The sequence below is a fragment of the Eptesicus fuscus genome, chromosome 10 (genome assembly GCF_027574615.1).
Source record: "Eptesicus fuscus isolate TK198812 chromosome 10, DD_ASM_mEF_20220401, whole genome shotgun sequence".
NCBI classification, from domain to species: Eukaryota; Metazoa; Chordata; class Mammalia; order Chiroptera; family Vespertilionidae; genus Eptesicus; species Eptesicus fuscus.
Window position 1 is genome coordinate 7,719,395 of NC_072482.1, and position 70,332 is coordinate 7,789,726.

Sequence of the window (70,332 nt, forward strand, 5' to 3'; positions counted from 1 at the left end):
GCTTGGGAGCCGGGGTGGGAAAGGGCAAAGTTAGTACTAGTGGTTGACCAACGTGATGCTCCTTCCTGTCTGTTTCCCGCATCCGTGAAGCTTCGAAGTTGTTTTTACCCCTCTAGGCCTTTGCACACTCTGTTCCCTCTGCTTGGAAGACCCCTGCTGCCCCGTAGCCTAACTCCAATCTTTCTTTAGGTCCCTCCTAAATGTCTCTTCTTTAGAGAAGTGTTCCCTCAAGCCCCAACCCAAATAAGAACATCCCCTCACCTTCCTTCCCAGCATCGATTTTCCTTCCTGGCCCCGACTGTATTCCTAATGACCCATTTCCTGGTGTGTCATTAGCTCAGTGTCCATCTCCCCCACTAACCAGGAGCTCCCAAGGAGGCAGGATTTGGCTAGCACTTGTTCAAAGCACAAATGGATGAGGACGTCTGAATTCACTGGGTTAGAGGCCACACAGGTCCCCATTGTCTGGGCGGCAGAACAGGATCCAAGGCAGCAGGTGCCAAAGAGAAAAAGGCCTTCCCCAGTGGCCGGAGAGGAGCCCCCGGCCTCTCCCCTGCACCCCTCCCTCCCAGCATGGCCTGCTCGCTCACTCGTGCCACCAACACACAGCCTGAGCCGGAGCTCTAGAACTGCAGCTTTATTGAAACAACCGCGTCCGCAACTAGAGGTTACATTGGGGGGTCTTGGGGTGAAAGAGACAAAGGGGGAGCAGAGGCTGGGTGGAGACAGAGAGCAAGGCAAAGGGGTGAGGACGGGGTCGTGTGACTATACAACCCCAGTACCTTTCACCCGTTAGTGAGGGTCTCCTGTTGTGCTTTGACCTTGGTGGAGGGTGGGCCTGGGCATGGGGGGTGGGGGTTTCTCTTCTAAGTTCATGAGGCCTCAAGGCTGGAGCAGCCCCCTCCTCCCCTGCCCTTCCTCCTGGGGTGGGGATGAAGGCCTGCTGAGTTGGCCACCCTGGGCAGGAAGGGTGCTGGAGACCACGGAGGCAGAGGAGCCGCGGAATTGGGCTGAGATGTGATTATGTGGGTGGCCGGGGGGATGCCAGGAGGGAGGGCAGTTCCAGTAGGGCTCCTGGGAAATGAATGTGGGGACATGAGGGAAAGGGGTGGCGGTGGGCAGGCACCATCTCTCTGGGCCTCCACTTTCTCACCTGCACAGTGTGGACACTGGATTCAGTGGTCTCTGGTCCCTTCCAGCACTAAGGGTCAAAGGTCTCCAGGGGAAAGTGGTCCTTCCACCCCAGCAACATAGTCACACACACACACACACACACACACACTCTCTCTTCACACACCCTCACACACACACCCTCACACATACACACATACACCCTCACACACATACACACACATACTCTCTTCACACAACCTCACACACACACCCTCATACACCCTCACACATACACACACACATACACCCTCACACACATACACACACACACACACTCTCTTCACACAACCTCACACACACACCCTCATACACCCTCACACATACACACACACATACACCTTCACACACATACACACACACACTCTCTCTTCATACAACCTCACACACACACCCTCATACACCCTCACACACACACATACACCCTCACACACACACACACCCCCTCACACACACACATCCTCTCTCTCACACATACACACACACACACACACATCCTCTCTCTCACACACACACACACACATGCTCAGATACACACATAACACTGATTTAACAGAGAGGAGGTGCTTACCCTGCCTTTGGAAATGGGAAGGGCCCCCTTAAACCCAGAACCTCAACTAGTTTCACCCACCTATTCCTGCAGACAGACACGGGAAATACCCCCGCCCCCCTGACTTGTCCAGGGAGAAGAAAACCCCGGACTTGCCCCTGCTCCCCAGGCCCTCCTGGCCCTGAGGGAAGTCGACAGCATGTCGACCCAGGACACACTGACCTTCACCCCCAGGCCGGGCTTGTGTGAAGGCAGAGGGGCGGAGGGGAAACAGTCCCTTCTGTCTGAAACCTGGGGCGGCTGCAGCCCAGCCGGTGTGGGCAGAGGGAGGCAGCCTCTAGGCGGCACCCAGGCCTGAGCCGGGGCAGGGGGAATGCGGCCTGGGTGAGAGGCCAGAATTTGGGACAGGGGGATGGTACCTCTCCCAGGGCAAGGCCCAGACACCCAGAGACAGGGCAGTGTGACCAAGCTCCTCACGCTCCCTGGCAGGGGGCTGACTTACCCCAGGGCTGCAGCACTGCCTTCCTAGGCTAGCTCCACTCCACCTGGCTCTGTGACCTGGGCCAGGCCCTTTCCGCTCTGGGCTTCACCTCCTCGTTTGCACCATGAGGAGTGGGCTCCGCGGCCCATCCAGGCATGGACAGCCTGGGCAGGCCTTTCACGGAGCACAAGGAGAGAGGAGAACAAGTGGGAAAGGGGCCGAGGTGGGAGCATCCCAGCAGAGGGGTTTGGTTCGCAGGCCTAGCTCGGCACCCAGGGGGCTGTCCAACAGTCCCAGCAGGACAGCAAAGCTGAGACGCCCTCTCCCACCTGTGCAGCACCTGGCCCAGGAGTCCCTTTCTCCCCAGACACCCACCTGCAGGGGTGGGGTGGAGGGACCCTAACACCCTGAGAGCTAACCCTGCACTCCCAGTTTTAAGGCCACAACAAGCCTCAGCCACCCTGACCCAGAGGGGAGACTGCCATGGGGAGATGCTGGATCCAGCCAGCCTGTTCTCCCCTGGGCTGGGTCTTCATGGGCCACCTACCAACACACAGATGCCGACATCCACAGGCACACAAACATACACAACACAGGGACACTGACACAGGGGGGCTGGCACACACACAAACACAGGCCTATAAGTTACCCAGAGACACACAAAGGCATTCATTCCTTGCAGACCTCCTGGCGCAACACCAATGCACAGACTGGCACACCCTGGGCACTCACAGGACACCCACATCCCCACATCCCCTGCAGGCCAGCTGCACACGGACACAAACACCTCACCCCCTGCACGCGAGGACCAGGGACCTCCGTGTCTCACTCAGGCACACTGGTGGCCTGGGCCAGCGGCCTCAAGTCAGGGCTGCCCGGGCCGTGCCACCTCCCTCAGCAGTGCTCCCTGTCACTGCCCTGCCTGGCGCTCTCTGTCCATGTCACCAGGTCCCCTCTCCAGACCAGAAACTCAGGGCTGCGTGTGTGCAGTTCAGTTCAGTTGATGTACTAAGATGTCAATCACCTTTTCTGCATCAGACGCTATGGATGTGGAGGTGAACAGGTCCCCGTCGTGGACAGCCAGGGCAGGGACAGGTGTGTCCAAGGCCATCGGAGGGGAGTAGGCCGGGGCCAGGGGGCACGAGAGGAAGCCCTGGCAGGTGGTAGGCCAGGGGCTCCCAGTCTAAGGTTCTCCTGAGGAGCACTCAAGCGTTTCTGATGCCAGGCCGCGTGCCAGGCCAGTGAAATCAGGACCCCGGGTGGACTCAGCTCTGCTTCCTCACAGACTCTGCTGGCTCGGACCTGCCGCCAGGCCTGGAGGCTCTGTTGGTATATTCCGTCCACTGGGCAACGCCCGCTGAGCATTTCCAGGGCAGGCCCACCGTGCCGGCCAGAGGCTGGGATGGGGTGGGAGGGGCTGGAGGGCTCAGAGGAGGAGCTCACAGTCCAGTGGGGACCACGGACCCTGCACAGATGGGACCACTCAGGAACAATACCCGCAGGCGTGATGGAAGCGTGTTCTGGGAACCTGGAGCCACTCATTTCGGACCAGAGGCCTTGGGGGCCAGGAAGGCAGCCAGGCTGGTTGGGTATCAGGAGACCCCGCTCCAGCCCTGGCCCGGCGCCCACCAGCTGTTGGTGGTGATGGCAACAGGCCTGGCGGAGCCGTGACACAGGCAGCGTTTGCCTCGATTCCCGCCTGCCCCTGGCGTCGCTGCCTCTTCCCTGCAGCTGCCCCACCAACACTCCAGGAGAAGCCCCTTCCACAGGCGCTTGCGTTCCAACAGGGTCGTCTGTAAGCTCCTTGTCGTTCAGAGGGTGAAAGGTAGACGTTCAGGCCATGGCAGGCAGCACGAGACCACAGAATAGGGCTAGAGCGGTCCAGGTGGCTAGCACCCCTCAAGCGGTCCTGTCACTCCTGAAGATGGGCACGCGGACGCACACAGGCCCTCCCAGGGGTGAGGGGCAGACCCGGCCTCACACACAGACACGTCTTACTGCACACACAGACTCATACTTGCACACACTCGTGCCCAGAGATGTACCCACAGTGCCACACAGACACACGGGCCCACACACATGCGCACACATACACACCCAGAGACACGTGGCCACATGCACACATGCGTGAAGACTCATCCTGGAAGGGGCCTCAGGAGTGATGCTGAGGAAAGGTCTAGATCCCGTCACGCCCAACTCGGGCTCCGACCCAGGGCCCAAGGACCGGAGCCCTTTCCCGGCTGGGGCATGAGCTCAGCGCCCAGGGAACAGGATGACCAGCAACTGCCCCCACCCCAGCCTAGGCCCTCCTCCTTCACCGGCCCTGGCAGCCGCCCTACACACCCTCCCGTTCAGGGCAACCCCTCATGCCAAGTACATGAGAAAGGCAGGCTCCACTCCACTGCCAAGATCAGTGTCCGACATGGCGATGCAAAATCGTGAGAGCAGGACTTCTCTGCCCCTTTCAGAGTCCAGCTTCACCCCCGTAGGGCCTGGCCACCACTCCCCTGGCCTCGGAGATGCGGCTGGGGTGAGGTGAGGCCAGCCTGCTGGGTAGACTGAGCGCTCAGGAATCCAGATTCTTCAGGGCGGGGGTGGAGGTAGTGGGAGGAGGGGGGTGTCAATCTTCAGACTGCCAGGCCCAAGAACCCCATGCTGGGTCCCTTCAAAAGGGGCACTGGAGGGAGGGGGGGGGATACGGGGATCTGGGGGACCTGGGGTCTCCACCTTCTGGCCCTTGCCCAGGGAACAGAGTTGCAAGCAGCAGGGTCTCACCTTCCTTGTCCTCTGCACCGGACATTTACAGAGCTCACAAAGTACCCCCCCCCCCGGCCCCGGCCCCCTTTAACTGACCCCAGCCTCCCTTCTCCCAGGGAGTCCCAGAGTCCGGGCAAGGCAGGGCTCCTCTGCCCGCTCCCTTCCTGGTAAAGCCACGGGTTGGAGCTCAGCCTGAAGTCAGAGACGGGGTGAGGGCAGACACACCGCAGGTGCAGCCAGGACAAGGCTGCGAGGCGCCGAGGTCCCTGGGGTGGCAGACACCATTCAGTGAGTCCCCGCCTCTGCGGTAAAGAAGGTGCTGGCTGGCAGGTCGGATAGAAACTTGTGCTTTAATATATCTCTGTGTGAGTGTGGGTGTGAGTGTGCGCGTCTGCAGGGCCTCAGCGGGGCCTCTGTCCTTGTTCTCTGCTCATCCTCGCAGCCGACGTCGGCCCCTCCCTGGGGGCCGCCCCTGCCCCGGGCACCCCGGCTGGCAGAGGTCAGTCTTTGGTACGATGCAGACACTTTGGTGTGCCAGGGGCGGGGTGGGGGCCACGCAGCTCTCATCATCTCTGCAGCGCCAAGAGGAAGATGGCCACGGGCCCCCAGAGCTGTGGGCGGGGCTGGTGGGGCACTCCACTGCCCGGCATCACCACCACTGTGACAGGAGAGAGGGAGACAGCCAGGCACCGGTCAGTCTGGAGGACCAGGGGGTAGCAGGCAGGCGGGTGGCTGTGGGAGGGCCCGTTCCTTTGCCCCCTCTCTCTGGGGACCTGAAGCGGAAATTGCCCTCCAAGCACATAGACACACAGCAGCACGGACTTGAGGTGTGTGGGGTGGGAGTTAACAGTCTGCGGGGGTCCGGATCCTGGCTCTGTGGCTAAGACACGGAAGTTCACTGGACCTCAGTGGGCCTCAGTTTTCTCCTCTGTAAAATGAGTCTAATAGTAAGAGCCACCCCAGAGGACTGTTTTGAGGACTGAATGAGCTCATGCATATACAGGTTTTTGTATCTTGCCTGGTACATAGTAATTGCTCAGTAAACCTGAGCTGTTCTGATGGCAAACATCTGGCCCCGGGGGGAGCACACGTTCACATCAGGACCCACGCACACAGAGATATACGAAGACAGAGCACGGGAGGCACTGTGGTTGGTACGAAGACAGCCAAGCACTCACAGGAGGGCAGGGTCTGGTCTAACTGTCCCACACACCCCACAGTCTGATTCCGGCTGCAGCCTGAGTGTGCACCTCGTCACTGCCGCACACAGCTGTCACCCAGCCACTCCGAACCCCCATTCAGACACAGACACTCTCCTCCCCCTGACACAAGTGCCCACCCCCAAAGCCTCCCCCAGATTCATCCTCCCCCCCTTTCAGTCTTCACCTTTATTGGGATCTATCTGCTTCCGGGGACACTCTCCCTTCTTCAGTGTGACATCGTCTATGGCGATATCTCCCAGGTAGCCTGAGCCTCGAACCCCCTCAAAAATAATCTGGGGTGGGGTCAGAGAGCAGGGAGCAGAGGTTAGGGAGGTTCTGCAAGACAGACTGCCGCCCCTCCCTCATGGCCCTGGGAGCCGCCATCCCCACACCCTGCTGCTTTCCGCATCGGCTCCCAGGACTCCTGGGAGCAACACGGGCCTTCCTTCCGAAGTGATTCTCGCCCAGAGCACCCGGCCAAGGGCTGGGAGTGCCTGTGAGGGGCCTGGGGCCGGGCAGACTCACCTGGAAGGGCCCGCTGGGGTTGATGGGCACGTGGGCCTGCTGCCACACGTTGCCCTTATTGCCACTGAGGGACCACGCGTGCGTGTCCAGGGCCCCTTTGTTCCGAGACCGGACCAGGAGGTTGAGGGAGCCTGTGGTGGGCGTGAAGAGAGGGGGCCAGTGAGGTTTGGACAAGGGCACCCTCCGCCCCCACAATGGCCCACAGCACGGCCCCTGTTGGACGGGCCTTTCTCCCATCACACACTGGTTCAATGTCCCATTCTCTCGGGCGCCGGGGTGGCGGGACTAACACAGGAAAGAGTGCAGTTCATCAGGACAAACTGCAAATTGTCTTTCATTTCTTCCCTTCCTTCCCGATCAGCTAATCCCCCACCCCCGAAACACACACACACGCACACACGCCCCGCACTCAGCCCTCTCGACAGGGAACTGGTCCCTGGGTGATGGGCCCATGTCTGCACTCACAGCAGGATTCCAAAACACACAACGCATACCCATGATACATGGGATGATTTCTGGAGGTACAGCAACAAACTACAATTTTAATACTTTTATATATGTTTTAAGAGGTCAATAAAGCTAGCCCTTCAAATCCACGATTTCTCTAATAGTAATGATGCTAAGAAAAAGGGAATGAGTTGGTTTAAAGAGAGACTAATATACTAGTACTAGAGGCTGGGTGCACGAAATTCATGCAAGGTGGGGGCCCTCAGCCCAGCCTGCACTCTCTCCAATCCCAGACCCCTTGGGGGATGTCCAACTGCCAGTTTAGGGGATTGGGCCTAAACCAGCAGTCGGACATCCCTCTCACAATCCTGGACCGCTGGCTCCTAATCGCTCACCTGCCTGCCTGCCTGGTCACCCCTAACTGCCCCCCCTGCTGGCCTGATCGCCCCTCACTGCCTCTGCTGCCAGCCTGGTCATCCCTAACTGCCCCCCACTGCCGACCAGGTCACCCCCAACTACCCGCTCCCTGCCTGCCTAGTTGCCCCCAACTGCCCCCCTCTGCTGGCCTGGTTGCCCCCAACTACCCCCCGCTGGCCTAGTCACCCCTCACTGCCCCCCCTGCCAGCCTAATCGCCCCTAACTGCCCCCCCCCGCCGCCAACCTGGTTGCCTCTTACTGCCCGCCCCCTGCTGACCTGGTCGCCCCCAACTGCCCCCCTCTGCTGGCCTGGTCACCCCATGCAGCCTATTCAGTCGTTTGGTCGTCCCTCACTAACCCCACAGCCGGCCTGGTCATAGGCAGCCATCTTGTGAGAGTGTGAGGGTTAATTTGCATATCACCTCTTTATTATATAGGATATGCCACACAGCTGTAGTAAAGAGTGGAAGTAAAGTTTTGGAGGCACTGGTCTGTGGGTACTGAGTCCATCTGCCTACAGCCACAGGCCTGGAGTTCTGGAGGTGCTGGGGGACAGGGGAGGAGGGCCATGGCTTGGCTAAGAGCACCCAGGCCATGTGGCGCCCCTCCCCGGCTCTCCCAGCCTACCCTGAGCCCCCAGCGACATAAAAGACCCGGCTCAGAGGGAAGAGGAATGGACTCAGGCGGTGCCTGGTGGCTGGCATTTCCATAGAGCTTCCCACAGACAAAGCCACACCATCTGTGACACCAGATAGACAGACCTCCTGTGGGGGAGAGCCACCAAATGTTACCTGCTGAGATGAAAGGAGCTGGCTTGAACCAAAAAGAGCCCTGGAAACACAAGGTCTGGGACAGCTGGTGCCTAGAGCTGCCAGGTAGGGTGGGGAGGGCAGAGGAGGGACCGGGACAGCAAGAAACGCCCCTCTCCCCAGCAGCAGATCCAGGCCTGGGCAGGGGACCCTCGCCAGCAGATGGGGCCGCGCGAGGGCTGCCACCAGCACCCAGTGTCCAGGAGGTGCCACACTGACTTCAGCAGGCTCAAGCCCCAGTGCCTTCCGGGCTCCCCACCAGACCCGAGGGGACCTCTTTCTCTCCCCCTTCCTGGAGATCTTCCCCTGTTCCTATCCCACTTGGGGTCCAGCCTCATTCATACCTTTTCTTCCTCCTGCACCACACTGTCCCAAGGACACTAATAGGGGAACCCCACTTTTCACTGTTCACACAAAAATGGAATTTCCGCCCCCTTCCCTGAGCACCCCATCAGCTCCAAGATCTCCCTGCTCAGGGGCTTCCTGATGGAATTCACAGGCGTCGACCCGGGCCCACGACCTTCAAATCCCTTAAGGGCGAGCCTGCTCACTGCATTCTCCTGTGTTCCTCAGCCAAATGGACCTGCAGGCCAGAGCCCGGACCTACTCCAGCTTTTCAGCCTCGGGGCTTTGCCCCTGCTGCTCCCACTGCTGAGATGCCCTTCCCTACCTCGTTCCCCTAGCCAAATCCTTCCTGTGCTTCAAGGTTTCTCTGAATCGTCACCTCCTCCCAGAAGTCTTCCTAGATGTTAGCTGGGAGTTCTCGACGCTTCCTGGGAGCTCTGAGCCCTTAAACTGCAGCTCCCAGGCCCAGCCCGCTCTCTGCGCAGGGTGTGGCAGTGATTGGGATTCCCATCTTCTCTCTCCTGTGACTCCTTGAGGGGAAGTCCGCACCACATTGCTATTGGGTCTCAAGAATTAAATGTGAGAATTTTTCACAACTGTCATCAGGAGTGAAAGAGGACCTCCATGGGATCTCAGGATTCGAAGTGACCTCGGGCTTATCATTCATTCAAGTAATCGAGCACCACGATGTTCCAGGCACCATTCCAGGCACCAGAGGTACGTCCGTGGATAAGACAAGGACCCTGCTGAGCGTGCTCTCTTGGTAGCAAGCGCTGGAAAGAAAATAACTCAGGAGCGGGAATGCAGACCTTGCAGAGCGGCTGGCTGCCAGGGACCTCTCTGAGGAGACCTGCATGAGGGGACCGGGAGAAGGTTCCAGGCCAGGGGGACATCATAAGCAAAGGCTTCTAAGGCAGGAACCTGCCGTGAATATTTAAAGAAACACAAGGAGACCCGTGTGCCCAGCCCACGTGGTCGCCAGAGGAAGAGCAGGAGAAAATGAGGCCAGAGAAGCAGCTATGGGAGGCCTGGGGGAGGTGGAGGGGGAGGGGACAGAGCCGGGGAGTCACATAGTATGGACAGGGGTCCCCTCCACAGCACCCCTGCGGACAGTCTTCCTGTCCAGGGACAGGGCAGCCCCCTCTTGCTGGGCACATCTGATGCTTACAGGGTCTTTTCAGCTAGAATCAAATCTGCCCCTGGAGGCTTCCCCTGACAGTTTGTCCCACCTCCTGGGGAACACGGACAAGTCCTGGAGCCCAGACTGCCCCCCACACCTGGCATCCCAGCTCCCAAGGTCTGATTTCCAGGGGCCCTACTGCACCCAGCATGCTCCTCCTCTTGGCAGCTGGGTCCCAGGGCCCCTCCTGAGTTGGGGATAAAATGACCAACTCTCTGAGTTTGCCTGTGATGTGGGACTTTCACTATGAAACTGGAAAAGACTTGGGCAAAGCAGGATTGGTTTCATTGGTTACTCGAGCTGGGAAGCAAATGGAAACAAGAGGGCCGGGCAGCACAGGCAGCCCTGGACACACAGCCCTCCCCCGCCCCCCCCGGCCCCCGCATCTGGGGCAGAGCAGGCAGCTCTGGTCAGCGCCCCCCACTTCACCCCCTGCCACCTACCCCAGAGGAGGCAGTCCTGGTCAGCACCCCTCACCCCCCCGCCCCCCCAGCCACCTACCCCAGAGGAGGCTTCCCACAAAGCCCAGAGCCAGCCATGGGCAAACTGGTCTGTGCGGATGGTCTGGGGCCCAGGGTACGAGAACCCTCCACCCCACCCCATTCCAGTTCACCAGTTCAGCTTGACCCGTCATGCGGCTGTGGAGACCTCTCCATAGTGAGCCTTTAGGTCTGCACTTGCTTAAAGTCTCTCCTCTATGGGCAGCCTTGGAAAACAACTAAGTGTCCTGTGGCCTGGCAAGGCGTGGCCACTGCGACGCACAATTCAGAGGGAAAACAAGGCTCAGAATGGCGTAAAATTGGCGGGGGGGGGGGGGGGGGGGGGGGCAATAAATGTATACTGCTTCTATAAGTATTCCTGCAAATTTCCCCAAACATCTAGTACAATGATTGCCTTTGGGGTCGCTTCCGGGGGCAGGAGGACTGGGATGCGGGGACTCTCACACCTTTTGTGCCTTTTGACCCATAGAGAATATGTTACCTTGCCCATAAGTAAGGAAACAAGCAAACACATAAAATTCTTTAAATTGTCCGTTCCTCACAGAGTCTTCTATAAACAGGCCCGAGTCGGCCCCCAGCACCAGCTGCCTCGGCCCCTGTCCTTCTGCTTCGGACACGGGCCACGGTGGCCACTAAATCGCATCTGGTGCTGCTAGCTGCTCCGTGTCTCTCTGACTTGACTGTGGTGCCGAGAGAGCGGGGAGCTTGTCCATGTGGTCACTGCAGCGCCGGGGGCCGGCACGGAGCCGTGCTCCGCGGCCAAGGCTGCGCGGACGAGCTCAGTGGTTATGTGACGCTCCCGCCGATGCCACCTCTCCCTAAGGTCACGCCCACATCAGGAAGCAGACTTCCTCTCACGGCTCACAGAGCAGCCCCCTCCCAGCCCTGTGTCTGGGGTCTGAGGGAGTCACACAGGTTTGGGCTGCCGTGTGGATGCCTAACCTCGCTGGGCACCTCCCTCCCCAGCGGCTGTGAGGGACGATGAGACCACAGATGCAGAGCACCCGGGATGTCACGTGGCACCTGGCAGACACTCGGTACAAGTGACCTCTTAGCTGTTTCCTCCACCCCCTCGTGACCCCGCCTCATCCTGCTGGAGCCACTTCCCCCCAGACTCAGGCAGCCTGAGCATCTCAAAACCCCACACGAGCTGGCTCTGGAGCCCCATTTGCACAGATTCTCCCCACAACCCTCCGAGGATCTGGGATCCATCCACGTTGGGAAATCCAGGCCCCATGTGGCAGTTCCTAGCCTCCTGGGGACCCCCTCTCTGCCCCCAGCCCCAACACGCTGGGGCAGAGTCCTGGTCTCCTGACTCACCGATGTGCTTCCCGTACATGTGGTAGAAGAAGGAGACGCAGTAGAACTTGGCGCTGGCGTTGTACAGGGGACTCACCAACCGCGCCCGGTCCCCCAGCTCCCGGGGCCTCGAAGTCTCAATGAACATGTAGTAGCCTGTGTGGGAGGGGAGACGCGGAGAGCCTCCTCTTCACCCCAACCAGACCTCTCACCACCCGATTCCTTCTCTGCCATGGTCTCAGCTACGAACCCCAGGGGCCTTTCCCAGCCCACCTGTCCCCCCAGCCTCTCACACCGGGGTCTAGGCCAGTCCTTAGCCTTGCTGAAGCTCTTCTTCCTGATCCTCCCTGCAGACAGGCTGAGTCTCCCTCAGACGGGGGCCCCCTCAGGAGAGGGTGTGTCTGCCCTCAGACTGGGGCTCCCTGAGGCAGGGCTGTGTCCCCCTCAGACTGGGGCTCCCTGAGGACAGGGCCGTGTCCCCCTCAGGCTGGGGCTCCCTGAGGCAAGGCTGTGTCCCCTTCAGATTGGAGCTCCCTGAGGACGAGGCCATGTCTGCCCTCAGACTGGGGCTCCCTGAGGACAGGGCCGTGTCCCCCTCAGGCTGGGGCTCCCTGAGGACGAGGCCATGTCTCCCTCAGATTGGGGCTCCCTGAGGGCAGGGCTGTGTCTCCCCCATTAGACTGGGCTCCCAGAGGCTAGACCCCCTGACACAGTCCTCATTCCTAGCAATAGGCCATGTCCTCACCCTCAGGGGTGCCGCTGACGTCAGTGGGGGGACCGGTATTGGGAGAGCGCTTGGGGTTCTGGGTTAGGGCGTTCTGCCGAGTCCAGTCAAAGTTGTCTGTCAGGTCCTGGGTGTAGCCACAGATCTTCTCATCCTCGAAGTGGCAGGTGTTGTCTGCACGGGGTGGGGAGTGGGGGACGAGATACAGAGGGTCGGCCTCCTGGGGTCCTCTGGTCCGGCTCTGCCTCCCTGACACCCCCGAGCAGCTCCCCAGCAGTGGGCCCAGGATCCCGAGGCTTGAGAAACCAGGCAACAGGGCCCCTGGCTAACTGCCCAGATCAGGACTCCTTAACCTTTTGTGCCACCACAGACCCTCCTGGCAGCTAGTGAAGTCCAAGGACCCCATCGCGGAGTAACAATTTTAGATGCACAAAATGAAATACAAAGGGTTGCACAGAAAATCAGTTATACCGAGAGTTGTCACATATTTCTAAACAAACTTGTGTTACAGTAAGTGCGCTTCCTCATTGTCTAAGTCAGGAGATCTGGTGTTTGGTCTAATAACTGCCGCGGTTTTGAAAGGCTACTGGGCATGACTGCTATGGAGAGAGGGCTGCAACAACTTGAGGTGATTGATGTGCAAACCTCAGACTTCTGGGGACAGTCCCAGGTAGTGACCACACTACCGTGCGTGGCTGCCTACATTCACCATCGAAGGGGAGGTTACATTTCTGCTAGAAGTTGGGGGAAATAAGGGAGTGTGTGCCCTTCCAGGCTCCGGATTCACAGACCTCCCTAAATTCAGTACACAGATCCTTTGGGGTCTCAGGTTAAGGACACCTGCTCCTGAGAACAGGGGACATGGGTTAGCCTGGACTTTCTTTTGGGGACAGTGAGGAGGAAAGGTCCTGAGTTAGAGATGTTCCCCAACTCCACCCTTGTCCCCCTCCTTTAAGGCCCAGAATAAATCCTGGGTGCAAACATCTCCAAGCCCAGCCCTGCTCCCTTCTGCTTCTCCTTCCAGCCACTGGCCTCCATCCATTTTCTCTCTGAGTATTTCTTCAGGTCCCTTCCTCCCACCGGGGTGCTTTTGTGTCCCTAAGAGAAGGAAAAGTGGGTGGGAGTGTCTCACCTGACAGACTGGGAGAGTTGATAGCTGAGAAAGCAAGCAAGATAGCCAAGTCAGAACCGAGTGGGGCTGTGCAGAGGGGCCCGAGCTTCGGACCAGGGGCAGGGTCCCCGGGGCCAGGACTGGGCGCCAGAGGGGCCTGGCCTCAGTGACAGAGCAGGACACAGAACACTGGTGAGGCCCATGCTCAGGGACCATGTGGGAAGGGGGGAGGGGACCCGCTGGACACCAGAGGGACCCGCCCTTCCCACTCCCACCACCACCTACGCTCTGTGTAGTGGATGATGCGGGAGGCCATGTCACCGGCCCCATAGGTGGTGTAGGGCGTGAGGCGGACCTCGTAGCTGTGGGGCACGCGGAGGTCGGTCAGCATGTACTCCAGCAGCTGCCCCTTCTCCACACGCCGCACGGGGATGGCCTTCACCATGGCGTTGTGCTGGTTCAGCTGCAGATACAGGAGTTCCCATGCTAGGCAGGCCGTGTCCACCACCAGAGCACCAGCCCAGGCCCTGGTGTGACTTTGGGGGTCAGGGCCAAGGAGTAGAAAGAGCAAAGCACTAGGAAGCCGGGGGCTCAGATCCCTCATCTGGGGAACAGAGCACTCACCCCTCAAGCCGACCACCCAGGACCGTCTTAGTAACAAATAATAGCAACACATACTGAACACTTTAATGTGTGCGAGGCACTAAATGCCTTGCGATGATCAACTTACCTAATCCTCAAAGTAATGATCCTATGAGGTAGAATATTGTAATTTTACCTTAAGCTTCTGATGTAAGAATAAATTCTGAGTTTCATGAGCAGAGCTGGCTCTGCCCCCTCCCCTCCATGGACCCCTGCCCAGGTCCCAGGGCTGTGCCCAGAGCATGGGTGCAGAGGGGTCAGTCCCTAGCACCTCCAGCTCCCGCTGCTGTGTCCAGAACACTTCCTCCCTGGCACTGAAGACTTGTCTGTAAGCAGGGTCAGTGTGGCCCAGCCCCATCTCCACCCCCTCTCCCACCCCAACCCCTTGGCCCACCTGGCGGACACTGAGTCTGTAGTTGAGCACGGGGTCGACGGCGTCAGGTTCCCTCTGGGTCCACTGCAGCACGTAGGAGTAGTTCTTGGACAGCTTGTGGCTGCGGGTGGGGTTGGGGGTGTCGAAGTAAAACTCCGGGCTGTAGGCTTTGGCTAAGAGGGCGGGGAGGGGGGCATGGGGCCATGGAGGGTGGGGAATGGGGAGAGACAAAGAGAGGAGGCATGGGAGTGGGGGAGATAGGACAGGGTGGGACAGAGAGATGAGATGGGGAGACAAAGAGAATATTGTGAGGAGAGGAGGTGAGGGAAAAGAGAGGTTTGGGGAGAATGAGGGTGGGTCGAGGGAATGTGGGAGGTGGAGAAAAGAGAGATTGAAAATGGTGAGAATGCAGCGGCAAGGCCAAGGTAAAGACAGAGCAGCGATATTAGAGAAGACACAGGGAAGAGGATTGGGGGAAAGAGAAGGGCCAAGGCATTGAGGTAGAAGGAAGAGAAGACATAGGAGAGAGACAGGCAAAACAGTGGGGAGACAGGGAAAGTGTGGGAGAACAGGGGAGAGGGGAGGAGGTGGGAAATGTCACAGGGGCCTCTGGCTGGGGGGCTGGAGAGGTGGCCATGTTAGCCCCCTGTCGCTGAGTGAGGGGATCCAAACAAGAGCTAAAGGGGCACCCAGCCAGTCTGGGCTGCTGGGAGAGCTGGGAGTGTGGTGGAAGGGGGGACAGGCATCCTGGGGTTCGCAGCACTGCCACCAGCTCTGACAGGGAACCAGTTCTCCCCAGCGGAGGAGAGAGACAGGGTGGGCAACCCCGCCAGGCCCTTTCGGTTCCCCTATCCCCTCACCAAGACCTCCACCCCTTTCTGACCCTCCCACTCCCATCTGCAGCCCGGTCAGCGCACCCAGGAATGGAGATGAGGAGATGGGGCTGAGAGGGATTTCTGGGCTCCCCGGGGCCTGGAACGCTGGGCTGGTCGCTCAGGAAGGGTGTGCGGGCTGGCCTCGCACCACCCACAAGGTGAGGGGCGACTTCTCTCCCTTAAGCTACAGCTCAGGCCCCTCACTTTGGGCCTTCGGTCAGGAAAAGCGTAGGTTCCCCACGCCCACCCCCACCCCCACCCCCGCCTCTGGGACCAGGGACGAAGAAGGGGGGCTAGAACCGAGACGCCTGAGCTGTGCGGGGGGCCAGGGCCTAATGGGTGGGCGGGATTGGAGGTACCTTCTTCTGAAACAACTGGAAAGCGGAGCGAAGACTGGACAAGGCTGGAAGGGGTGGGTCTATGTCTGATGTGGGCGGAGCCTAGGGCCGGGGCGTGGGCGTGGCCAAGGAGGGGCCAGAAAGAGGAGGGGCCTGAAAGGGGCGGGGCTGTCAGGGTCCAAGGCCGGGAGCTGAGCTGAAACAGGCGGGGCTCCCAACAGGCATGGGCGGGCCCAGAAAGGGGACGCCCCGACCAAGAGTGGGCGTGAGTTGGGGGCAGGCCTGTAAGAGGAGGTCCTGCTGGATTCGGGGGGGATGGGCGGGGCCTAGGCCGGGCATGGGCGGGTCTTGGAAAGGCGGGGCCCAGACGTGGTGCTGGGAGGCAGGGACGCGGCGGGGCCCGGCCGGGTGGGCAGGGCTGGGGTTGGGCGGGACCTGCGGGCGCTCACCGGAGACCTGGAAGAGGCAGACCGCCGAGCCCACGTCGTTGGAGACGCTGCACTCGTAGCTGCCGCTGCTGTCGCGGGTGACGGCGTCGAGGCGCAGTTCTGAGTGGTCGGAGGCCTCGCCGGCGCCGGGGGCGGCGGGCGGCGGAGGCAGCAGCTGCCCTTTGAAGCGCCACACGGCCGAGGCGATGCGCTGGGGGCTGCCTCGGAGGAGCAAGCAGCGCAGGAGCACGGGCCGGCCCAGGGCCTGGCGCACGTCTTGGGAGCTGGGCTCCACCTCCGGCGGGACTGGGGGCGGAGGCGGGGGGCGGTCAGCGTGGCCGAGGTGGGGCTGAGGGGCGGCCCCTGGGCGAGGCGATGCACTCGCCCCTACTCCCCTGCCCCCAGCCTGGAAGGGTCTCGGGCGGACACTCGTTCGCTACACACTTCTGCAATAACCACGCGCATATCTCCCCGACGTGCAGATGCCCACGCCCTCCTGGCCGTTCCTTCCAGCCACGCGTCCCACACTGAGATTCTGTTCATGCCTCACGTGGCCCCTCACCCCCATGTCATGAGAAGCAGCATAAGGCCGGGATTTGGAGCCTGGTCCCTGGAGCCGGGTGACCCGGGTTCACATCCCAGCCCCGCCCCGCCCCTCATGAGCTGTGAGACTCACTGTGGTAACCTGTCACTCGGTTTCCCTATTTGTAAAAATGCGTCAAGGTGTGGAAGGGTTAGGGGTAGCAGAGTAGGTGGAGGCGTTGTGAAGGGGTAAAGAGGGGACAGGCCTGGCGAGAACAGGAGGGACGGCTCGGGAGGCGGTCCGCTGGGACAGTGGGACTCACACTGCACGTTCAGCTGCACCTGGGCCTCGCGGGGGCGCACGTTGAAGCCATTGTAGCGAGCCGTCTGGCAGCGGTAGGTCCCACTCATGTCGCGGCTCACGCGCTCCAGCCGCAGCTTCCCGTCCGGGGTCTCCTCCACGGGCAGCCCCGAGGGCAGCAGAGCAGCCTCCTTGTCCACGCGGGACCAGAGCACGGGCGGCCGCGGCTTGCCCCGCACCTCGCACTGCAGCTCGGCAGGTGAGCCCTCGCGCACGGTCACGATGGCCCTGCCTTTGGGCACGCTGATGGTGGGAGGCACTGGAGGGTGGAGGAGCGGGTGAGAGGTAGGTACCCCCGGGCCTCCCTCTGGGGCTTCTGCTTCCCTCTCCCTAGATGCGACCCTCCCTTCCCCACCCCAGGCGTCCCCCAGATCTCTGTTATTCCCCAGCAATACTCACCTCCACAAATCCCCTCACCTCCTGGGTCTCTACTGAGTCTCTCCCAACTCAGAAAAAGAGCTAAATCGTCCCAGCTATTCCTTCTTTTCCCTTACCCCAACATCACTCTGTCTTGGGGATTCCACCTTTTAAACAATTCTAGTAAAATCTCCTCCCTCAATCTCCTCTCTCCTGCCCGCTGGTCCTGCACTAGTTAAAGCCACCACCTTCTTTCTGGAGTGTTACCACAGATTGCTGTATCCCCAACATCTGGGTTTTAGCAGGACAAGGGCCAGAATAAACACTATCTCCCAGCCTGCCTGTGGCTACCGTGAGACTAAATTCTGGCCAGCGGGATTTGACGGAAAGCAAGTGTCTCCAAAAAAGAGAAGTCCTGCCACTCTCCTCCTCCTGCCTGCAGGCTGGGATGCAGGCTGGTGGCCGCAGCTGGAGCTGCCACTGTGGGGGAGGCGGCGCGCTAAGGAAAACAGAACAGCCAGACCGGATGGAGTGTGGGGCCCCGGGGACGTGGTGCAGCAGAGCCGCTATTCCAGCCTGGACTGCTCACTTCTGCTTGAAGAAGAAATACACAGCTAACGTATTCGAGCCACTTTTATTAAGAGTTTTCCTGTTATTCACAGCCAAACCTAATCTAACCCAGCATAATGCCCAAATGGAGGGTCTTTTAAAGTTCCATGGGTCCCATCCCGCATCATATCAAACGAATTAAAATGTCCTACATTAAATATAAATTGCAAATAACTCTACAAGGCATGCTGAGATCCCGTTATCTAGTTAGCATAATTTACACTCTATAAACATTTATACATTTACTGGCTTTAATTTTGCAGTTTTCTCTTTGTATTTTGGCGCCAATTAATGTATTTTTCCAGGTCTGTACCATTCCCACGGGCCCTGAAAAAGCTCCCATGCCCTGCCCTGGCTGGGTGGCTCAGTTGGTCGGAGGATGGTCCCAAAAGGTCTCGTTCAATTCCGAGTGAGGGCACAAACCCAGGTTTCTGGTTCAATCCCCTGTAGGGGTGCATATGGGAGACAACCAATCAATGTTTCTCCCTCTCCTTCTCCCTTCTTCTCCCTCTAAAATCAGTAAAAACAAAAACAAAAACACATAGCCTCGGGTGAGGATTAAAAAAAAAAAAACCTTCCATGCCTTCATTAGGCTTATGAACCAAATGGAGGAAATGGCCCTGTGCGCCACTGATTTCCCGTTTATAAAACATCCCAGCTCCCAACACTTCTTCCCCCCACAGGCTAAGGGGCTGTCCCTCCCCTTTGAGGCTGCACTGCCCTCAGGTTAAAGCTCAAACTCCTTGGCTCTGTAAGGGAGGCCCTGTGCTCTGGCCTTTGCCACCCCAGCCTCATCTTCCCTCTCCTATCCTGTGTCCCCGCTGTGGGACCCACTTATAAGGAATATACTCCCTGACAAGCCAAGTCTCATACACCATGGGGGTTCCCCATCCCTCCTCTCCTGGGCTTGCCCTCACCTACGCCCTCCCCTCCCCCCCCCCCCCCCCCCAGCAAATCACATGGAGCATGGCTCCTCCCTGGCATGCCCTGGCCGCCTGGGACTCCTTCTCGCATGTCCCCAGGATGCTCTGCAGACCCTGCCTTTAGCTCCCTTTTAAGGTTTGCCCTTCCAACTCCTGCGTTACCCCAACAGATGTCCCTCCCAGCTAGGCAGCGGGCTCTGAGACGGGCTGTGGCGTTCGTGTCTGGGTCCCCAGCTCCTCACCCAGGGCTGGTACACAACGATTGGTGAAATAAATCTGTGGAGGCCTGGTCCATTCATAAAGGCCCGCTCCGGAAGCCTTTCCTGGCCCCTCTCCCTGTGCGGATGTCCAGGTGGAAGGCCACCAAGGCTATCTCATCCAGTGTCTCGCAGAGGAGAAGCGGAGACCCAGAGCGTTCAAGAGGCTTCGCTGGAGCCAGCCAGCTCCTCGGCTGGCGCAATGTGCTGGGGACCGGAAATGAGATTCCAGAAACCCTCTCCAAAGCCATCCCCTCCCAACTCCTGTCCTTCTCAAAGTGAAGCCCTTCAGGGCCGGCGGAGATCAGGCTCTGAAGGCAGACTGTCTGGGTTCAAACCTCAGCTCCACCACGTACTGCTGTGTCACCTTATGTTGCCTTAGGTAAGTTTTCTTTTTAGTCCTCATCCGAGGATATGTTTAAAGAGAAGAAGGGAGAGAGAGAAACATCGATGTGAGCGAGACACAACTATCGGTTACCTCCCATGTATGCACCGACCAGAGATCAAACCAGCAACCTAAGGATGTGCCCTGACCAGGAATTGAATCCTTAACCCTTTGGTGTACAGGACAACACTCCAAACAACTGAGCCACTGGCTGGGACTTCTTAGGTAAGCTTTTTAAACTCTCTGAGCCTGTTACTTCACCTCTAAAAACTGAAGTTAAACTCTCTATCCCATAAGGTAAATCATGAAGGCGAATAAGATAAACATAAAATCTTCAGAACACATAGTAAGTACTCAATAAGCGTTAGCCATTATTATTTCATTATTGTTATTGGAACAGAGACCCAGATCCCCTGCATAATCTGGCCCCGCTGGCCTCTCCGCTCTCATTCACTCCAGCCCCCCAGCCACACTCTCCTTGCTTCAGTTCTCCAAACGGCACCCCCGCCCTGCCTCAGCGCCGTTATTTGCTGATGCCTTGGCCTGCCTTTCTCTCCCACCCTCCCTTGCTCTCCTTTGCCTAGTAAAATCCCACCCCTCCTCAGATCTCAGACCAAAGATTTTACCTTAGCAAACTCTTTCCTGACTCATGCATCACAGTTTGCGATGGCATGTTCATATGTGAGACTATCTGAAAAATGTTTGCCTTCCTACTTAGTTCAATGAGGACAGAGTCTGTTTTGCCCACCACTCTCCCCCAGCACCTACCACGGTGCCTGGCATATAATAGGTGCTTGATAAATGTGTGTGGCATGAACAAATGGAGTCTTCCCACTCTGCCTCACTTTCCCAAGCTGCTGCCCCCCCCCTCCCCCCTGTGGGCCTCTCCAGCTCCCTCACACCTCCCCGCTGCCCCTCCAGCCGCCCACCTGTCTCAGAGGAGATGTTGACTTCAACGCTCAGGTCGGGTACAGGTGCTCCCGGGAAGGAAGCCACACACAGGTAGGTGCCGTAGTCGCTGAAGTGCAGGTCAATGAGCTCTAGGCTGCTTGTGACAGCAGGCAACTCAGGGTCGTTTCGGGTCACCAGCAGCCTCTTGGACATGCGTGCCGGCTTGCCGTTCTTGAACCACTGATAGGTCACCTTCTCCTGGGGCACCGCATCCACATGGCACGAGAGCTTCAGGTCCTGGCCCAGTTGTATGTTCTCACTTTCTTTGATCACGTCTGGGGTGATCTGGAATGTGGCATTCTTCATGGCTGCAGGTGGATGGGGAGGGCAGGTTGGCTGGGGCTGGCCCAAAGCCAGGGTCAATGTCCCACCCTACCCAGACCCAGCTCCTCCCCTCAAAGTGGCCCTCCTGCAGGTTGGGAGCTACACCCTCCCACCACCGCCACCGCCACAAGAAACCATCATTTTGCCTGGAAATTGTTCTACTTGCCCAGATGTGTTTTAAGAGTTTAAAAAAAGCTCGCTGTAGAAAAGTGGGTTTGGTAATCATTAGAGTCACTGTTGCTGAACATACACTTTGTGAGAGGCACTGTTCCAAGCACTTTACACAGGTTGACTCATTTAAATCATCCCACGGTCTGTGAGGGAGGCACTTTAGTGTCCCTGCTTTACAAGGAGGGAACCGAGGCTCAGAGAGTTTAATCCAGAGCCTGTGCTCTTAACCACTGCGCTACTTTGTTTGTATTCTTGTTTGAAACCTTGAATGAACAAAATACAAACTTTGTAAGGATGCAACAGAATGTAATAGTGGTTCTATCTAGACAGTGGGACTGAGGGAAACTGAGGGGAAATTTTAATCTGAACATTTTACTCTTTTTGTGCCATTTAACTCTTTTCAGCAAGTTATTGTGATTGTTATAATAAGAGCCCAATACAATAATTTTACATGCAGTTACATTAAAGCTCAGAGTTTACAAAGTAGAGGGTCTGGCCTCTTTTAAAATCTAAATATGGTTTGATGTAATGCGAGAGTTAGACATGACTCTTACTATTGGATGCTACTTCGACAGGACACTGATACCACAGCCACTGGTACCCTTTGCTGGGTTGGGCAAAGCCAGCTGTATGTCACCCTAGGAAGTGACCATAAGGGCCTGGCCAGGGAGTCATGGTTTGATTCTCATTCAGAGCACACACCTGGGTTGTGGGCTCAATCGCCAGTGTGGGGCGTGGCGTGCAGGAGGTAGCCGATCAATGGTTCTCTCTCATCATTGATGTTTCTCTCTCTCTCTCTCCCTCTGCCTTCCTCTCTGAAATCAATACAAATATATTTTAACAAAAGAAGTGGCCATAACTATTGGATGTAAATTGAGATCTCATCAACTCAGGTTTTAAAGGCCAAATGTAAACAGGTGGAGAAAAAGAGTCTTCTGATGGGAAAAGTACCATCAAAGGGGAAATTAGTCATCAGATAGTCACAATCTTTCTGTTTCTTTCTTGCTCTGATTAAGTAAAAAGTAATAGAAGGTTAACTTCTTCTTATGAGGAGAGTCAGAGAGTGGTCGGTGAAAGATCAACAACAAAAAGTGTTTGTTTCTTCAGAAGACTCTGAGTCAAATTTGGCAGAAGCTGTATTTTACTTTTAAGTGCTAAAGAGCTGGTAATAGCTGTGTCTTTTTAAAAAAATACAAGAAGAATTTAAAGTTTTCCCCTTGAAGCAGAGTAGCAAAATCGAGATCATATCAAGCAGCTAATGCTAACAACTGAGGCTGAGGTTTAGTAAGGAAAGTGTTTGTACTTCTTTAGATCATACTCCAAGTTTTGTATCATTTTTACATTTAATAATTACCTCCAGACTCACTAAAATGCTTTGCTAGCAAATATTTGCACACGAGGTATGTGAAAATGTGTTATTTTCACTTTAACTCAGTGAATCATGTGGAGACCAGTGTACAAAAAGAAAGCCAGGAAATTTCTCCTAAAGACTGGAAGTCCATACTGAGCTTTTTGCAACCTGTTTCCCAAACTAAAAAAAAAAAAAAAAGTAAGTCCTCAAAACCAGTCCTCCCTACCTCTTGGATTGTTGAGTTTATATCTGGAAATGTAGATTGTAAATTATAACTAAAACTTGACACAAAATTTAATCCTGCTAACTGCAGGGAAATAAAAGTGCCTGGAACGTGCCTTCTCAGCATACATCACCTACCGAGAGGAAGCAGACAGGCCCTCTCCCACTTCCTCGGTCGTTCCTGGAGGAGGGGCCCCGTCTGCCTCTGCGTTCCCGCCCACCCCTCCGGAGCCACGTACATCGCACCAGCAGGTTGACGGTCTTCTTGGCGGGGTTGCCCACATTGTTGGTGGCTGTGCAGTTGTAGTAGCCAGAGTCCAGGGCCTGCACTGAAGGGATGCTGAGGATGCCACCCTGGGCCAGAGCCCCCAAGGGCAGCGGGCCCGGCCCATGGGACCACTGCAGCTGGGGTAGGGGATCACCGCCTGTCAGCAGACACTGCACCGTCACATTCTCCCCAGGGTTCACCACCAGAGTTTCATTCACAGACAGCTTCAGGGCGGGTGGTGCTAAGAGGACAAGGAGGCGGGGTCTTAGGGGGTTGGGAGGCAGGGCTGAACGTGGGGACACAGGAGCTAGGAAAACCACAGGGGTCGGGGAAGGACGGGGAGAAGAAAGGAAGGGGAGAAGGCAGAGAGCAGGCAGAGGGGAGCAGGGGATGCACTAGTGGCGATGTGCCTAGAGTCCTGTATGGGGTGAGGCACTGTCTCCTGGTTGGGGAGTCAGCTCAGGTGGGCAAGGGTATGGGCGGGGAAGTGCCCGTACCCGTGGTGTTGGTGAGCCGGAAAGTGATGGCCTTGTCCGGGATGCCACACACGTTGCGTACAGACACCTGGCAGGTGTAGCTGGCGTAATCCTGGGGCCGAAGGTTCTTCAGCTTCAGGACCTTGGTCTCTCCCTGGGCAGCAGTGGACCACTGGTGTGAGGGGTCTGCTCGGGTCTCCAGGGGACCCTCACCTTATCCAGCACCAGGGGCTAAAGTAAATTCCTATCTTTCCCCCGCTCCACACCGTTTATCCCCAGGGAGCCCGAGTCTGGGGGGGGATGCTGCACTCTCCAAACCTTGGGTTTCTCTGGGTCTGAGACTGCCCTGGTACACACTGGCCAGGACCAGGCCTCAGTTTCTCCCCTTTGGGAAATGGAGGGGTAAGGAGGGAGCCCTGCTCTCACAAATATGGAGCTAGCCCCCACAGGCAGCCACCTCAGAAAGCCACCTTTGAACGCCCTCCCTGCTAGGATTGCTTCATCACCATTTCTTGGGACTGTAGGGGGCCTGTGGGAAGTGGAGTCGTCTCTCTGCCCCCACCTCCTGCTGCGTCTGCCCAGGGGGTTCCAATACTCTGACAGCCAGCAGCGGGCAGGGATGACTTGCCTGCCTCTAGGGGGTGCCTCTCCTAACTGGCAATGTTCCAGAAGGACTTGTTGCCCTGAGGACTCTCCTGTCCCCATCACTGTTCCCTGAGCTTTCGTCCCGATTTCGTCTGCCCCACAGTGTCTGATGTCAGAACATACTGTTTCGGCCAGGGCAGTCCCAAGAACTCCAGATGGCGAGGCCTCAGCCTCCATGTCCCCTCCCTGGTTGGGTGCAGGAGGAAGTGTAGGGTGAGCCATGAGGAGGCCAGGCCAGCCACTGCCCATCCTGACCTGGGTGTAGAGGGGCTCATAGATGTCCACGCCGTTGTCCTGGCTGTGGGACAGGGTGTCGGAGCCGCGCTTCCAGATGAAGCGGGCGGGCGGGTTGGAGTTGACAGTGCAGCGCAGGAACACCGTCTTCTCCTGGTAGAAGTTGCCTCGAACGTCGCTCACTGTCTGGTGCACCGTCAGCACCGGCTCGTCCAGGTCTGCAAGGGCACAGCCCCAGTGGAGTCAGGACTGGGTGACCCCTAGGTGGGGGGCTTGGGCTCCTGACAGCCCTCAGGGAAAGCTGAGCCACCCTCAAGGATGCTTCCGGAAAGCCAGATGCGCTCCCAGCCCTGCACGCTTGACCAACCTTTAGAATCAGGGGACTGGACTTGATGACTTCCCAGCTGTCCCTCCCTCCCCAGGGACCGGCATGGGGGCTGTCTGTCTTCACCCTCCCAGCATGGGATGGAGGCAGCAGATGCGCCTGGAAATGGGGAAACCCTGGTTCAAACCCCAGGCCAGCTATTAATTTGTAGTGAGACCTGCCTAAGTCCCTCCCTGCCAGTTTCCTCAGTAGTAAATTGGACTAGATTGGTGGTTCTCACCCCTGTTTGCACAATAGAATCACATGGAGATTTCCCTTTTAATACCGATGCCTGGAAGAGCTCATTAACGGTGTCAGAAATCAGAAGAGTGATTGCCTCTAAGAAGATTACTGACGGCGGGGGTATGAGGGAACTTTCTAGTTCCTGGAGGTTCTCTTGAACGGGATTGTTTGCACAGACACATACACATGTAAGAATTCATTAAATTGTACATTTGTGACTAGTGCACTCTATCGCATGTAGGTTAATCCTCAATTTAAAAAAAAATCCCAATGTCGGGGCCCCACCCCCAGTCAATTACATCAGAATCTCTGAAAGCAGGACCCAGACATCAGTATTTTTTAAAAGGATCCCCCAGAGATTCTAATGTGCAACCAGGATTGTGAACCGAAGGCACCATCATTCCACATGCATACATCCTTCAGTGGATGTTCCAACATCCCAGCATTCTGTCCTCCTTCCACAGTCCACTGAGATAAAAATCATTACCAAGGGCCATGGGCAGGGGGGGGGGGAGGGCAGTGATGAAGTCCAGGGCGTGCCTGCCAGCCCCTTCCAGCACCAATAACTCGAGAAATGACCCTCCGTCCCAGAGTTTGGCAGGCCCCTGGGTGGCTGATGGGGGACAGAAGATAGTACCTGGGGTTCCATTGCTCACCACTCTATCGGGCTCCACTGGGGGAGTGTGAGGTGTCTTTAATGGGTAAGTTCATTGTAGACATTAAGGTTGTATAAGCCAGGCCCTTGGGCCTGGCCCCACAGGTGCTGGGTACCTGGGTCAGCCTGGATAGGCACAGAGGCGGGTGGCAAGCTGGGAGATAGCCTCTTGGGTTTAAGGGAATATCCATGGAGGCAGGTAGGGACTGGGGGCTTCCCATTCAAGCAGCAAGGACTGAGGGGTGCTTGCTCCTGCATGTGGTGGGGTAAGGACATTTCAGAGCTGCCCTGGGGCAAAAGCAGAGGCATGAGGTGTGTGGGAAGGGCGCTGGACCATAATGAAGAGACCTATGGCCCTGAACAAGTCATGAGTCCTTGGTACCTCAGTTTCTTCATCTGTGGAATGGGTATAATCCAACCTGTCTTGCCCTCTTGCAGGGATGTTGCGAGATTCATAAGGGATTACAGACGGGAAAGTGTGAGTGGCATAGGGTAGTACACATCGGAGGAACCTAGGCATGCAGCAGTGATTCCCTCCTTGCATGGACGAGAGGAAGTGTCTACTGTCCTCCACGGAGGTGTCGGTTTCCTATGGCACTCCACCCCCACTCCTCCTTCCCAGCCTGAGCCCCAGGGGGTCTCCCGATGCCAGGATGGACAGGGCGGGGCCAGGACAGACAGCAAGGGCGCAACTCACACTGCACGTCCACGCGGATGGACTTGATGGCGGGCACGCCCACGCCGTTCTCGGCTTTGCAGTAGTAGCGTCCGCCCTGCGTGCGCGCGATGCGCTCGATGCGCAGAGTCTCATTGAACACGGATGTCTCCTGGAACTTGTCGGACGCGCTGCCCGCAGTCTTGGTCCACCGCACCTGGGCAGGCAGGGAGGAGCAGCTTCAGACCCCGCACTGAGGGTGGGGGCCTCCAGGGCCTCCTGAACCCTGCAATGTGTCTCCCCTCCAGCCCCGTGGTTTTTCACAAGCTTACGTGGCCTAGGAAACCAACCCAAACAGACTTGTGGGAATGCGCAGGCAAGGTAGGCCATGGCAGCCAAGAGCCTGGGGAATCGGGGGTCAGATGGATAAGGCTTTAAAGCAGGCAGTATGTGCAGTGCTTGGAGCATGGATTTGTGGGCACGTCACCCAACCTCTCCTGCCTTCCTTTCCTCGTTTGTAAAATGGAGAACACTGCCGCCCTCCTGGGGTGACTGGGGCAGTAAAGTAATGCATGCTTAGTGCCTGGAAGGCTTCAGATTTCTCATCTGTGCAAGAGGTCTAGGTGGAAGCGTGTCCACGATGGCCTGGAATGATGCCTGCCTCCTGGGGTTCACACCTCTCTGTAGTCCCCTCCCACTTAGTGCCAGGGATGGTCTGTGTGACCAATGGAACAGGGCAGGAGTGATGATGGTACGTCACTTCCAAGATCAGGTTGTGAAAGACTGTGGTTCCCATCTTGGTTGCTTTCTCGCTCTGGGGAAAGCCAGCTGTCATGTCATGAGCACCCCTATGGAGAGACCCACAGGGAGGAAGGGAGCCTCAGGTCAGCACCTGGAAGTGGCCTGGAAGGGGGTGTGCCAGCCCCAGTCAGTCCTCAAATGACTACAGCCAGTGAGAGACCCGGAGCCAGCGCCAGCCAGCTCCGCCGCTGCACCGTGCCTCCCCCACAGAACCCGTGAGACAATGGTGTTCGTTGCTTTAAGCCCTAGTTTTGGAGCACTTGTTCTATAGCAATAGATAACTATATTCTGTAGCATAATACCCACTCTGCAGAGTCATTGTCATGTTCAGAAACAAAGTATGTAAAGCACCTAGGTGTGGGGCCTGGTATACATGAGTCACTCAATAAATGGCCATTATTAACATTGCCTTAGATGATGGGACACTATCAAGGATCACCCAAGAAACTGGAGCTACTTTCAAAGTGCCAGAGGCTCGAGAACAACGGAGCAGTTTCAGATGACTAAGTGCTAAGGATCGGAGGGTGAGATAGGGACACTTCCACCTAAAGCTGAGGAGGGTTACTTGTTACCGAGACAGGGCAAGGGCCCTGAGCCTGGTGACGAGGTCAGGCCACAGGTCATAAAAACAAAAAGGCTGGGAGAAGTCGGTGAAAGGACAAACTTCTCATGCTGGGAGGGGCCCCTGCAGGCTGTAACGTTGCTCCTCTCATCCCCGCGACACACAACCCTACCCTCATGGGCTTAGAGCTTACAGAACCTGGGGAAGGACACAGGCCGTTTCAGGCAATCCGCACTTAGACCAGAAGGTGCTTTGGAGAGAGAACAAGGCCATGAAAGTATTTTTTCTTTTTGTACTTGACTTGGACGGTTTTAACATGCTTGTCTAGATGGCGTTTGCTTCCATGCTGCTTAGGACGTGGTTTGCTTTATCCATCCCTGTCTGTGGTGTAGCTTTATGGCTGCCGATGGCCAATATACATGGGTGCACAGGTTCCCACCAAGTTTTATGTTAATTTCTCCGCTTAGGGTTTCCTCACCACTTGGATAGCACAAGACATCGACAAGATTAGGGTCACGCGCTCTCCTAGGAGACTGTGTGCACCCACATCCTGAAGCAGAGGGTTTGCTCCGTGCTGTGACTCTGGGCTGAGGGACAGAGGTCTCTGGTCTCCACTCATAGGCGGTGCCACTCGTGTCGAGCTTCCAGCGTTAGAGAGAGTCCAGCTCCAGCTCCCAGCCATGGACGGCCCTGTGGCCTCAACTCACACCCCCTCCATGTGTGCATGAACCCTACTTCCTCTGAGGTCCAAGTGCTCCCCGGCCCTCCAGGGACCAGGTTCTTCAGCTTCTGCTCACCACCATCGCTATGGATTCCTTCTGCATGTTGGCCCGAGAGGTTCCCTCTCTTGACATTTAAGTGGAGAATGCCCTGCCCACTCAGTCCTCCACACAGTGGGCCATGAGATGGGGCTGCTCCCCTAAGAGACTAGATGCTCCATGACAACAGGAACGTAGCTATATCCTTGTGCCCCATCACAGGGCTTGGCACATAGCAGGTACTCAATAAATCTTTGTTGTCATGAAACGAATGAAAAGGGGAACAGAAGGCGTTTCAGGAGATGACCTGTGAGCCGCAGTGGTTAAAGGAGCCGGATGCACTGGGCAAGTGCGACTGGAACCCAGGGTGTGAGGAGGATGCCAGTGGGAGCTGAGACAGGAAAGGCAGGAGGGGGCCGGATTGTGGGAGGTCTTCAGTTCTACCTCCAGGAGCCTGAGCTGAGTCTGGTTGGTAACAGGGAGCCATCGAAGGTTTCTGAGCAGGGCAATGATAGGCTGTAGCTGGCTGGAGGATGAGGCTTGGGGTCAGGGTGCAGGAATGGGTTGGAGGGGGGAGACTTGGGAGAATGGGAGGCCAGTTAGAGTCCACTGCAGGGGACCAAGGAGCAGGACTGAAAGGCTGGCCTAGAGGAGCAATGAGGAGTAGAGAGGAGAAGACCCATGCACGGGCAGAAAAAGAAAGGCCTCAGAGGCTGGCTATACGTGGGGAATGAGATGGGACAGAGTCAAATATGAGCCCGGGGGTGGAGCCTAGGTCGCAGGAAAAACAATGAAACCTTGGATGGAAATAGAAAAATGGAGGCCTGTACATACAGCCACAACCACAGATGACTCAGACACAGGGGACCCCCACAGATGGCGAGTGCAGCCTTAGGGAGAGATGGCCCAGCTGCCTCCCTGGCGTCAGGGAGAACCATCCCTAATCGTCACACCTGACACAACACCGGCCTGCAGGCTGGCAGCACCGCTTTCGCCTCTAAACAAGCCCCTGAGAAGGAGCAAGCAGCAGTCGTAGCGTCAGGAAGAGTCTTTGGGGGGTTTCCTAGGCCATCTGCTCGTCTCAAGGCCCAACCTACTAAAGCCATCCCCTGTTCCCAAAATTGTCCTGAAAAGGGGATTTCGCATTTCACTCTCCTCCTAGGTTCCAATCGAAACCTTTTCTGCTGCTCTTAAAGGTCACGGCAGCTCACCGGCAAATTGCACCCCTCCCTCCAGCCCACCGCCTCCCCGCTCTCCCCAGCAGCTCTCAGCGATAACCAGCCTCGGCTTCCTGTCTGAACCATTCTGTTGGTCTGGGACAAGATTCACCTGGCATTTCCAGATTCCCAGCATCTGTTGCTTTCTAATTGCTTTGCGTCTTTTAATCTCCAGAGTGTAGGGCTTGTCTACCAGAAGCCTCCGAAAGTAGAGATTGTATTATATGTTGCTGGTAATTCCTGCAGTCCCCAATCCAAAGACGGATGCCCTGGGAGGAGGTGTGCCCAGCTACAGAGAACACTGGTTCTGCATTCAAATTCTGCGTCCACCTTCCCCAGAGCTGTGTGACCTTGGGAGTTTACCTAACCTCCCTGAACCTCCATTTCCAAATATGAGCCCAGGGTTTGAGCCTAAGTAGCAGGAAAAACAATGGTTGTGATGAGCCAACGAGAAAACACTGGAGAAAGCCCCTCCCCTAGCGCTTGGCACACGGCCTCTAACAGGGGCTGAAGGTGCATCTGAGGATGTGTCTGCTCACAGACACGAGGGATGGCATGGAATCGAATAACTGACACTCAGTTTTACCCCTTGGCCATCAATGTGTTCAAGGGGAATAAGCCTGCAGCCTCCAGCCCTTCCCCCAGAGAGTTCATTTTCCAGCTACTTCCCCAGAAGTAGCCCATCTCCTATCTTCTGTGTCTTTGCCACTGTCGCCCCTAGTCCCCAACCCCTGCTTCGGCTTCTCAAGCTTCGATCCCAGAGTGGGGGTGGGGATGGGGGTGGGGAGGGAGGAGGAGCCGCACAGGCTGGATGGGGGCCTACCTGGGGCCGAGGGTGCCCGGTGACGAGGCACTGCAGCACCAGGGTGTCGCCCTCCCGGATGGTGTAGACGCGCTCACTGATGTTGTCCTCTTTCACCACACACGCCTGGCCCGCGTGGACGATCTGGGCCTGGGCTGGAGCTGACAGAGAGCGGGGAGGTTTAGACAAGAGGCACCAGGGCGAGAAGGGGTCTGAGACTCCCTCCTGAGCATGTCTGAGGAGGGGTCAGCCCAGACCTTCCTTCCCAGGTCATTCTTTGGAGGCCTGACCCCATGGAGCTCAGAAAGAATCTTCCCAGAGCCCGCAGGCCAGAACCAGAGAGGCAGGGAACTCAGGGGCACTTCCTCCCCATCCCACACCCTTGCAGGAGACCTGTGCTCTTCAATGAGCTGGTGAGGGGGAGGGGCTTTGTAATCGTACAGATTGGTCACCACCCAGTGAGCATCACCGTACAGACTGGTCACCACCCAGGGAGCATCACCGTGCAGACGGGTCATCACCCAGTGAGCATCACCATACAGACTGGTCATCACCCAGTGAGCATCACCGTACAGACGGGTCATCACCCAGTGAGCATCACCGTACAGACTGGTCATCACCCAGTGAGCATCACCATACAGACGGGTCATCACCCAGTGAGCATCACCATACAGACTGGTCACCACCCAGTGAGCATCACCGTACAGACTGGTCATCACCCAGTGAGCATCACCGTACAGACTGGTCACCACCCAGTGAGCATCACCGTACAGACGGGTCATCACCCAGGGAGCATCACCGTACAGACTGGTCATCACCCAGTGAGCATCACCGTGCAGACTGGTCATCACCCAGTGAGCATCACCGTGCAGACTGGTCATCACCCAGTGAGCATCACCGTGCAGACTGGTCACCATCCAGTGAGCATCACCGTACAGACGGGTCATCACCCAGTGAGCATCACCGTACAGACTGGTCATCACCCAGGGAGCATCACCGTACAGACTGGTCATCACCCAGTGAGCATCACCGTGCAGACTGGTCACCATCCAGTGAGCATCACCATACAGACGGGTCATCACTCAGTGAGCATCACCATACAGACGGATCATCACCCAGTGAGCATCACCGTACAGACTGGTCACCACCCAGTGAGCATCACCGTACAGACGGGTCATCACCCAGTGAGCACCACCGTACAGACGGGTCATCACCCAGTGAGCATCACCGTACAGACGGGTCACCACCCAGTGAGCATCACCGTACAGACGGGTCACCACCCAGTGAGCATCACCGTACAGACGGGTCATCACCCAGTGAGCATCACCGTACAGACGGGTCACCACCCAGTGAGCATCACCGTGCAGACTGGTCATCACCCAGTGAGCATCACCATACAGACTGGTCACCACCCAGTGAGCATCACCATACAGATGGGTCATCACCCAGTGAGCATCACCGTACAGACTGGTCACCACCCAGTGAGCATCACCGTACAGACGGGTCACCACCCAGTGAGCATCACCGTACAGACGGGTCACCACCCAGTGAGCATCACCATACAGACGGGTCACCACCCAGTGAGCATCCCGGTCTTAGCAGCCCTGCAGGGAGGCTGCTGGTGCCCCACCCAGCTTCCCGCATCCGGTCGGTGCTTCCACCCCGCTGCTCTGAGTGGTGGCTGTGGGTGCAGAGCTCACCTCACAGGGACTTGCCCTTAGCCAGCGCTTGGCCCAGAAATGCCTAGGAGGTCACCCTTCCCCGATATACACACCCACTCAATGACTGGCAAACATGGGTGCAAACGCTAGTCCTCTTGCCTCAAGATGGGATGACTGTGGTGCTGTTCTCGCTCCAGCTTCACCTCCCCCACCCCCACCCCGGCCTCCCCAGACCCTAGGAACAGGCAAAGGCTAAGTCAGTTGAACCACATTTTTGCCCAGCTGCTTCCCTCATCCCCTCAGTTTCTCCTGAGAGCATTTACCCACCCCCAACCATCTTAGAAAGCTTACCCTAAGAGTCCCCAACCCCACAGACTACACATTCCCTTTCCCCAAAGCCCTGTTAATTTTCCCGTATTGCTCCCTGAGCCTGTGCCAGCATTTTCTCCAAGGGACAGGAGTTCTCCCGGGGGGACCAGAAGTTCTCAAAAAACTGGCTCCCCCTGACCTCTCTCCCAGTGCCCAGGGCTGGGGGGACCCAGAGGGAAATGACGGAACTGGAAAAGCCCCTCCCTCAGTGTCAGCCCCCCTGTCCTAAAGGCAAACCAGCCCCACCCCACAAAGGCTTGGGCTCCCGGAAGGAGGAGAGAGCTCCCTAGTTCACACCTGTCTGCTCACAGGTGATGGTGGAGACAGTGGAGGTGGGAGAGCTGTAGGGTACGAGGGCCATAGGGAGTGAACGCAGAGCCCTTGCCCTAAAGAGGTGCACAGAGGTGAGATAAAGCCTGTCCATAAAATGTGCAACTTCCTCCAGGAAGCCCCGGCTGACCTACACAATCCCTCCTTTTGTATGGTTACTCCCCCAGCACAACAGCAAGGCATCGATCTGTGTGTCATCGAATTCAGGTCCTTGTCTTCCTGCCACCAGGCTGTGAACTCCTACTGGATGAGCCCCTTCCACGGCTGACGTCTCCCAGGGCACGTATTCCCTTTGGAGGAGTACTGGCCAGCAGCAAGGTAGCCAGACCCCTGACCGTGGCATTTCGGTTTGTCCATCACCCCACCCTCACCCCCACCCCACGCCCCCCCCCACCCCACACCCCCACCCCCACTGAGTTTCGTTAGCATGAGTCAGCGTCCCACACTTTGCTCACCCCCGGGATGTCTGGAACCGTGTTTCTAACCCTGAACCATAGAAACCCCCACAGCGTTGCAGGCCCCCAAAGGGGCTCTGTCCCGAGTAACCTCAGCCTCCCCTCCACACGCCCCAGGACGGCACTGCCAACAGCATCATCTTCTGATTCCAAAGGCAACCAGGCCAGGGCCCCTGTCAGAGGCCCCAGGACATAATATAATTCCTCCATCTCATCCGACAAACAACAAATGCTCTGAGCCGACGCCCTGCTGACGAGGTTGTCGTGTGGAGGGGCGGCGGAGGGGGGGGGGGGGGGGGGGGGAGCCAGGGACCAGCTCGGAAAGAGCATCTTTGGGGAAACGGGTAGCAAACAGAAAAACAGAAACGAACCGGATGGTTTCCGAGTACGCTTGGTGCTAAGACAACTCTGAATCAGGGGCATGTGACAAGGGACAGTGGGCAGGGGAGAGGCCGGCTTTAGAGAGATGGAAAGAGCTGACAACCTGGGATGAATTCCCGGCTCTGCTACCCATGAGCTGGGTGACACTGGGTAAGTTACTCAATCTCTCTGAGCCTCGGCCTCTTCATTTATAAAATGGGAACAATAATGCCTTCTCCTAGGGCTGATGTGAGGGTTTAAAAAAATATGTGCAGCCCTAGCCGGTTTGCTCAGTGGATAGAGCGCCGGCCCAGGGACTGAAGGGTCCCGGGTTCCATTCCAGTTAAGGGCATATACTTCGGTTGCAGGCCTGATCCCCAGCCCTGGTCAGGGTGCGTGCAGGAGGCAACCAATCGATGTCTCTCTCACATCCATGTTTCTCTCTGTGTGTCTCTCTCTCTCCTTTCCACTCTCTCTAAAAATCAATGGGAAAATATCTTCGGGGGAGGGTTAACCAAAAAACAAACAAAAAGACGATATGTGTAAAACACCTGGCCGGACAGTATGCATGTGTTCTTTTGCTAAATGACAGCTCCTGAGATGGTCACATAGGAGGGAGAGATGGGGACAGGCGGGCCCCCTCTGTGGCCCCCTCTACACTCCAGGGTGCAAACACTCAAAGCAGACATTGCACCGGTGAGGATGCTTCATGAATACGGTCAAGACTCCTGCTGAGGGCTCTGCATGGCTAAAGGGGGCTTGGGAACCAGGGAGGGGGTGCCCTTCAGTGAGCACCCCTTTTACCATAACCCTCACCCAGCTTTCAGCGAGTTATTTTGTGGCTTTCAGCAAGTTCCTTAAACCTTCGTTTTCTCAGTTGTGAAGTGGGGTTGTTGTAAGGAATAAATAAGTAAACTCAGGTGAAGTGTTTAAAACAGGGTCTGGCACACGGTGAACCATCGGACCGTGTCCGCCAGCACTTTATTCCACAGATGATCCCGCGCTGCCCTCAGGAGCCCACCTGCCCGGGCCTGAGGCCCGAATGACAGGACCCACAGGTGATGAAGGCGATGTATTCCCGGGGCCATGGCACAGCTGCAAGCTCCTCGCCTTGGTTCTGAGAGGCAGACAGGGCAACGGAGCCTGCGGAGGCAGAGGAGACGGAGGCGTGGAGAAGGCAATCCCGTCACTCACTGACCCAGAGCAGCACGGGGACTCGAACCCAGGCCTCCCACCTGGTAGCCTGGAACTCAGTCCACTGGCCCAATCGTCCTCAGAGGCCCCCATCCCCGCCCTGGGTCGCCAGGGAGCCTGTCACAGCACATTCCCAGGCCCACGCGGAACCGCCAGCTCTGGCTCTCCAGGCGCGGCCTCGGAGTTCGGATTTGTACCAGGTTCCCGGGAATTTCGGAGGCGCCACAGGGTTTGATGGTCTCTGCTTGGTATCACATTGCAGACAGAAAGCAGGACGGGACTTTGGAGCCAGTTATGTTTCCCTGCCTCTGGTCTCATCTCGCTTTCCGAGCTCTACAATAAACCCCATGAGAAAAGGGAAATGGTGCCCCCCGACCTGTGTGCCATAAAGTGTTCATCCATAGTCCACCGCCAAGCAGGACGCTGCCTCCTCCTCTCCTCAGAGCCTCGGCACACAAGAGCATGTGATTAAAGGCTCTGAAAAGTCCTGCAGTAAACACACCCGCTAACTTGGTTTAATCCAGTGCTTTCCAAGTGCATTTGACCATAAAGCCCTGTCTTCACAGAGTATCTCTTGGCATCTTGAGAGACAGAAGTGTTGTATCTAACAAGTGGAGAAGTGCTGATCCGATGCTCAACACAAAACTAAGGCTGTGGAGTCAAGTAACACCCCCCCCCCCCAACGCCCCAGCACACACCACATGCCAGTCCCTTGGCTGAGAACAGGAAATGGCATGAGAGATGTCACCCATGGGGCAACTTCATCGTGAGGACGGCTGAGGCAGAAATAGCAAGTCCCTAGCAGAGTGCTTCTGGCCAATCAGCTCACTCCTTTCTTCCCCCAAAAGAAGTCACCTCAAATTGTGGGTGCCGGTGGGGACTGTGACACCCCGAAAGCCCAGTGAGGAAGCCACACACTCTACGGCTCACGTGAAGGCTAATTCAACCTGCCCACGGGGCTTCCGAAGCGGATTCTCGCTGGAACCTAGAAGGGGAGTTTCATCAAGGACCCCCTCCCCCATAAGAGAACGTCCTCCTGGCTGCTAGCCGAGGGGTGGGGTGCTGACAAATGCCTGGGGGTGCAGCAGTACATGCAGAGCAAACAAGGCAGGCCGACAGCCATCGCATGGAAACCTGAACTTAAAGCCCCATCAGCTTTCCGTCAGGTTCCCTCCACCCACATTTGAAAAGGTCAATCGCAGCCCAGTGGGGGCTGTGGTCCTGCTCACGGCTCCTGCCTCCTTCAGGGGAAGGGTGTCTGCAGGCCGGAAACTTCCAAACGGAGCGGAGTGCGGGGAGGGCAAGGAGAGAAAGGAGAAGGGGCTGCGACTTCCCCACCTGGAGTTGGTTCTAGCTGCCCAGTTGCCAGATGGCAGGCCAAGGCCCACCGCCCTAACCGCTTCCCGCGGCATCGCCGAGTGTTCTGGGCCAGGCGACATGGAATCGGGATCTGTGTTCTGGTCCTGGCTTCCATCAGACCATCCTCCAACAAATCCTTATGAGCGGGAGGGACTGAGCTTGGTCCTGGAGTGCAGGGGTACTGGGAGCCATGGCACCAGGCCCTGCCCTAGGGAAGTGTATGGGCTGGAGGAGCTGGGCTAAAGGCCTGGGAGAGGCAGAGAGGAAGTAGGGAGGGCTCGCTGTGAGCTGGAGTTATGTCTCAGGTCTCCCCCACCATAACATAACAATAGCATAACAATGTACACATAGCATAACAATTTACTCTGTGCAAACATTGCACTGAGTGCTTTATATCTTATTTATTGCTCATACAAGTCTATTATTGTTCCCATTTGTCAGATGAGGAAGCTGAGGCTCAGCAAGGTTAACTAAGTTGCCCAAGGATGCCCTGCTGGTTGGGTGTCTGTCTGACCTCTGTGCTCAGCCCCATGCATTCCCAGTTCCCGAGTGTCCACACAGTGGGAGGACACGCAGGACCAGTCACTGCTGGGACAGTCCTGTGCGGCATCCTTTACACTGTCCCTCCTCCGCCTTCCCAGCTCCTGGTACGCACATGTTTATCGATCCTTTTATGCATGTAATGCAAATGGACACTAAATAATTTAGTGAGGTTAACAATGCTGAAATATTAACGGGCTTTTCTCTTTTAATTAGCTGCTCAGAGAATGGCGGACAGGCCTGGGAGTAGGCTCTCTGGGCAGGTGCCTGACCAGCTCCGCCCGGCCTCCTTCTCCCACGGATGATGCTTATGGGCCGCCCCTGTGGACCATCGACCTGGATGAACCCGCCCTCTGTGCTCTCCACAGCGGGGGTTTGCCCTGGCCTCCCCACCCACCGTGCTGGCTTCGGAGCTGGCTGAGCCTGTCCTCTGTTCACGGCCAGCCAGGATGGGCCAGGCGACTTCTCAGGAGCTCTCCAGGTCTGGGGGGCGGCCTCCAATTCTATGAGGGGAGAGCCAGTTTGAAGCAGTCCCACCATCTCTTCTGGCCTCGCCTTCATGCGGGTCATCTGGAGGAGACGCACAGCACACTGTGTCCTGCCCACCCCTGGACATTCTCTCAGGTCATTAGGCCTTGGTCCAAGCCAGCTCCCTCGCCATCCTCCCTCTCACTCCCTGCCTCCCAACCCTTCAAGGGCACACACAGTCGCCTGATAATGTGCCATTGATCCATCGATTGCTCTGTAACATTTCCTGAGCGTCTATTCGTGAACCGCCCTGCCCTCAGCGCTAGGATGCAGAGCGCATGAGGCCCAGCGCTCCTCACTGAAGACGCTCTGCCCTCCCTCGCTGCAGACCACACTGAAGTCTGCTCGCACCACCAGGCCTTCTTTGCTCATCAAAATCAACCCTCTATTCAGCTGACCTCCCCTTTGGCTCCAACCTGAGTGCGTGTGTCACTGACCTCTGAGAGCGTGTGTCACTGACCTCTGAGAGCGTGTGTCGCTGACCTCCGGGTACAAGGGTGCTGTCACTGAGTGTGGGAGCGGGCACAGCGGAGCGGATCAGTGTCCCCATAATGGAGCATAAAACCTCGCTGTGCTCTCGCGTCAGATGCAGGCCTGCTGCTGCTTGCCCAGCCTGCGACTGTTTACAGAGCCGGGCCCATGTGCAGAGCCTGGCGCTTCTGGCAGAGCCAACATCCTGGCAGCCTCCTCTGCTGAGAGCAGTGGACAGTCCATCTGTGCCCAGTCCCGAGGAATGTTCGGCACCACTGCACCCACATCCTGGCCTCATCAGCAGGCACACGGGTTCTGAGAGTGCCAGATTATGCCCATAGACTCTCCATTGTCTGAGCGTCAGTGGAAGTCTGGCCTGCCCGCCATGTGTGGGACTCTGGGACACCAGGCCAGGCCACGGACAGCCTGTAAACGAGGACGCTGAGGTCCCCTGGGGGACACGATAAAGGGACTTCTCCCTGGTGGGCCCCAGAACACTGGGATCAAAACTCTCAACAATGAGGGCACTTGGGGCAACTCTAAGCAGCGCAGGCAGGACACTCGGGAAGAGAGCAGAAAGGCACAGGCCTCAGGTCGGGCATCCGTCACCCAAGGCTGTAACTGCCAGTCTGAGCGGCTGCCCTGGTGGGAGGGGTAAGAGGTAGGGCTCTATCTCTCACCAAATGACTATGTGACCTTGGGCAAGTCATTTATTTAACTTCCTGAAGCCTCAGTTTCTTCATCTGCAAAATGGGGATAATACTACATGAGAGGCTGTAGTGGTAGTAACTTCTGGGCTGTGGTTTAAATAAGATAATGCACATTGGGTACAGAGTACAATGACTATTATCTAGTAGGCGCTCAGTAAATTTCGGTTCCCTTTCCATTTGAAAATATAGTCCGGGACCCTTTGGGAACCTGTTCCAAGGGCCTGCAAGAGGAGGGTGTAAGACGGAATGAGGAGGTCTACTCTGGGGGGAACGACAAGAGCGGTAATCCTGAGGGACCAGAATTTCATGGTGGGCTAAAAGAGCGGACCCCTGGGAGGAAAGCTCTCCCCGGGAGGACAGGCGGAAACCCATCGAGGCAGAGAATAGCTTCTGGAACCCAGGACCTGAGCCCGCCTGGCCTGGGGACATGGGGCCCAAGGACACAGGGTTACTTGGTAAAATGTCCCTGTGTGGGTCCTAGCTATCCAGGCCCTCCAACAGCTGCTGTCCTGGGGACCCCATCACTGCAGTTCACCTGGCCCTGGGCCCCGAGAGCAATCCGGACTAGATATGACCGAGTGCCCATGTGCCAAAGCATGCCTACCTACCCAAGTCCAGGGGAGGAGCAGGGCTGGAGGAGACACAGCCGTGGGCGTGGGTTCTCATCCAGGCTGCTGCCGTAATTGCTGTGTGTCCTGGGGCAAATCATGTAACCCTCTAGTCTAGAGCTTCAGTTTCCTGACTGTAAAATGGGCATGAGTGTTTCCTACTGTGAGTGTTAAATGCTCTAAGAGTGGAATCTACCAGGTACAGCATGGCTGCCTCATAGATACTCCAGAAGTATAGTTAGAAGGAGCAAAATAAAACCAAACTCATACCTCAGGGGTCTGCCAGGAGGAGACCCCTGAGTCTGAGAGTTGCAGCATCATTGCAGTATCCATGAGGACCCCGACAGTCACCTGAGTGACCCTGTCCCCAGGAGCCTGAGGCTCCAGTGTAGCCGTGACCAACAACAGGGCTGGGGCGCGTCCTGGGTGGGACCACAGCCATACTGCCAGGCCCAGCCCCCAACCCAGAACATGGAGTCTAGGCCAGTCCTGAGCCAGGGCATGCAGGGGACAGTGGCTTTGCTGAAGCTAACAACCCCAAAGCCCCACCTGACCCCAAAGCCCAGTAGCTTCCTCGGAACCCCATCTTGGAAGTCCAGGGCACACAGCCTGGGGTCTGCCACAGGCCTGGCTGTGGGAGATGAGGGAAGACACGGGGCTGAGGCACTGGATTTGGGCTGAAATGAACATCTGGAGACCCTGGGCCCTCGGAAAGAAAGGGGTGGTGGCAGGCGAGTGGGAGTCCTTTCCAACTACACCTGCAAGTGCTGACCGAGGCTCCCTCCAACACTGAACTTGACTCAACCAAGTTCGCCATATAAAACAGAGACCAGTAACATTAGGCCCAGAGTGTCGTAAGTGAGATGACACACCAGAAAGTGACGTGTAAACTGTAAAGTTCTGCACAAATCAGGTCTCATTAGGAGCTGAAAAGCCCAAATGTGGCTTCAGGAAGTGAAAACTGGGAGTTAAGAATCAGGCCGTAATGCACCTGTCCAGCCAGTGAAAACAAATTAAAATGATAAAATCCATTGTGGATTTTATCATTTTAAAATTGCGCAAGCCTCGCTCAAACTTTTTTGTAGCAAAACCCGGCAGTGCGAAATGAGAACCATAAAACTGCCCTAGCCTAGGACCTATTAGGCTCTCTCACTTTGGGGGACAGGCCCCAAGGAAACCATTTTAAAGGAAAAAGCAATCCACATAAGGATATTCACGGCTGGGCTATTTAGAAGAAAGGGCAATTGGAGTCTGCCAAACGTGCAGCAAATGGAGAAATGGTGACCAAACGCCAGGGCGTCGATGCAGGGGGTGCCCTGAGGCCATTACAGTGGCAGGGCTGAGGGCTCGGTCAATACCGGCGGACGTGCGCGGGAGATGAAGTCGCCCAAGAAAGCAGAGCGGCCCACTGTTTACCGCTATGTAAAAACATATTGACAGGAATGGGCAGGGATTTAGAATGAACAGTTGATGTTTGATGGTCACTGGGTTTCTTTCTTTTTTTCCTAGGAAGTTGTTTAAGTGGGTAATAATAACAATAACAACACTGAAAGCAAAATCAATCCTGCAGCTGAGAGCGGGTAGGGCCTTAGGCCCAGGACAGAGGGCAGGGGAGGGAAGGACAGTATTTCTTGGGAGCCTACCACCACCAGGCAGCACTCTGACCTCCCCAACCCAGGCCGCAGGGGTTCCTGAGCATCTCCCCACCCAGCTCTGGGGATAGGATTATGGGTGCCCCAACGTGACTGCTTGAAACCTCTTAAAGACGCCTCTCCAGAGCCCTCCAGGCCAGGCCTTCACCCCACCCAACTCAGGAGGGGAGAGGAGGGTTGGCCAGGGGTTAAACACCAGGGAACCAGATGTAAGGGCCTGACTAGCCTTATGCCTCTCTCCATCCACTGAGCTCAGGAGGACAGCCTTATGCTCCCAACACCTGCAAGCCTGACAGCCACTCCTCACCCACCCATAGTGAAAACACACTGTCCCCTGCTGACTGAGTGTCCGCCAGAAACCCGGGAGCCGTCCCTGGCCTCTCCTTCTTCCACACCCGCACCCAGCCACCAGCGAGCCCTCTCAGCTCGACCTCCAAAACTGATGCTGACTCTGACCCCTCAGCCACCACCACCATGTCCTGCCTGGAGAACTACGGCAGCCTCCTGGTGGGCCTACCCTGCTTCCTCCCCTGCCTGCTACAGTCTCTTCTCCACACGCAGCCCGAGGGGTCCCTTTACAACACAGAATCAGATCCCTCTCTCCTCTGCTCAGAACCCTACCGCGGCTCCCAACTTACGGGGAGTCAAAGCCAAGCCTTTCTCAACAGCAGGTTCTCTGCCCTCCTCCCCAGGTTGTTCTCCAAGTGGGCCAAGCCCACATCCACCCCAGGGCCTTTGCACTTCAGCTCCCTCTGCTGGATTGCTCTTCCCAGGTTCCCAGAGCTCTCCCCATCACCCCAGCTCTCTTCAAGAGAGGCCTTCTCTGATCACCCTGCTTAAGACAGCATGGCCGCCCGACCTCCACCCCCTCACTCCCTCTCCCCACTCTGTGTTCTTCCTAACACCCTGCAACACCCGGCATATTAAACTGCCACTTGCTCAATTCTCTGTGCCGCTTTCAAAGTGAACCCCCCCGGAAGGGGAAGCATGTTATACCCCTGAAAAGAATGAACGATCTTATTTTTCAAGGGTCAGTTCGAGAAGCATGAAGTTTAGGAACATATTTTTTTTTTTTTAGCATCAGGTATATTTATAAATCAGGAAATGCCAGACTTGCATTAATTATTCTCATCATTTTTCTCTCCATCACTGAAGGGTTTCTCCCCTTTTTAGGCTAAACTTTTAGAAACCACGTAAGTGGTGTACACTGTCGGCTCTGATTATAATGCTGAGCCTCTGAACAACTTGTAAATGACTTGAACCCAGCAGGTGGGGGGAGAAAAGTGAAGTACTTGGGACGGGGGAGGCCAATTGGACCAGAGTTCAATCACAGCTGGGCCCAGAAAAGTCACTGCCATTAGGAGGCTCCTAGGGGCTGAGGATGGGGGAGGAGGGACTGGCCCTTAGGAGGAAAGTCAGGTCTGGAATGGGCAAAAGGCTGGGTGGGAACACACCTGTCCCCCACCTGTGAAGCAGCTCAGAGGGAACAACGTTCCTGCTCTAAACTTCCCCAGAGGAACACGGCGGGAGGCTGGGATCCGGCCACCCTCTCTCCTGCACCAGGGCTAGGTCCTGCTCCCTTTCCCCCAACAGTGTGCCGCTTGCCTACACCCAGAGCCTCGTGTGACACTTCCGTGGTGGCAGCCTCTGTGACTTACCAGCTTCCTGGGCCAAACCTGGTGCTGGAATCGCTCACTTAGCGGGTGCTCCTCTGAGCAGCCGGAGCGCTCACTCCCCACACGCCAGGCACTGGGCTAAGTGGCTTTCCAGAGTTCCCCGTTTCCTCTTCACCACAGCCCCTGAGGAAGGTGCGATTATTATCGCCATCTTGTGCATGGGGAAACTGAGGCACAGGGTGTCCTCTCCCCACGATCACATAGCTAGGGAGTAGCTACGGCAGAACTTGAACCCAGATCCGGTTCAGAAGCCTCTGCTCCTATCCTTCAGGCCGCACTGCCTCCCTGCACTCCCACCTGAGCCAGAGAGATGATTATTCATCCACTTTGATATATTTAGTTGCTTGCTCCTGAAATTAGACCCTGGTGGTGTCATGGGGCCTGGCACGTCATGTGCCACCGCTGATCTCAGAGCTGCTAGTCGCTGACACCTCGGTGCGAACTTCTCTGCTTACTCCCCTCCCTGGGGGCAATGACAAATGAGGGAAGGAGGTGGGGGGGCTGCAGGACCACTTGGAGGACCCTTCCCAGAATCCTCCTCTGTGGTTGCCATGGCACCACCTCTGCAGAGGCCTGGACCCTGGCGGTGGACCCTGGTGGGGAAGGGAGGGTGAGGTGGGGCGAAAGGAAGTGACCCAGAAGAAAAAGAGCTAGCCTGTTTAGAGGGTCCCTCTGGAAAAGGGGGGTTGCGGAGCCCTCAGAACTGAGACCCTCATCAGGGCCACCCGCGGTGGGAGGGAGAACGGATTCTCAGGAGGAAGGACAAGACAGCAGAGACAGGTGACAGAAGTATGCAGGGGAGGTGGGAGCTTCAGCGAAGAAACTGAGGCACACGAGGAAGATTGAATCCTGCAAGGGCAAGGTACTTGGCAGCCCTGGCCCAGGGCCCAGCGCACAGTAGGTACTTAATAAAGGTCAGCTCAAATGAGACTTCCTGATTAGGATACCAGGAAGCCCCAATTTGCTCGGACCAGGAACATGGACAAAGCATGGAGACGTGCTTGGGGCTCCCCTGGTGAGAGCCTCTGGGTGAGGGCTCCCGCTCGCACAGGCGCTTTTCCAGGGTGCAGGTCCCCTCTGAGCCTAAGCAACTCTGTTCCTGAAAGGCTGGCTGCGGGGGGGCGGGGGGGGGAGGCTTCAGGGGAAGAATAGGCCCCCTGCCACTCAGCCCAGCTGGGGCCGCTGGGGCCCTGCGCCCAGCCCAGCCCCCACCCTGGCACAGGCGCAGCGGGTGAGCGCATGCCTGGCACAGTCCCCAGTGCCTGGGAGAGAGGCTCCAAGTGGGCGGCTTTGTATTTTGTGAAAACCAAATCCACAACTGATCTCTCCAGCCAAGCAGGGCCTGCTGGGAAGGCTGGCGGGCCTCTCTTCCCGTCCCCCTGCTGGGGCCCACCTCCCCCAGGAACCATGGGGAGCACCAGCTGCCACCCTGGCTGGCATGGGGGCTGACGGGCCGGGCCTGGGCCCCGCTCCCGAGTGCCAGGGTTTGCCCCCTCCCCACCCTGACCCCCTTCCTGCCTAGAATAAATTGGAATACAAATCAGAGGGAACCGCTCTCCTCTGTTTGAACAAATTGCTATGGATTCCTCCCTGTCTCAGGTCAGGGCTCACGATGGGGGATATTTTCACTCGCCGACTGCTAATAGACTCGGGAGAAGCTGCTGGATCGATGGAGGCCGGGAAAATTAGCCCGGAGCTCCAGGCCAGCCTTGGCCTGTCCCTGCCCCCACGCCAGGACTCTTGGAAGAGATGAGGCAGCCATAACCCAGGCTGGACATAAACACCAGCTGACGGCCTGTTCCCTTCCCCTTCCTGGGAACCAACGCAAGAGAGTCCAGGAGAGGCAATGGGGAAAAGGTGGACCCAGAGAGGCCCCCAAAGAGATCTGTAGTCCCCCACAGTCAAGCATGGCCCCCTGAACATATCTCCATGTTCTTCTGTGCAACATCAACGTGCATATACACACCTTCAGCACATGCATGCCCATGTATACTTACATGTGCACAAAAATACAGATAAAGTGTACGCGCAAGGTAGAGGGAACATAGGAATGTACTTCAGCTCCTGTGGAGGTACCCAGTGCGAGTAGTTTACCTAATGCCACTGGTTCTACACGCACACATGCATGCATACAAGCAAACACATACATACATGCTTACACACACACTCCCCTCTGTAAATTAGAGCCGAGATCTGCCATGGGAGATAGATGTGGGAGAGAGGGTTTGTCCACTGGCAGGCAGAGCAGTACCCCTAGCGTGGCGTGACCCTTCGCCTCTGGTTACCGGTTTCTGCCTCTGAACACTGAGCATTCAGGGCCAGGTGACCGCTAAGCCCCATACCTCTGACCTTTCATAGTTCCCAGCCGGGCTGCCTATTGGCTGTGCAGACTGAGGACTTCTCTGCCCTCTCTCAGCCTCAGGTTTCTCTTCTGACAAATGATGAGATTTGCCCCAAGATCTCTCCTGGCTTTGTCACTTTATAAGCCTGTGACTCTCCATCATCCCTCTGTCTTGTTCTCCGCTGCATCCTCAGCACCCAGAACAGTGCCGGGCACATAGAGAGAGCTCCAGAAAAATGTGGTTAATTACTTAATTAATCTCAGGTCCCAGGTGGTAGTGAAGGGACTGAGAGAAATTCACAACAGGATGGAGGCGCCGCTCTGATCTGGACTCATAGGCCCAGGGGTATTCAGGGTGCAGACTAGCCAGGTCATTACCCACGGAGGCTTCTTCCTGCAGAGGGAAGTGGACAGAATGCAGTCGGCCTAATTACCCACACAGCATCCTGCCTGCGGAGAAAGGGCAACCGTCCGTTGTCAGAAACGGTCCCCACCTCTCTCTTCGTTTTGAATTGAGCTGGTGGGACGCTAATGATCATGCCCCATGGCAGTGACCAAAGGGCCCTGGAGACCGGGTTTGTCCTCAGTGACCCCCAACCCTGTGAGGCCCCTCAATCCTTCAGGGAGAGCCTGGGCTCTACCAGGAAGGTCTTGGGGAAATTGACGGGCTGAAGCTCTAGTCACAGAATCCGAGGAAGTAAATGAGGAGCTCACAGGTCTGGTTTTCCGCCCGGAATCAGGGCTTCCGCGTGCCGCCCAGAAGACAAGACCTGCGAACAAAGAGCTCAGCCAAACAGGCTGGTTCAGAAGAGGAAAACAGAAGGCGAGGCAGGAGGTAGTCCACGCTGCCGGAGCCCCGCTCCCCTGACCACGGCCATGCACAGCGCCAGCACCTGAGGCCGGTCACACTGCCTTCGAGTGCAGCCTGCGAGCTAGCGAGCGCCAGGAATTAACACCCCAGGAGCAGCCTGCAACCAGTGACAGATGGGAGCTGGTGTACGCCTGCCCCAGCTCCCTCACCAGGATGGGCGGACTCTGGAGTGTGTGTTTTACGCAGTGTCCCCCAGGTCCCTAGGGAGACATGGAGGTGACTCACTTGACAATGCACCTTGTTTTGGTTCCCTTTGCTTTCCTGTCTCATGTCTTCATTCCCCTACCTGAGCTTCCTGCACTCACCTCCCAAATAAACTACCTGCACGTGGCTCCTTACCTCAGGGTCTGCTTCTGGGGGACCCAAACTGGTACCCCTATTAAATCCCTCACGTGGTCACAACGCAGGGCCCTTGTTTTGTCACACACACACACACACACACACACACACACACACACACACCAAATACCCTACCACACTCCTCTACCTCCGCCTATCACTTCTCTGGAAACCTCCTCACCTGAATTCCAGTCCTCAAGATCCAACTCGTCTGATCAACCAGCCTGAGCCACGGGGAAAGGCTTGAGGGCTGCGGGGAATTCCCAGAGCAACCTTCCTGAATCAGGCCGGGTGCCTGCGGGCTAGCGGGTCGGCTGCCCTAAAGTGGACCATGGGCTGTGCGCAGAGACTAGCAGCAACCTCCAGGTCACAGAGCCACGCTGGCTGCCTCCTCCCTGGGCCTCCTGACATTCTATTAAGGGCTTCTAACATCTAACCAGGAGTCCTGGACCCAGAACAAGTTTGGATGCAATTAGCCTAGGGATAAGAACTGGGGCTTACAGGGGTGGGAGGAGGATTGTAGATTTATAGGCCTAAAATGAGCATATAAATACCATGTAGACATGCCCCGGCTCCTCCGAGCCTACAAGGTTATGTAGGAGAATGAGAAAGATCCAGATGTGGAGTCCCTTGGCATAGCTTTTCATTTCAGCCTTAGTACCTAATTGCTGTGTGTCCTTAACAAGCCACTGATGGTCTCTGGTCTAGTCTCTTGCTGCACTGAATCTCAAAGATCTGCTTCTGGGCCACTTGAAGCCACTGGCTGGCAGTTGTGCTCTCTCCTTGCCACACCCTCGGGCCCCACCTCCTGACCTTTTCTATGTCTACCCTGTGGCATATTCTAGAAAGGAGAGTAGAGCCAGACCTTGCCACAGCACAGAACTGCAGCTTGCCTGTGGGCTTACGGATTTTGCTGGAAGGTAAACTGACCTCCCCAAGGTCACCATTCCAGCAGAAACCAGAACCAAACCCAGGGAGATGAGGCCACCAGAATCTAGCTCCCTCCCCACCTCTATCTTCCCGATGTCTCTCTCAGAAAAGCGAAAAGCACCTCGTTAAGGGTTACTTAACAATCTCACAGGAAAAGTCTCAGGGCCAAGGGCCAAGGAGATATTCAAGTTCAGCTCAGGGGCCTCAGCTCCTGAATCTTCCTGAGAAGAGATTATGTTACAGCAAGTTGCATTAAGGTAAGACAATGAGAAGAACTTCCCAACAACAAAGGACCACAGACATTGAGAACCGAAAGATGAGCTAGATCACCTCTGCAGTACTTTCTGGCCCGTGGCTTCTGGCGTAGCCCCTCAGTTTTTGTTCCCCCAAATCAGGGGGTCCACAGAGCTCTCCTGTGGCTGGGACTGAAAGGAGCCATTGCCAGAGAGGAGAGGTGCCAACCAGCAGAAATCAACCACCTCACGAGTTGTGAGTGGTGCGTGGGGTGGGAAGGAGGGAAGGAGAGCACTGCAGACAGGAAGCTGGGACCCTCACATGAATGTTTTGTTTAACCCAGCAAGTCTCTCCCCTGCTCTAGGTCTGTTTTCTATAAATTCCTTCTGGCATCCTCAGACCAGCCAAAGCCCCTCCCCGCCCCACGCCCCCCCCCCCCACCACCACCACCTGAGCTAGGCTGGCAGGGGGGAGGGAGACGGGGGGGAGGGGAGTGGTGTTCACAGATCTAAATCCTCTCTCATTTCAAGAAACACCAGCTGACCCTGAGTAAGGGATTTGTGATAAAGACTGGACATTATCTACCCAATATCCATTCTCCCCTTCGTTCTAACTAAACCCTGATATTCTGTTAGGTGAGAATGTGCCCATCGAAAAGGCATTTCTCAGCCTCCCTTGCAGCTCAGAATGGCCCAGTCATGGGGAGGGGTTTCTGAAAAAGCTTCTTAAAGGAAACGGACTCAGCTGGTACGCCTGTACTTTTAAATGTCCTTCTCTTTCTCCTAACTGGAATGTGTCTTTTTTTATTTTGTAATCCTCATGTGATGATATTTTTTCCATTGATTTTTAAAGAGAATGGAAGTGGGGAAAGGAGGGGGAGAGAGGGAGATAGAATAAAGCATCGATGTAAGAGAGACACATCGATTGGTTGCCCCCAACATACACCCTGATCAGGGCCAGGAATCAAACCTTCAACCCTTCGGTGCACAGCCGACGCTCTAACCACTGAGCACCCTGGCCAGGGCTGGAATGTATCATGATGACTGAGCGGGGCAGCCCGTGGGTGATTTTGTGGCAAAATGCTTTAAGCCAAGGGTTCCCAAACCTTGTTGTACGTGAGAATAACCTTTCGATCTTTAAAAAAAAGGCTAATGCCTGTTTACCATGCCCAGATAGTCTAATTTCATTGGTAAGAGGTATGGCCTAGGCCTTGGGGTTTTTAAACACTCCCCAGTTTGAAGCAAAGTTTGAGAACCGCCCCCGTAAGCAGAGCAGAGTGACAAGCGGAAAGGAGCCTGGGTTTCTAGTGACCAAGAAGCCACCACGCAGCCATGGACAGCCTGCCACTCAACTTTCATTTGCTGGAGCCTCTCTCCCGAGGCCTTGTTTCTAGGAACAGAGATTCCTGACTCCACGGCGCAGCCCAGGCAACAGAAACGGCCGACATGGCCATGGAGCCCCCCTCAGAGCCCCCGGCGGGCCCTGGACTCGCCATTCGGCAGGCTTGAGTTCAAAGCCTGACTCTGCTACCTGCCAACTGCAGGGCCTTTGGCAAGTCACTCGAGCTTCTCCAGCTGAGAAATGAGGGCCCTGGAAAAGGCTGCGTTCTCCCGCTCCCCTGCCTGCTCCCGGGGCGCAGGTGCCCTCGCCCCTGCAGCCTCAGCTCCCGCCACCCTCCCAGACCCTTAGCAGGCGCCCGTGATGATGTGCTTGGTTGACACTGAATTGCTTCCATGTGGTCCAGTTCTGAAATTTTCATTTATTTATGAACCTAATGGAGAGGAGAATAAACAAAAGGGCCACGTTTCAAAAAGGTAACAATTTACCTCGTGCAAACCAATGAGGGCAGCACCTCCGGGCAGATTCGTTCAGCGCCCCCGGATTTGGGACGGGAAATGCCCTGGTGAGAAGCGGGGGCCCGTCTCCCAAGCTCCCAACCTGGACCGTGGTTAGCACTCCTAAGACAGGAAGTCTCCGTCCATCATTTAAAAATAACAAGCATGTGTGTGTGTGTGTGTGTGTGTGTGTGTGTGTGTGTGTGTGTTAAAGACCCCAGGGCCCACACGAGCTTGATAGAAACCAAGCTTGGGCAGTGACCTGGAAAACCCAGAAATGCCCTCAGAAAGCTCCGGGGAAGAAGACATCTGTTTGGGCTGACTCATTCCGATGCACTGTCTCCACCAGATGCGCCTGAGAGCCAACTGGAGAGCTCTCGCCACGCAGCTGCCTCGATGCCACCTGCAGAGCTTCTGATCCAGGAGGCCCGAGCAGCCAGGCATCTGTTGTGGAAAAGGCTCCCCAGGTGGTTCTGACAGGCCACCGGGGTGGAGAAGCACTTCCCTACACAGCTTCCCATCTCCAGGTCATCAGTGTATCTCGGCGGCGTGTCTGGGACCAGACAGGAACCTGAGGTGGGATCTCCGAAGCCGGCCGAGCAGCCCCCTCGTGCCTGCCCCGTCACCAGCCCCTGCGGTCACTCACCCCTGCGGCCGCAGCTCCCCACAGGCATCGGCTGGGAACCAGGCCCGCTGGGCTGGGAACTGCCGTCACCCTCCCCGGCCTGCCACATATCTCAAAAGCGCAGCCCGCACCTCCAGCTTCCCCATGCCACCCACGCCCGGAGCTCCCTGCCATCTGCCTGCCACCGCTCTGCTCTCGTGAAACAGAGTCCCCGCGGTTTGCCTGCGAGTTTACAAAGTGCTGTCACTTGGACTTCTAACTCCAAAGGTGGAAGTGACTGAACCAGTCTTCCAGGCAGGGAAACTGGGGCTCAGTGAGGTGAGACTATTGGTCCAGGGTCCCTCAGAGGCAGCCAGCTGCCCACCTGGTCCTCCAACCCAGGTCTGCCCATTTGCGTCCAGCCCGCCTTCCCGCATGGCCATGCCATTCAAAGGTTGCTCCATGGGCCCGCAGCACTGGCATCACCCCAGAGTTCGTTAGAAATGCAGACTCTCCGCACTGACCCGGATCTGCAGGCCCCAGGGCACCCCTGCTGGGCCCTCAGGAGCCGCTCTGTGCGGCAGCTGCCTCCCTGCCAGCCTCCAGTCCCCAGATGGCCCTTCCTCCCGTAGACTCTGTCCTCTCTCCTGGCTTTCCAGTCCCTGTCCCCTAGGTCCCCTCCTACCTCCCTGCTCTGTATCCACTCTCTCCTCCCACCCCAGGGTGCTGGTCTCAGCCCCCCTCCTCTCTCACTCCACTCTCTCTCTCCTGGCAATTTTACTTCACTTCATGGTTTCAGCCCACAGCGGTTCTGTGCACATAACCCAGATGGCAAATCTACCTCTTAGAGCGGGTCTCTGTCCTGAGCACCAACACTCATGTCCACCGGCCCATCAACATCTCTCCCAGACATCCCACACCAGAACCCCACGAAGTTCAAAACTGCACTGGCATTGTCAGGGAAGTAAAACTGCTGATGGAGGCCTTGCTCAGGGCCAGCTCAGGGTTTCCCAGGTGCGTTGTCATGGCACGCTCATCCCAAACCCACGCGGTGGGTATGATGCGGTCCATCTGACCAGTGGAGAGGACACGCCTCAGAAAGCAGATGGAACTAGGGCTCTCAGCTGATGCAGGCAGAGCTGGGGTTCAGACCTGGGTTTCTGAACGCCAAACCTCAGGGCATTTCTGCTCCCATCCCTTGCCTGGGCTCTTCCTGATGCACGGAGGACCTAATGATTGCATAGTCTCCTTCCTCGTCTTTTGCAAGAGTCTCTAACTGGCTTCCTTCCCCCACACCTAACCCTCTACAGTCTATTCTCTACATGGCAGCCGGAGGGATTCTATTAAAATGGTGTTAGTTCATGTCCCTCCTCTGCTCAAAACCCTCCCACGGCTCCTCAACTCAGAATAAAAGCCCAAGTCCTTATGTAGCCTTACATAGCCTTCAACAATCAGGCCCCACTAACTCTCCAACCCCACATCCTATTCCCCTCCCCTTGGCTCTCTCTGCTCCAGCCATACCCACTCCTCCTTGTGGCTAAACAAGCCACTCATGCTTCTGCCCCAGGGCCTTTGCATTGACTGCCCAGAATGCACTTCCGGCAGATATCCACCAGGCTTTCTCCCTCTTCCCCAGGCATCTTCCAATCTCTGTTCTGGTGGCACCAACTCAAGGACCCGCCCCCTGCCACCACCACTGTATATGAACTTGAACCACAGTCCACCATTCCTGGTCCCCTTCGGTGCTTTTCTCTTTTTCACAGAACGCATCACCATAGCAACATTATATACTTACTCATTGACTTGTTAACTACCTGTCTCCCTCAGTGTTAATGTCAAGTCTAGGAGAGCAAAAGCGTGTTTTTCTCCAAATATCTCAAGAGCTCCAAACAGAACCTCCACTCGTATGTTTGTGGGTTGACTGCAGCTCCTGTACCCAGACTCTCCGGTCCGTTCTCACAGCCACCACCTGGGTCAAGTTCTCACTACACTTCCCTGGACCTCCCCCTGACCCTGGCATCCTCAAACACACCATGGCAGGGCCACCCAGCCTGAAATACAGCCCACATCAACCCATTTCTCTCTCAAGGCCCTCCCAGCAGCTTCTCCCAACCCAGGATTCCAGCCTACTCCCCCAAGCACCGGCTTTGCCATCCGCAGATCTGGGTCTGAGCCCAGCTCTGCCACTCGGACAAGGAGCTTCTGAGCCCTCAGTTTTCTAGTCGCTAAAATGGGCTATGAATGACTCTCTCAGGGCTGTGGGGAGGATGAAGGAAGACAATGCGCATTCCTGATCTCAGCCAGGCAGTAAGCATTAGCGATTTTTATTACTATGCCTGTACCGTTCCAACTCTGACTGCCCAATTCCCTTTCAACATACGCTCCAGCCCAGCAGTGACACTGCTCCCCACACACCCGGTGCCTTATCCTCCGTGCCTTTGCCTCCTCCTGGGATGCCCTTCTCAGTCCTTTCTTCCTTTTGTCAAGGACAGTTCAAGTGCCCCCTCCTCCACAAGCCCCTGGCAGTCATTCCCTTCCCCTTCGAATTCCCCGAAGCTCTTTATCTGCCCTTGCCTCCTGGCATTTATCAAGATCTCCCAGGAGCCACCATCTTGTATGTGAGTCCCCGCCCCTTCTCCTTGAGGGCAGAACCTCCATCTCATTCATCTCGGCAGCCCTGTCAATTCCCAGAACAGGGTAGGCTCAAGGGAAGTACTAATTAGAGAGTTAATGCGTGGTGAGGGGCGCACCATACTGCTTTCCTGCCCCCAACTCAGAAGATCCACTGGGATCGATGTCCGAGCCACCTCTTACCAGCTGTGTGACCTTTAGCAGGTCACTCAAACTCTTGTTCGGAACCTCGGTTTCCTCATCTGTTAAATGGGGGCAACAGGACCTGCTATGTTGACCTCTCAGAATATTATGGGAATCAATGGAGAGAGAATGAAAATGCTTGTAAGGCACGTGGCACTTACACACCAACCCAGGATTGTTGTTACAACCAATGATTCTCCCTGAAAGGTTCCTTATTCTTTGCACAAAAAGGTGCCTGAAGGAGCCATCACTGAAGGCGTGGCAGGATGTCAAGTGAGTTTTACATTCTTCCTGATATCTTTATGTATTCTCTGATTGTTTTTGCAAAGAGCACGTGTTACTCGTAAACCTGGGGAAAGGAACATTTCATGGTTTAAAAAAACAAAAATGATTCACTTCTTTGAGGTAGGCATTGCTCTTGCCACTGTATCAGTATTTAAAGGCAACAGGAACCCCCTAGCAGCTAGTACCTGCCATCAGCAGATGCATGTCTGCAAAGCAGGGTCTCCTGATGATGGGGAGGAAGATGCAGGAGAGGGGCCACGCACCAGGTTCACAAAGAGGCAGCACTGCCAGGGCAGGAGCCCCGGCTCTGCACACAGCCCCACCTGGACAGGAACCCACGGAGCTGAGCCTCCCCCATAGGCTCTCCTCTGGCCTGGGGAGTAGGAAGTGTGGCTTTGGCCTCAGGTAAATGCCCTGGGACACTGGGAGGGAAAACATGAGAGCTGGAGGGAGGCATGGAGCTACAGAAGGCCTAGGGAGTCCCCTTGGGCTCCAGGCTAAGGAATTAGAGTAAGACTCATCCCTCTGGAGCCTTGAGGCCAAGAGAGCCCAGGAAAAGCAATAAGCAATGTGGCGGCCAAGCCCGCCCCCTGCTGGCCACATCTGGAGTGGCAGAGCCAGGTGCACAGGGCCGGGTCCTCAGGTACACACCCCTGCACCTGGTACCTAGTCAGACTGTGTCCTGAGGCAAGGTAGGGGTGGGACATGTCTCTTCCAGGACTGAGAGGCCCCAGATCCCATCTCTGGTCCCCTGTCTTTGCTGGTGGGGTATCTCCTGAGCCCAGCCACAAGGAGATGCAACGCTGGAGTGGGGAGGGGTGAGGAAGGCAGAATTGGGGGCAGTGAGGGGAGGATGTGAAGTGGAGAGGAGGGTGCACCACACTCCTGCCTCTGTCTCATTCCTCCCAGGCCCGCCTCTGCCTCCTGGGCAGCCAGAGAAGCCACGGCTGCTACCATTGCCCGGATTTCCACTCCCACACCCAGGTATTGATTTCCTGCATCATTCATTTGCCGGCCTTGGCTGCTGTGATTAGCTCCCTCCATTCTCCCTGTGGAGCCCCCCGCCCGTCCCTCCATGTTCCAGCAAAGCAGAGCTAATACCAGGCTTTAAATGAGGCTTTGCCACCCGGCCCCAGCAGCTCACAGCCAAGCTCGGCCAATTACAAGGAGGCCCTTGGTCTGTCTGCAGCCGCCCCCTCAAGGGTGCTTTCCTGGCTAATATAATCCTCTCTAACCACCCCCACCACCTCCGGAGCCCCCGCCAGCCAGGAAGCACAGATTCTTAGGATGAGGCATCATGCAGATCTTGACCCTAAGGGGAGGGGGGCGCCTCTTGAGTCTGACTCCAGAACTGGGGAGCCCTCAGGCAGGCTCAGGGGCCAACATCAATGGGGGGATACAGACAGTGCTGGCAAAGCAAACAAAAGCGCCTGGATTTAGGGACCAAGACCCTCTCCCTCCTGCAGTTGCTATAACTGAGAAGGAAGGAAGGACAGAGGCATGGACCTTCTTGAGGACATTTGGAAAGCCCTAAGCTTTCTGTCAGCCCTGAGGGGACCAGAGTTTTCCAATGCGATGCCTTCTCCCAGGGGAGAGTGGGAAAGGACAGGCAGTTTCTAGGCCTGGGTGGAAACTAGTGAAAATCCCGAGTGCCCACGCCTAGATCAACACCCAGAAGGCGGCGCTGGGAGGCACGCTTCCTGAAATTCCTTCTCCGCACCCTCAGTGGAGGGAAAAAAAACCTGACTTGGTGATAATTCTGTAAGCTATGTTGCTCTTGTCAAATTATTCAACATCTGTCTTCATGTTCCCACAAAAATTAGCATAGGATAGTAGTTTCTGATGACACCTTTGGTGAAATATTTTGACTTCTACCAGTAAGTTGCAAACAACCTGTCTTAAGGATAATGTCAATTCCCACTCCTGCATATTAAATAGTCCAGAGGTTTGTTGTGTTTTTGTAAGGGAGAGGAATCCCTTCAACCCGTCCCTCGCTGGAAGTCAGGCAGCTATGGGCGGAGATGAGCCAGGGGAGGTGGTAACCTCATGAAGGATACTCCTCCATCCCTTGGCTACTCCCTTTGCCCAGAACTAGGCCTCTGGGGCAGCCCACCACCCTGGCCTGCCGGAAAGCAGCTTACAGGATCCACCCTGGAGCACAACAAACTGGGCCCGGAGATTGGGAGGCTGGGAGGAAAGAGGGAACCAGCTCCAAATGGACCATCTGGTCTGGTACTCAGCTGCTAGAGCATCTGTGCCCCAAAGAAGAGTGAAGCCACCTGGCCAGTTTGAGAGCACTTCCCCGATCCCATTGCAGACAGAGCAACTCAGGTCCGGCAAGAGGACCCTCAGAGGGAAGCTGCCTCCTACCAGCCTCAGCAGAGGCTCCCAGCTCAGGCCAGATTATGGCGGGGTTTGCCCTCCACATCCCAGTCTTCCTCCCTCTCTCCAATTCAGCTTCCATGTTTGCTAATCTGCTCCTCCCTCAGCCACACAGGCCTGGGAGCAGAGGGGAAGGGGCTGGTGGTTCCCTCCCCAGGGCACACTTCTTTTTTGTGTGTCCTGAGTAAAAAGTGCCTCCCTCCTCACGGCCAGGGCAGCCACTGGGCTTCCATCCTCCTCTCTCTTCTGCATCCTGAGGTCCCCTATCTATAGACACCAGCCTAAGACTCCGTGACTCACCCTAAGCAGAGACCCTCAAAGAATGCCCAACTGCCCTGTGCAAACCATCTTAGGGAGACACCTGGGAAAGAAAGAATTTCAAGAAGCATTTCTTCAAACTCCCCCCAAACCATGGCCCTTCATTCTTGCAACAAATATTTGCTGAGCTCCTGCTGTGTGCCAGGCACCATGCTGGGTGCTGGTATACAGGGATGGACACACCTGACCATTTCTCATCTACACTCCACTCCTTCTCAAGTTGCTTCATCTGCTTTGTGAATAGAGGGAAAGTCGGGGAGGGAACAGAAAACCAGCTCTCCATACTACTCCTTACCCCAGCCCCAGCCGTGCAATGGTTCTCTCTGGCTATATCTGGCCAAAGCTTCACAAGGAACTCAGTAGCCTCCTGCTAGCCTCCTCTGCAAACTAGATCTTCCTTTCTCTCCATCCACCTCCATAAAGACTTTGCACCCAGCAACTCCCCTGAGGCCCCCGTCTTTCCCTGGAGCCACGCTCTCGAAGGGCAGGTGGAAAGAAAGTCATCCAAGAGTCAGGTGTTGGCCCCAATGCACACAATCCACTTAACTCACTCTGCGTGAGAGAGCTTGGACTCAGGGAGGGGAGAAAACACCCAGAAAGGGGGCAGATGAGCCAATGACTCAACCCTCTGAAGGCCCCAGCGCACTCTGAAATCAGGGTCTGCAGAGACCACTGCACCTGTCTCCCACTCCCTGCCCTCACTGCTGGGGTTTCCAGGCTAGACTCTGAGGAGCTTCCTCAAGATGTGCCCCATGCAGCCCTGGAGAAGGCTGGAGGCTGGAGAAGGTGGAGGGAATGGCGGAAAGGGATGGCCGGGAGATGGGCATGCCAGATCTGCCCAAGGGCACTCAGAGGGAGGACAGAGTGGGGGGCGGCAGCAAACAGGAGGGCTCTCAGTCACTCTCCAGACCTCCTGGGTGTGGTGAGAAAGAGGGGGAGACCTCACGGGTGTCCCTCTTTAGTCTTCCTCCTAAGGAACAGTGAGGCTGAAGGGAAACCTTCGGGAAAGAGGAAGACGCCCCTTCCCTCCCTCCTCCCCCCCCAATCCCTGGTGTCCTTCCCTGTCCTGCGGGGCTGAGGCCTCTGGGACCCACTCAGTCGCCTCCTCCCCACAACCCAGCCTCTCTCATTCTTCCTTGTCTTTCCTTTTCTGGCCTATATATAAAGGGCCAGGCAGTAAGAGACACACAAACTAATTAAGAAGCAGAGTTTGGCCAGATGCCTGGGCCAGCCTCCCCAGGGAATTAAACCCAAGCAAGTCACCTCCCAGAAACCCCTCAGGGCACCCCTCCCTCTTGTGAGGCACCCCCAGAAGGAGGCATTTAGCATCTGCACCTGAGGCTGGTGGCCAAAAACGTATGGGGAGGGACAAAGCCTCTGACCCCCACCAATAGAACTGGTCAAACTCCCCCCTACCCCCCAATCTTAAAGGCAGGAACTACGCCCTCAACCTCAGAAAGAAAGAGAATCCTCCCACTCCAGCTCACATCATTCAAAAGTGGCCTACACAGACTGCCCTGCAGTCAGCAGAAAGCAAAGTAGGGGCCACTGGGCCCAGAGACTGACTTTTTGTGCTGTGGGGTGGGGGCATTTCGGGCTGCCAGAAGTCAGAGGGAGGGTCCCTGAGAGGGATGGTGCCTGTTCTGGGGACCTTTCCCGGGGAAACCCACGGAAAAGACGGGATAAGGGGTGACTGGAGTCCCCTTAGCGCCCAAAAGCGAGGCGTGGGGACGCGGGAGCAAAGCTGCCGGGCAGAAGGCAGCGTTTGGAGGCGTAGCGGGTGGGTGTGTGCCTTGTCTGCGTTTTGGGGGGACGGTGCCTGAGTGTGTGTGTGTGTGTGTGTGTGTGTGTGTGTGTGTGTGCGTGTGTGTGCGCGCGCGCGCACAGGGAAAGGAAGGTGGGGCTGGGGTTCTGTAGCTGGGAACCGGAGGCAGGAAGAACTGGCTCCAGAGAGGTCCGAAAAGAGATGCCGGGCTTTAGGCTCCGGATCCAGAGGATGTGGCAACCGCTCGAGTTGTCAAGAAGCGATTACAAGAAGCGAAGCCTCTCTGAGATCGCGGAAGGCGAGCCCGCGGCTCCGTGGCGGTGCCGGCTGCCAGCTCTCGCGCAAACCACGCGCAACTCCGGGTCACACATCGCTCGGCTTCCACTCCCGAGGCCGAGCCGGGGTAAACCAGGCTTCGGTGCAAGTCGCTGCCCCAGCCCCCGGGTTGCGATCTGTCGGAGTCCCCGGAGCCGACTGGGTGCCCTCCGGGGTTCGGAGTCACTCCCGCCCCTGACAGGGTGTGAGAAAGTGGGTGCCTCCCCCTGGCATCACCAGCTTCACGCCAGACCCTACGACCCGCCTCTGAGCTCCGAGCAGCTCGTCGGTCTTCTTGCGCCCCGGAAAAGGGCGGGGACCCGGGCATCCCCTCCAGAGTGCGAGCCGGGGTCCCCACCAAACCCCGGCAACGCGCGCTTTGCGCCTCTTGCAAAGTTTCCGCCGGTGCTAAGCGGCGTGCCGCGGGACGCGGGCTCTTACCGTAGACTCCCTGTCCTCGGCAGTGGAAGGGGATCAGCGCCAGAAGTAGAAGGCAGGTCACCTCCATCTTCACGGCCGGTGCTTCATCCCCGCGAGGCGGCGCAGCCCGAGAGGCGGCGGGGGGCGCATCCGCCGGGGCCCCGCGATGCCCCCTGCGGCTCCCCCTGCTCGGAGAGGCGACGGGGACAGGGAGACTGAGGAGGCGGCGGCAGCGGCGACGCGGATGGCTCCTCCGGCAGAGCCGCGGCCCTGGTGAGGACGCAGGGGGCGCGGGCCCGGCCCCGGGTGCCTCCGCACGCCCCGCGCAGCCGCCAGCGCCCCGGCCCGAGGAGCCCGGCCGCTGAGTCTCCCCGTGTCCCCAGGGCTCTCCTCTCGGGGTACTGGGCGCCGGGGACCCTCTTCGGCCGCGGTTCTTCGATCCAACAGGCCAACGACGACTAATAAACTTGTCGTTTCTGCGCCCAGGGGACGCCCCTCCGCTGATCGGGGGCCGGGAGGCCAGGCTCGGTGCGGGTTAATCTGCGGTCTCCAGTCCTGCGGCGGGTGCTGGGGGCTCAAGAGCCCGACCCTAGGGGGCCGGACTGGGCGCCCTCCCAGGGGCGAAGGAGCCCGGGCCCTGGCCCTCCTGAGCGGGCGAGCAGCGTGGGCTGGACTCGGCCGAGGGGAGAGAGCCCGGTGCCCCGGGCCGCGAAGTTAGCTGAGCCCGGAGGAGCCGGGAGAGGAATCGCACCCGGGCGCCCCGCGGGAATCAGGAGAGCAGTTCCAGTCAAGACAGACCACAGGAAGCGGGGAGAGGACGAAAGTTTGAATCGTTTGAAAAATATTCGCGCTCTCGCCGAGGCCCGGGCTGCAGCGCGGGCGTCGCTCGCCACCTCCCCTCGCTGCGCTCGGCTCCTGCGGTCTAGCCGCGGCCGTGGAGCTCCGGGTTCGGTGCTCTCCGGAGAGCGGGGCTGCGCCGCGCCCCAAGTTGATCGTCCCTGCCCCCGCCCGGCGCCCGGACTGGCGGGGGCCCCGAGCGGGAGGGGCCGGGCCGGGCTCCGCGCGCGGCGGCCGCTGGGCTCCGGGCCGCGGGAGCGCTCCGCTCGCTCCGCAACTTGGGCTTCACTGTGCTGCTTTTCCCCCTTCGGAGCTTTTCATTCGCGCTCCCCCCGCCTCCCTCCCGCCCGCCCTTTCTCCCTTCCTCCTCCCTCCTCCTCGCGTCTCCGCGTTCGGTCTCTCGCTCTCCCACCCTTTGTCGCTCGCTCTCCTGTTTGATTCCCCTCCAGTAAAAAAAAAAAAAAAAAAAAAAAGGAGCCAATTAAAGGCAGCCCAGCTCGCCCGGTCCAGCCTCTGTCCAATTTCCTCGCCTCCCCCAGGACCAATTAGAGAAAACAAAACAGGGCTGGGGGAAGCAGACTGCCTTCTCTCTCTCTCTCTCTCTCTCTCTCTCTCTCTCTCTCTCTCCCCCACCCCCCCTCCATCTCCCTCTCTCCGCCCCTTCTCCACCACCCGCCCCCCCGGCAGGAAAATGTCAGAAAGCAGAAATGGATCCATCTATCCCGAGGACAGTGGCGGAGGGACGTGGGTTTCGGCGCGGGCTCGGTAGCGGCGCGCACACTCGCTCTCCGCCCGCCCTTGCAAACCCAGACCGGCTGCCGGAGCCGGGCGCACCGATCCCATTGCGCTCGCGGGGCAGGAACGGCCGCTCGCCCCGGGGACCCAAGCCTGCGGGGCACTGCACACTTTGTAAATGTTTTGCACTTTGGGGAGCGAGACTGAAGCGAGGGTCGGAGGGAAAGGCCGGGGCGCCCGCGGTTCTCTGGGTCCTGCAGGCGCGCGAGCAGGCTTCCTGCGGTCGGTCTGCAGGGCTGTGTGCGCGCCCCGGAGTCCCTCCGCCCCCGGCCGAGCCCCCGCCCCTTCCCAGGCCACCACAGCCTCTCCCGGCGTAGGGCGTGGGGCCGCCGCCTGGCCGCCGGCTGAGAAGGCGCGTTTAGAGCTCCTGCCCTTGCCTCGGCCCACAGGTTGCCAACAGGTTTGTCCGCAGGACCCCGGCGCCAGAGCTTCCCCGAGCCATGCCCCCCATGCTCCCCAGCTCTCCCCTATCGCCATCCAGCTTCCCCTCAGGACGTCAGGCGCTCCAGACCGCCCCAGGGGCGCGCTCCCTTCCGGCAGCTGAGCCCGGGGCCCGCTCCAGCTGCTGGGGTCTGACACTCCGGGACTCCGCTACCTCGGCCCGGCCCTCCCGGAGCAGGCGTGGGGAGAGCGCTTCTCCCGAACGCCGGCGGGAGGGGTGCATACTGGGAAGTGAAGCGGGAGGCCTCCCTCTCGCCTCCGATCTGGCCCCGTCCCCGGGTCCTGCTAATCTCGCCTACTCCACCTGTCGCCGTTATTTATCTCGGTGTGTGCGCAGGGATTGTATTAGGGCGGCGGTGGGAGCGCAGACAACCGCAGCAGCTAGCAAGCGTGGAGGTTACCAACCCGACCACGAACCCCCGGAACTATTCCGTATCTTGGTTGCGATGCTGGTTCCCGCACTCTGCGTCTGTCAAAACTCAAAGAAATGTACACACACAAAAGGAGTTAATATTTTCGTATGTAAATTAAAACACAAATTTTTAAAAATAGTAATAATAATCACTCCTCCCCCAGGCCCATTTCCTGCTGCCCTCCCCTCCTGCCTGTCCAGGGGCTAACTCCCGCTGCGGGGGCAGGAGTGGGAGGTGTGGGGAGAAATTCAAGGCCGAATGGGGGGGGGGGGAGCTCTCAGCTGAAACCTCAGCTCCCTTTCTGTCCATCTCCGGAAGTCCCCGAGAACATCTGAAGAATCCTGTTCTTCAGCCCACCTCCTCTTAATTGCACCTCCTTCACACACACCCTTCTCTCTCGGTCCAAAGCTGAATAGGGGATCCAGACCCATCAGATACCAGCTGAAGACTTGTTAAATGAATGAATGAATAATGCCCATCATACTCCAGATACCACAGACCTAGGATACCCTCAATGCAGCCATCCTTTCTACTCCTCAGCCCACAACCATCCTCCCAAAGAGAAAAATCCATTTTCTGCCCCCACAGAGATACAGGGTTGCTGGCTCCTTCCCACCCAATCTGAAAAGGAAGTGGCACCAACTAAGGGTGCAATGATGAGTAGCCTCTTTTATTGTCAAATTCTTCACATTATTTGAAAATTCCTAGAAATCCTCACCTCTTCCAGGAAGCTTTCAGGAGTGCTCACACTGAGTGCTGCTCTCCTTGGCTTTGCCCATTCTGCGTTGAATGAGCCCTTATCCATGTCATGGGAAACTGCCTTCCTATTCCCCAATTAGCTAGCTGCTAGCCCAACCCAAACAGCCATTAATTGCTCTTCTTTGGCGGTGGGGTGCATCATGCGGGGGACAGGGAATCCCACCCACTCAGCTGGCATTTTCTTGAGTTTGTCATTCCGGAACACCTACACTGGCCGGGAGGAGAAAGAAGACTCCTGATGATGGGGAAAGACTAGGGAGGGGGACGGAGGAGGACGGGAGGGCAGAGTTGGAGCCAAGCTGGGATTGAACATTTGCTGTAGCTAATCCACGTGTGAATACACTGCAGCTAATTGTATGCAGTGTAAATACCTTGACAGCCTGTTTGCCGTGCCTGTAAATTCAGTCATCTCCTCGGCAAGTGAGCCCCGCCCTCGGCCTCTGTCTGATGATGGGAGGCAACAAAGAGAAGGAAACGAGCACTAGGCTTGGGAGCTACATCCTGCCTTCCATGCCTAACCCCTCTGGGCCTCAGTTTCCCCAGCTGTAACGCCGGGAGAATCCCAATCTTTCAGAGTGGTTGGGAGACGTAATAACAGCTGACACCACATGCCAGGCACTGTTCTAAGCCCTTCATATGTATTAACTATATAATCCTCACCACAACTATGTGAGACAGAGCTGTTATTCTCACAGAATAACAAAGACTTAGTGACTCATGCAGCTGCCAAATGCCTAGCTGGCTTTGACCTAGGCAGCTTGGCTCTATGACCTTGCTCTTCCCTGCTCTTCTATACTGAAGAGACCTAAGGGCCTAGTAAGTGTTTTCACTAGAAGTATTTCCTATTCTATTCACACACAGGGAACAACTCTCTGGGCCCCAAATTGGGCTGTTTGGGGGTGGGGCAGAGAGTTAGATCACTAGACCTGAGTCAGATGAGGCCTGAGGCCTGGAGGCTCAGTGGTCAGCAACCAACTGCCAATTCTTAGGTTCCACCCTAGATGCTCTAAGGAAAATCCCATTATTTCTCCCAGAGAAAGCTCAGCCCTTGAGCTCCAGGAGGCCTCAGGGACACGCTGCTGACTGAGGGGGGGGGGGGGGGGGGGGGGTGCCAGGCCAGGGGCCAGCAGCCAGACCTTGGCACTGCAGGGCAGCTGTGGGCTTTGTTGTGAGAGTCTGTTACTAGAAAGCTCCCCCACCTCCTCTGCCTCTTGCTCACTCACCTCCAGCGAGTCAGAGCCTGGAGGAGGAGAGGGAGAAAGAAAGGAAGAGTCTTTGAGGGGATGTTGTCATCGCCTTGCAAGGGAAATTGTCTCTGAAAATCATCCAGTGGCAGGTATCGATTCAATCTCAGGGCAAGACACTTTCTGGTCAGGTGGGGAAGGCTGGCTGGGAGGGGATGAGCAATGGGGAGAGTTACGACCCTGCTGAAAGACCGGTTTATTAAATCGGGCTCTAACAAATAGCCAATTAATTGTTCCAGCTGCTAATTAGTAAGCAGTTAACTCCTGTTATAAATCGTGCTGCTCAAGACTAGTGATAATGCAATCCCGGGATGACACCTTTGGAGAGGAGGGGTCTCAGAGACCTCTGTGGCCTAGGGTCTGCACCTGTCCACCCCTCCTCACCCTTACCCCCCAGGCTCTCCCGAGTGGAATGCAGACGGTCTATATGCTCACCATTCATTTAACAAATATTTAATGGGCTTCTACTACATATGCCAGGGCCTACTCTAGGCACCGCAGATTCACTGTGAACAAAACAGACAAGAGACCCTGCCCTCAAGGCGGTTAACCTTCTAGTGAAGAGACAGACAATAGACTAAGTAAATAAGGAAAATAAATAGTATTTAAATGGTTTTTAAAAAAAAAACACTAAAAACTAAAGCTAGGAGGAGGAGATGTGAGGGCTGAAATGTTAGAGAGGGTGTACAGAGAAGATCCCACTGACATTTGAGTCTTGACCTTGAAAAGAAGAGGGATTGGACAGTGTCAGTATCTGGGGGAAGAGCATTGCAGGGAGGGGGCAGCAAGTGCAAAGCCCTGCAGTGGTGAGCGGGTGTGGCTGCAGCTGGTGGGGTAAGAGGAGTAGTAGGAGCTGAGATCAAAGGTTAAGGGGGCAGGTCATTTGGGTCTTGGGGTCACTGCAGGATGCTGGGTTTTACTTGGAGTAAAATGGGAAGAGTGGCCGGTTCGAACAGAACAACAGGACCTGACTATAATTTAACAAGCTCTGGGCCTGGGTGAGGAACTGCTTGAAGGGGTGCTATAGTCTTCACTCAGTGGGTGCTCAATAAATGCTTATCATATGAATTGATGAATGAATATTGATGGGGCTAGATTATAAAGCCGGGGAAACAAACTCACGTTAGAAAGGCCAACTTATTTGGATTCTCTTGTAAATTAGTTTACAACTGTCACCAAAGGTGCCCTCACCTTTGAACTTCCCAATGAATACCACACCCACTATCCTACTTGGACGCTAAAATGTCCCTGTGAGGTAAGTCAACACAGGTGGCCCCCTCCACTTTACAGATGTGAAAACTGAGGCAAAGAGATAGTCACGGGCTGGCTAAACAGTGAGTTACTGAAAATACCAGTCCTAGAATGATGGGAGTGGCGGGTACAAAAGAGACAGGAGCCCCTCCCCGATTTCTGGCCACTGGGTCACAATTGTGCGCGGCCTCGCTGTGTGATCTTCCCTCTCTGGGCTCCAGATTCTCATTTCCACAGTGAGCAGGGCTTAGACTGGTCCTAAGATCCCCAGCCCAGGCTCCGAAGCCTTCCAGCTGGGTCTGAGCCTGACATCTAGATGCCACCTTTCCCCACATGAGGGTCACCTGGGCTGTCCCGAGCTCCCGCTGTCCATGCTAATGTTGGAACAGGGGAAATTTTGTTTAACTTTTCAGTGGATCAAACGTAATTTGGTTTTAACAGCAGCTTGAAAGCACATGGTCTCCCCCTCTGAGCAGGCGCAAGGAGTGCTGATTTTTTACTCAGCTCTGCTCCCCCACCGGGGGGTCTGGGAAGAAAGTGATCTTGGGGGGGGGGGGGGGAGTCAGGGTCTCTTGACTATTTATTTGTTAATTAAACAAATATTTATTGAGCCAGACATTGGCCTACAGCACAAAGGGCACTCTGTTGGAGACCTCCAATAAGTGAAGACAAGGCCCTGCCAGGCCTCAGGGAGCCCCAGTGTGAAGGGAGACACAGCCCTGCCCTCAGGGCCCCCAGCCGAAGTGAGGAGAATGCTACCCTAGGGTTATGGATCCTGCTACGAAAATGGAGCCAGAATACAGATCTAGGGACCGATACACTGTAACAGTAATAAAGGTGCACTTCACGGGAAGGGCTAAGGGGATGGGGAACCAGGAAGGCGCGGGGCCTCTCACTCAGACTTCTTGGTTCCTACCGCAAGATGGTTTCCTACGCTCTCAGCCTGGTTGCCTGCAGCCTTCCAAGTTTCAACCGAGCCCAAGGGAAGCAGCCTGGCGTTTTATTTGGGGCTTTTCTCCTCATGCAAATGTCTCCCTGGGCCCCTGGGAGCCAGGCCTGTTTGAAGGGAGACTGTGAGGCCGGCCTGCAGGGAGGAGAACCCACTCTCTCCGGGGGACAGGCCCCACCCCAGCAAGAAGCCCCCTCCTCACCTCACACCGCTGGCCGCCCAGGGAGACAGAGGTTGGGGTGAGGGGCACACAACTGCAGAGCACCTGGAGATCTGAAGGCCTGCCTGTAACTCCAGTCTCATGGGCATCACCCCCACCCAGGCTTAGAGTGACACCTGTGAAACAGCCCCCCATGCAGGGTGAGCACAGGGCAGCTGCCCATTAAAACAAACTGAGTGGGATTACCCTGACTCACACAACAGTCAGCTCCGGGCAAGACCTGAATGATCAGGATGAGGGAGGCCCACAGCATCCAGACACTGTGAACTAGAGACAGATAGAAAGAATGAATATACAAGACGTGTTTTCCTATGCACAGCTGGAGGGAAGCTACTTCCTAGGGAAGGGAAGTAAGCAGGGGCGGGGTAGAATGTTCTGGGGAGTCCTGTGTAAATAAGTAGCAGGGGGAAGTGGCCCCACTGCTGCCTCCTCTGGATGCCTTCTAGGAGGGGAGGTCGGGGTCAGGTGTGTTTCTGAAGGTGGGGGCTCTGCCAGGCTTGAGGGGGCTCTGTCCCCGGCATCTGCCCCCAGGGCCCGCGGCCCCAGGGAAGGCATCAGGTTTCGCTGAGCTGGCCTTCCTCGCCTCCAGGGCAGCTCTTGGGAGCAGGATCAAATGTTCTGCGGCTTGAAAGGACAGGCTGGGGAGTGGGGGGGAAGGAGGGGACGGGAGGAGGGGGTGAAGCTGAGGTCACCCGAGGGGAGGGACCAGCTGGGCGCAGGGACAGGGTGTGATTCTCGTTGCTCCCTTTCTGTTTAACTTCCTCAGCAAATTCTTTTACCTTTAGCCATCACCTCTTTTTGACCCCTGCAAAGGCCGGCGGGGGGTGGGGGGGGGGGTGGGGAGAGGGCGGGAGGTGGGGCGGGGGGGCGGGAAGTGGAGGGGAGGCGGGATCTGCAGTGGAATAATCGTACACACGCACAGGACCGCTGCGTGGCATAAACTCCAGGGGGCGCCATTCACATAGAATACGGCAGGATTGGCGCCCACCTCCCACCCTGAGCGCAGCGCGGTGGCTCCGCTGCATCGCCCTCTGCTCTGAGCGACCCGGGACAAGCTGGTAGCATCCGACCCTGTACCTCATTACCTGCTCCTTCTCTTCCCAACCCACCAGCCCCCTCTGGCTCCAGCTCCTCTCTGGCCCCCCACCCATAGGTCAGGCCTGGCCTGCCCCATCCCCCCCCCCCCGCAGGTTGCTGGGGGCAAGGGAGGGTCCGGGGCCCCGCCCCGCACGATTGTCCTTCTGGACACACCACGAGCTCAGGGGACTCGCTGCCTTTTGATGAAGTCGCCTCATTCTCTGGTGCCCCAGGCTCTCCTCAGGGATCCTCCGCGCCACCCTCCTGGGGGCCTTGGGAGCTACATCTGGCCCCAGGCGGGCAAAGGGGGACTCTAGTTGACCCTCCCACTCAGCCCGGTGAGGACAGTCCAGCCCCACCTCTCATCCCTTCCATCCCCTAACCCAGGGCTGACCTGAAGCAGCGTGTGTACCAGAAAATAACCATAAAATGAGAAGCCTAAAGGCCACTTGCCCTCACAGCCACCCTGCAAGGTTGGTAACGTTATCATCCTTTGAGAGATGAGAGGACTGAGGAACAGAGAAGTTCAGTCACACCCCCAAGGTCACACAGCAAGTAAGTGGCAACGCTGGTGTTCAAATGAGGGAGTCTGGCTCCAGAGACTGGAGTCCATGCTCTTCACTACGTAGTGCTGCCTTTCCACAGAAGAGGGGCCCAAGAGCTACTAAGATTAAACGAAGTACAATTTAAAATTCCGTTTCTGTCACAGTAGCCATGTTCTGAGTGCTCAGTAGTCACATATGGCCAGTGGCTACTGTATTGGCCAATGCAGATATGGAATATTTCCATCCTCACAGGAGTTTGATAGCAGTGCTCGGGAGTCCTTATGTTTAACGCCAGGGCATAAGCCTACTAGCTGAGCAACTGCAGGCAAGTTACTTAGCCTCTCTGTGTCTCAGTCTCCTCATCCATAAAATGGTGATAGGAATAGTGCCAACCGCATAGAGCTGTTAGGGGGGTTAAATGAGAAAATGCACGTGAAGTGCTCAGCCCAGGGCCTGCCACATTGAAGACAGGCTACAAATTATTAGTTTCATTATTAGGAAACATAGTCCAGTCCTTCACTTAACTAAGTAGGTAACTAAGGACCAGAGAAACTAAAGATCTGGCTTAAAGCCACACAGCAAATTCAATGCCAAAATCTGGGGCTCCTAATTCTCCTAACTCCATCGAATGCCTAATGATACCACTATAGTTGATAAAGGACTTTCACATTTCACCCTCCCCAAAATGCTGTGAGGCCGTTAAATGAGGTTTCATCAGGCCCATTTTACAGATTAAGAAACTGAGGCACAGAGAGGATGAAGTAACTTCTTCAGGGTTGGGATGCTGTTCAGTAGCAGGGTAGGGACTTACTACTGTTCCGTGTTCTTTCCCCTGCTCCATTCCCCACCGTCTGCGTAAATTAACGTGTGGGTGTGTGGGTTTGTGTGGGAGTGTTTATGTGTGTTCTTCATTTGTTCACCACGCAGAGCTCAGGGGCCTGAGCTATAGATAGAATATAAATTATATAAATAATATTAATATGGTCTCAGTTATGTAAAAACCTGTATATAAAATAAAGATGAGAAGGACTGATAATGCTATTTTAATGATTATCGTGGGCGAAGGGATTGTGGATGATTTGCATTTCTGTCTTTATATGTTTCTATTTTCCCCCAGTTTTCTACAAGCAGTATGTATTATTTTTATAATCAGAAATAAACAAATGTGATTTTCAAATACATTAAAAAAAATAAAATAAAGTTCCTCCAGTGTTTTCCCTGTGGCATTCTCAACCCTCCCAGCAGTCAGGAGGCCTGAGCCGGGGTTTGGCTGTGCCTGGCCAGGCTGCTGGCAGCCAGGGGCCTGCGTGTGCCTCGTAGCTCAGTCCCCTTCACGCAGAGGCCCTCCGGTCCCTCTGCACTGGAGTGGGTTTGAATTTACTCAGCAGCATCCACATGCAATAAATGTCACACTGTTTTATTTTTTCAAGTCAAATAAATTCTGATCCCAAGTCTCCACTTGCCAGAGTGCTGAGAAATCAGCCTTAGTTATGTTTGGGGGAAGTCTCCAGAGTCATAGAAGGATCTGGCACCCAGGAAAGGGGCCTCAGGGCCTTGTGGTTGCCATAGTAATTGACTCCCCTTGCCTTGGCTCCTGGACCCTGGGCCAGGGCTCAGTCAGCCGAGCTGCCCTGGACAGGCTCTGGAGGTCTCTGCAGCAGCCCTCTCAGTGGCCAAAGTGGGCCCTGGGGACCCCAGGACTTCAGCACTTACCATTCGACCTCGGCAAATGTCCCCACCTGGCACTGCAGGGCCAGGGCCAGGGACCCAAACAAAGGCCCCCAAATCTCTGTCCCTTCAGGGGCGGAAGGCACCTCTCCATCTCCCTTCTCCCTCCCCCTCCTAGTGACCTCCACACCTCCCCTCAGTGCTACCAGACTCTCTGGCCTGGAGCAGGGCTTGGTTTTTCCAATAACTCATTAGCGCGCTTTTGTCATGATTGAAGAAACAAAAGCCCCAACAAGAAAACCACATTCAGGGCCTTACAGGTTATTTATGAGAGACCCAGAGCGGCCCCAGCACTGGGGAAGCCTGGGGGTGGCAGGGAGACCCTCTGGTTGGGGGCTGGCATACTTTGGGTCTGCCTGGCATTGGCCACCAATGCTCCTGCCCAATACAGACATAACCTCCTTTCTCCTACCACCTTCCCCAGCCAAAGCCAGCCGTGAGTCACCGCTGCTCTAGACACTTGATATAATTCCACCCACTCATCCAGCTCTTCCCATTCGTCTATTTTTGTATTCATTCATTCAAACTTATATTGAGGGCCTACTATGTGCCAGGTACCAGCTGATGTCCACATTTGTAAAGCAGAGGCATGAATCAACAATTGTACGCTGGAACCAGCCCGTACCAGCTCACAGGGCTGACTGTACACGTCTCTTCTCAGCTTCACCTTCAGTGGTGTCACGTTCGCAGCGTTAAGTCAGCCACGGCAGGCGTATTTATACCATGGGAGTTGGCAAGTGGTACCTATCAGGGCCTTCCCCCAGAGAGCAGGTTGTTACACATTTACTAGCACACCACTGCAGCAGGCCTTGGTGTCTGCGCCCCACAAAACTGAACCCCAAGAACTTACAGTCTAAGCCAGAGAAGGACATTGACCCAGTTTACAATGTAACTTTGGCCCGTCAAGATCTGTTGGCCTCAGAGCTGCCACCTCGGAGCAGCAGGCAGGGAATGTAATTCTGTCATGCCAGACCAGATGGCACGATGAGGAAGGTGTGTCTGAGTGACCCTTTAGGGATGGGTGGGATGCCAACCTGAAGGCAGGTGTTCTGGGCGGTGGGAGCAGTTTCAGCAAAGGCTAGGGCAGTGATGGCGAACCTATGACACACGTGTCAGCACTGACACGCGTAGCCATTTCTGATGACACGCGGCCGCATGCCGAGGATGAAACCTTTGCTGCTCCTGAGGATGAAACATTTGCGACTAGAGTCTTGGAGTTAGTTTTTTCCTCAAAGTGACACACTACCCGAGTGATGCTCAGTTTTTTGGCGAAGTTTGACACACCAACCTCAAAAGGTTGCCCATCACTGGGCTAGAGGAAGGGCCAGGCTGAGTGTCTTCACTCCCCTCAGGTAAAAATGCCAAAGCAGGAGCCGCTCCCCCCTGTTACCCACCTCCCCATCTCACAGCAAAAGGGAACCGCTTCCTGGAGGAAACAATGGGCATTGCAAGAGCTCGAATGTCATGGTGGGGCTGCCGGTTGAACACGGCGCTGAGAGGTGAGGACGCCTCTCCTTTTTCCTCCTCCTCCTCCTCCTCACCCTTCCTTCTCAAGTAAGGGCCTGACCTACAGGGAAAACGCTACAATGTGTGGAAGGAGCAGCCAAGAGGTCACCCTCACCTACCCCCCCTCACCACCACCGACGTGGTCACCACGGTGTGCGCCACGGGATGCGACCACCAGGCTGGCCTTGCCATCACCACTGGCCCCATCGTTGTCCGTGTGTGATTCGGGGGCGCTGCTACGCAGCTCACACAGACACAGAGCACGCTTGGTTTACAGTTATCGGGAGAGACCCCCAAATAAGCCCAAAGGCTCCAAGAACTCCAATGATCCCTACGCCGCATACGCTAAGAGGAGGCTTCTCAGGGGAGACGTCCTATTTTCCACCTCCTCACTCTGGGAGAGAGCTGAGCCTCCCCGGTGTGCCCGCCCGCAGACAGAGGCCCACACGTGTGCAGAGGCAAGTCTGCATCCAGGAGGCAACACCCTGAACGCCAAGCCATTAGACAAGAGCGGGGACAGGCGTGGGGGAGGCCACAGTCCATTAGCCTCAAGGGTCCCTCCTGGGCCTGGCGAGTCAATGGCCCACCTGGCCCACGTCCTCCGAGCCACCCTGCCGGCCTCGTCCCACTTATCTGCCAACGACCGGAGCTGCCCACCAGGTTAGGCAGGGCCTTCCACGCCCTGTTGCCCACCGCCCCCCCGGGAGGGCACACGGGACACGACTGTGACTGCGTTTGTGGAACACACGACAGTCCTCAGAGGACAGGCCCGCAATCTCCCGTTTCACCCTGGACCCGGTGAGGGGGGTTAGTGTCCAGCCTGCAGATGCGGCAGCTGCGGCTCTGAGTGACTCACCGAGGGAGTGTGAGAGGGAAGCTAGAGCCAGACCCGAGGCGCTCGGACCCAGACATCTA

The 70,332-nt window shown here is 56.5% G+C and overlaps 1 protein-coding gene across 1 annotated transcript; it reads right to left on the reverse strand.

The window, feature by feature from the left end:
* Positions 1-5,318: 5,318 nt before the first annotated feature.
* Positions 5,319-57,740, reverse strand: MDGA1 (MAM domain containing glycosylphosphatidylinositol anchor 1). The gene is made up of 17 exons (XM_008151954.3): positions 57,674-57,740; positions 30,308-30,447; positions 26,189-26,363; positions 24,251-24,447; positions 23,372-23,504; positions 22,846-23,115; positions 20,517-20,846; positions 17,019-17,315; positions 16,195-16,479; positions 14,554-14,705; positions 13,803-13,980; positions 13,539-13,562; positions 12,428-12,580; positions 11,704-11,838; positions 6,686-6,816; positions 6,345-6,453; positions 5,319-5,616 (listed from the first exon to the last, which is right to left on the reverse strand). The coding sequence occupies exons 1-17, from the start codon at positions 57,738-57,740 to the stop codon at positions 5,525-5,527; spliced, it is 2,868 nt and encodes a 955-aa protein (XP_008150176.2). The 3' UTR covers positions 5,319-5,524.
* Positions 57,741-70,332: the final 12,592 nt, after the last annotated feature.

Bases quoted from the DNA above. Each gene is read 5' to 3' on its own strand.
- MDGA1 (XM_008151954.3), bottom strand. From the start codon at position 57,740: ATGGAGGTGACCTGCCTTCTACTTCTGGCGCTGATCCCCTTCCACTGC. The intron at 23,116-23,371 runs GTACGGGCACTT...TTGTCCTCTTAG, and splicing joins CCGGCTCACCAACACCACGG to CACCACCCGCCCTGAAGCTG. The intron at 13,563-13,802 runs GTAGGTGGTGGT...TTGCTTTCTCAG, and splicing joins CATCATCCACTACACAGAGC to CTATCAACTCTCCCAGTCTG.